The 53,268-nt window shown below is 38.2% G+C and overlaps 1 protein-coding gene across 1 annotated transcript; it reads right to left on the bottom strand.

Annotated features, from left to right (window-relative positions):
* Window positions 1–5,769: 5,769 nt before the first annotated feature.
* CCNT1 (cyclin T1) lies at window positions 5,770–45,558 on the bottom strand. The gene is made up of 9 exons (XM_052640241.1): window positions 45,364–45,558; window positions 41,588–41,669; window positions 24,213–24,341; window positions 21,770–21,830; window positions 20,226–20,288; window positions 18,733–18,778; window positions 17,412–17,575; window positions 17,177–17,247; window positions 5,770–7,537 (listed from the first exon to the last, which is right to left on the bottom strand). Exons 1-9 carry the CDS (start codon window positions 45,522–45,524, stop codon window positions 6,134–6,136), a joined length of 2,181 nt encoding a protein of 726 aa, XP_052496201.1. The 5' UTR covers window positions 45,525–45,558; the 3' UTR covers window positions 5,770–6,133.
* Window positions 45,559–53,268: the final 7,710 nt, after the last annotated feature.

Genomic DNA, 53,268 nt, shown 5'->3' with positions numbered 1-53,268 from the left:
TGCTCTCACCTCTTCAGGTCTTTGATGAACTGTAATTTCATAAGGCCTTCCTCCCTAGTCATCTTATTTCCAATTTCAACAATCTTACCCACACATATGAAATCCCTCTCCTTCCCTGCTTTACATTCTCCAAAGTACTTACCATCTAGCATGTTTTGTCTCTTCAACTAGAATATAAGTTGTATGAGGGCAAGATGCTTGCTTTGTTTACTGCCATCAGTAAATGGTATATAGTACTTAGTAAATACTATATTCTAACTAAGGAATAAATGAAAGGCAAGGGAGTGCCTAAAACTACTTTCCAGAAAAGATGTAATCTAGCTTTCAGTTTTAACTTGTTTTCATCACTGGGGTTCTTTGGTTTTGAGTGTTGTGTGAATCAAGAAAAGGGTCAAGATTCCACAGTGCAAAAAAGGTAGCACAAGACAAGTAGACAATCCACAAACTGGATGAATTCAACAGAAGTAGCCCCAGAGCTAGAGATTACAATAAATAAAGCCTCTAAGGGAATCCACAGAAGCCATAGAGAGGCCTTCAAACTTTCTACAGAATGCTGAATGATAGAGATCAAGCCAATCTTACTGGTTTTCAAGTGTCAGAGACCAGGATGATTTAGGCACTGAACCCTAACCCTATACCAGTTAGTTTAACAAACCTCTGTAACTAGGGATCCAGCTGTTTGGAAGTTTATATTGATTCATACCTCATCTATTCCCAAGGATGAAACAGTTGATATCTCTTTTAACAAAAGCAAATCACTAAATGTATGACTTTATAATAAATTTATATCATCCATTCTCACACTGTTCATTTACTACTTCTCTGTTCTTCCATTTAAGTCAGACCAATATTCCTAAAATATCAGCAACTTTATCACTAAAGTTTCAGGAGGGGCACCACCAACAAAAATGTTCTTGTAGTATTTCAGAAAATGGAAGAAGAAATGCACAGAACTCGATTTTTTTTTTTTAAGAAGTGTTTAACACTGTTAAATTTATCTTTCCTTTTAGAGCTTTTAAACTATAGCTACTTCTAACTTTTTAAAAAATAATTTTAAGCATTATAGCATAAAAATTCTTTCCATTTAAATGTATAATTTACAAGAATTACCTTGTGTGTGTGATTTTATTATTTCCCAGGAAAAGGTTGAGTATTCACTATCAGAGGCTATTAATTTTTTTTCTTATAAAAGCACTGCTTTTATAAGATTTCAGATTTTTTCAAAGAACCAAATATACAAGTATGAATCACTGAGAGTGCTCACTAAATAAGCAGTACATGTTGCTATCTTCTGTTAGAGCTGTCTGTTTCTCTGTGTGCCAGGCATCCTTCCAGGTATCCATGTGACAGTGTAGAATGACGGCTTTCTCCCCTCAGCCACATCATACTTACACTGTTAGCTTCACTGTGATGATCAAATCTTAGGTATTCCCACTGAACTCAATTCCCACAGGATCCTGTGCAGTAAGAAAGTACATACTATACTACCAAAACTAAGACAACTATTATTTTATCAATGAAATGACAGGTAAAGACTAACTTGAAGACTCAGCACACATAAATGATCATCAGATGAGTGTTTAACATTTATTGATGGGATGGATAAATACAGATTGAGAAACATACTTGACAGCAAAATATCAAATTGATAGCCAGACTATAAAATGTATACAATGTACTTTAATTTTTAAAAACGTTTTTTAAAATTTTTTACAAAGAGCCCTTACTGTAATGGTCACTTACGTCTTATCATTCACATAACAGCAGTAGAGATCCCAGGAGTAGCATCCAGAACTGAGGTGCCCCAAGGAAGACAGAGGCAAGAGCAGAATATTATGCTGAGAAAGGACTCTTAAGAGCAATACAAAAAAAAAAAAAGACAAAAATATCACCACAAAATTGTACCTGAGTGACATAGATTGGTAAAGTGTTTCATTTTTTTTTCCTTCTTTGCTCTTTGGTCTGATAAGAAAACAGTTTTAGGTGTGGGGAGTAGGGTGAGGAGGTGGTCAGTTTCAAATCCAGAAACCTAGGTTAACACTAAGTCAAGTCAGCTGCATTCTTTTGTGTGCTTAACCCAGCCAGCACTTCTATCTTGTAACCAAATCCAATGTGATCAACCACTAATCAGTTAAGGCCTCAGCTTTCAACTGAAGAGTTCCTGATAACTTGATGGAGACATACTTGCTCTGGCTTCAATTAGCATGCTGTCAAGCATCCCTCTCCATGCTTAATATGGCAACAGAAAACCCAAGTCTTTCTCTTCTTTTCATTCACCAATTCACCATGAATACACACTTAAAAACAGGAAGAGTAGACACCACTTTTCAGTAAACATTCCTTTAGAGACAGTAAAATGGAAGGGTCTCCCACTTAAAAATAATTCTCACTCAAGACCACTCTATCAGGCAGGATTATAGTACCAGGCTTTTTATCCCACATAGGGATAAAGAGATAAAACTTGACAGTGTGATACAACATGAACATTCTTTAAACCAACAGGAACAGATACTCAGTTAAAAGCTGGGTGTTGACAAGCAGCAACGCAAGGAATCTGGGGAGACATCAGTCACGGAAAGTTTAGTGGGACTGCAGAGGGCTTACTTCTCACCATGTGAAGGGTTGCATAGGCTGCTTAAATTCTCCCAACCCCAAGACAATAACATTTGTATTCCAACTTCAAGATGTTTGAGAATCCCTTTTCCCTGGCATTAAGATCAAAACAGATCATCAACAAAGGAATAATCCTCCTAAAAGTTAATCAGTTCCCAAGTTCCCACAGTCCCGTTTCTGTGGGAAATACAGGTATCTTTAGAATCCAACCATACTGGGATAAGACCCCTCTAATTGGCCTTTGTCCAGGAACAAAGAGGGGAATGGATTTTCAATGTGGGGAATTAGGTAGCAGAGGTGAAAGTAAACCCAGCACTGATGTTACCATGATTTTATTTCTATATTCTAATCCATTGCTGTTCCACCTGGAGATTTAATTTTTCTATCAATACTGGTGAAGCCAATAATACAGAACTACGTAAAAGGATACATTAAATGAAAACACTAAAATCATTTAAAAAAAGAGGGGGGCTGAGGGTCTCAGATATGGAAACACATTGATTCAAGTAAAAAGACTAGACTAATTCCCAGTATTTTCTAAACCCAAAAAGCATAACTGATACTTCAGAAGACCAACATAGCTTTAGATTAATGCTTCACTAAAGGTAAGTGAACAGCAGCACAGGTATCTGATTAAAAGTCCTAAGGATAATTCACAGATAATCGTTTCTGCCAACATGAGATTCAAGCAAAGTTTCAGGAATGAGATTTATAGAACTTGAGGCTCCAGGCCTGCTTATCACCACTTATCCTTGATAGTCTAGGTTAAAAAGGGGGGGAAAGCCATGTTTACGAGACTAACTTTGGATGCATAAATCCTGTTTCTCACCCTTTGAAGTGGTGAGGGTAAAAGACGACAGTGTTTAGAAACCACACAACCTCGTGAAGCCTAAGTTTATGGAATTTGGACAACACGCATGCTAGTTGACAGGGACATCTGCTAACCCAAAGACAATGCAGCGAACACTTCATGCAGAGCCCATAAGGAGGCTCATAATGTATGCACAGATATAAAAGCAGACACTACAGGTATCTTAAAACAGTATCAGGAGGCACTAATACAGAAAAGTCTCTAAACTGACCTATATCAGCAATGATCTACTAGTGCAAAGGCCAGACTATGCAGCAGAAAGCAGCTTTTAGGCTCTAGTAAGCACTTTTTTCAAGGTCACTCCTGACAAAGTTCTAAGGAACTAACTACAGACTGCCATGGAGAACTGCTGAGGCCAGGTGAATATGTATCTCTGTGGTGAGGAAGCGAATGTGATTAGAAAATATGCGACATTTCACAAGAAAACCTTAAAGCTGTAAGAGACATTTTCATAATCAAATCAGTGATCATCACTTCCACAAAGATACGAAAGCAAACTAAATAACCTTTAAAGGTCAAGGAAGAAAGCTGACTCCACCAAACAAAATCTAAACAAACAGCCTAAATTTAGTAAACACATCACGCATCTACCAATTACCAAACATAACTCAGAAAATATCAAGGAAAAAGAGGAAAATGTCATCTGTAAAAGTGACATTCCAAGTCAAAAGTATTACTGGTGTATCGATCAGCAGAGAGCTCACTTTGCACAGCAATGGCAGGCACTCTAGACAGTTAAAATATGAAGAAACGTAGGACACTAATCACCTTCGGTTAAGGTTTACTGTACAAATTCCCTCCTGTATTAGGCCAGTGCATCAGCAATTCCAACTGCCTCAGTTTTCTCCCCAACCTGTCCCCGGCAAGCAGCAGCACACGTAGAACTCCTATCTCCCTATGACTTCCAATGAAAAAATTCAATTTATCCATAAAGAATATTTGGTGTGAAAAAAGCTGCATTAAAATCAAGAAGACAAATTCAAACTGCATCACCTTTTCCACAGCAAAAAACACCATGAAGACTGAAGACTATCACAGTAAATGATCTGTGACTTGGTGGCATTTTCAGCTGGACAACTGGGTTTAGAATCCTTTCTAGCCCCTTGAAAGATTTCTTTCCTCAACAAAAACATTCACTCCTAAAATATGGGACAATTAAGTACCCATAAGAACAGGACTCCTGATCCATTTTCCTAAAGGACTTTTAGAAATCTCCAGAACTTCTGCCTAGAATTAAAGCCACCAAAGATGGACAATCTAAACATAACAGTTATCTGTAGGCTAGGCTTGCTCACCCTCATGGCATCAGCACTGCTAAATTCGTAAGTTTCGGTCTCTGAAGTCATATAGGCTGCAAAAATTGAGGATGCAGCTGCTTCCCTTCAGACATACAGAAAGTCTTACATTCATAATATAATTTAAAATATAATGTCCTAAAAATCCCCAATCACAATTTCCATTGTTTTCAGTATCCTCTAGCTCCATGGCTTCTCCCAGAACTATTCTCACATATGGTCTGGGCTTCACAGAAAGGACAGCACACCCCACTTCCATTCAGGGACCCTGAGACTGCTCTCACTTGAACACTTTGCTAAAGCCCAACGTGGGGGGCAAAAAAAAAAAAATACAATTCTGTAGGGCCAAGCCAGCCTAGCTCTCCAGCCTTCTTCCTCAATCCCATCTTTGTTCTTTATCAAAAGGAAAAAGAGGGTAAAAAAGGAAGTCCGTGTAAGAGTTCAAAATCAGACTATTGGTTGCACCTGCCCAAACTAGAATTTAGAAGGCTACTTTCAATTACAACATAAAGAATAGGGGAAAACAACATGCCAAATATATGCCTCTCCCTCCCCTGATGCTCAGAAAGGCCACACCGTGTTCTCTCTAGTAGACTGTCCAGAAGTAGAAATGGTGAAGCACAGGGAGGGGAAGATAAAACATGATTTTTAAACACACACATACTTAATATCACACATACCCACACTTATATACACACTTACAGGTCGAAACACTTCAAGTGGCCAGAGTCTGTCTCAGAACTCATGGCCAAAATCCTATCTTCCCATCCCGCCTACACACACCCCCAACCCTCCAATCCCACCCGGAAGGACTCATTACTGTGTATCTCATACACACAGCAAAATCCCTCCCCCTCCCCCAATTATATATAAAAAAAAACTAAACAGATAACTTATTTTCTTTAAATTATTTTTTTAAAGTCTCTTAAAAGATTTTGACGTTTAAATACTTCCTCTCTTCTGATATATTAAACACCAAAAGGATCCACAACTGTTTGATAAAACAAACCCTCCATATTTCAGTCCTGGCAAGAAGAGGGAAGATATCAACTCTAATCAACCTAATTAGGAGGTGGAGAGGCCAAGAAGAGAGAAAGTATTCTGAATCATTCACAGCTTTAACACATTCTCACCTCTCCAATACCAGTAAAAACTATAATAAAATAGTTAAATTTCTGAGGCAGGAGATATTAACAACCAAGGCCCTCAACCATCCTCCCACCTATGTCTCAATATTAATTTATTTCCTAGTCCAAGAAGGGTGACATATTTCATATGAGAAGTAATTTTCTTAGTCCAGAATCAGTAGTTTAAAAACAAATGTGTTTTTAAAGAAGCTTTTTTCTCTTCTTTTTTACTTGGGAAGGGGTGGAAGTGGTGGAGGAGGTTCTGATGGTAGAGGTGGTGGCCGGGGTTTGTCTGTGTTGCCAGATCTGGAGGACATGCCACCAGCCCGTGGATTCATATATTCTCCGTAAGAATGAACATATTCAAACGCCGGGGGCTGAGTGGGCTGAACACCCTGGGCATTGAGAAGGGAGTTAAGCATATTCACAGTATCTTGATAGTCTGTGGTCTGGGGTGTATTGTGACTATTGGCCCCAGTGGAGCTTTTATCCAATTTCATGTGAGGAACTCGGGTTTTACAGCTGGGCTGTGAAAAATGAAGGCCACTTGTGTCTGAGCTATGCCCAGGCAACTGGGCCATTGTAGGAAGAGGTGGGAAGGAGAAATTTATGGAAGAGGATTTAGCACTCTTGGCAGTCTTCGTTGAATGATCATACATCGCCCCTCCAGTCTCTTCAGGGAGGGGCCTTTTACGAGAAGAACTGGAAGAGGAGAAAGAGCTAGACAAGCTATAGGGTTTGTGTGCTAAGGTGCTTGTCTGGCTACTATGTTTTGGATCACCCAGACGTTTGTTCCCAGTACCAGCTGGAAGCTGTGAGTGAGAGTGTTTGTGTGAGTGGTGATTATGATGATGATGATGATTAGATGGGTGAGTTTTGTGCTTTTCTTTGTGCTCTCGGTTCTTTGTGACACTGTCATCTACAGAATTGTGCTTGTCAGCTGCAGTGTGAACTTTAATGCGCATTTTTATCTCCTCTGGTTTTGTAGAGGCAGCTTTATCTCCACCTGTCATTGGGATTCTCATTTTGAGAGCTGTTTTGTCAGTTTTTTCCAGAAAAGGCCGCTCAGGGTTTTCTGAGCCCTCTATGGGCATTTTCAGAATGACCGAAGAATGGCTGTCATGGTGAGACAGGAGATTCTGGGCAGCATATGCATACTGTGACTTCACATTGGCCTCCATGTTCTCCAGTTGCCTCTTCTGGGCAGCCAACTCTTCTGCATGCTTTGCACGGTATTCTTTCAGTGATACTTTAGCTGACGGCACACTTTTACTATTCTGTTTCTGGGAAACAAACGCATTTGAACCATCCTGTTGTAAGGAATGATCAGCTCCAAGTGCTAAATTCTCGCTCTTACGATAACCCTGAGCAGGTTCTACCTTGAAAGGAGGGTGGGAGGACAGCCAGCGCTCACTTGACAACATCTCCACATTGCTTAAGTTGCTCTTTGAGTCTTCACTGGCTGGAAGGGAAGGCACTGCACTTGTGGTAGAAGAAGCTGACATGCTCATTAAACCTGCAATAGTTGTATCTGAAGAGCTCTGGGAAATCATATTAAGGATTGTCTGCTCCGAAGAGTTTTCATCTGCTCCTCGGTCATCTGCTTTTGTTTTCCTGTCAGCCTGCCATGCCTAGAATGAAGCAAATAGCATTTTTTCACTTCAAGTAATTCATCATATGGGAAAAAAACAGTGAAATGAGTAGACTGTGTCTGCTGTGGCATTGGGAGTTGGGATAGCCCATAACCATAAGGCTACTCTAACATGACACTGATAATTATTACCATCAGGAGATTTAAGATTTTTTAAAACTTCAATCAAGAATCACAAGATCGCAAAGAGGCACAATACCTAAGGTATGAAAGCAAACCAAGTGTCCAACAAAAAAAAGAACAGATTTAAAAAATGTGGCCTATACATACAATGAAATATCATTTAGCCTTAAAAGAGGAGGGCAGTTCTGTGAAGACAGCAGAGTAGGAAGCCTCAAGAATCTGTCTCCCACCTAAACAACAACTGTACAGGCAGAATCTTTTTGCTATAACTATTTTGGAACACTGTAGTCTGCTGAAGGCTTGTAATTTCCAGGATTAGTAAGCCATGGGCAAATAATTGGGTTTAATTTCCCTCAATTTCAGCTCTCAGACCCAGGTAGCTGTGCATCCATTCCTACAGTAGCTTTCTCACCGCTTGGGGAAGCCTGACTGGCAAATGCTGGAGATGTTGCTGCTGCTTTCAATCACAGAGGCACACAGAGGCAGGAGACCACTACCGCATCTCCCTCCATTGTTGGGATCCCCTCCTCCTCTGGTTGAAGTGAATTCCTCAGATACAAAGGGCCAATACCCTTCCTCCCCAACTTCATTTTTTCCTTTTCCCTCTTTGGGAGCCAGACATTATGGTAGAACATTTAGAAACTACAAATACAGAAATGTCTAGGAGAAGGCTCAGAAAAGAGAAGTCCACAATTTTACACATCAGGCTAATCTTCAGCACAGAGATATCCCTCAAAATCAAGCCACCAGCCCAAATATACAAAAAACAAAAAATAACAAACCCCAGGAAAGTGAGGGAATCTGATTTCCAGAGTTACCGTGTTATTAAGATTTAAACATTCGATCTTCAACAACAAAAAAATCACAAGGCATATAAAGAAGCAAGAAGTATAGCCCATTCGAAAGGAAAAAAAAAAAAAAATCAACAGAAACTGTCCTGAAAAAGACCCAACGGCAAATCTACTACTAGGCAAAGACGTTAAAATAACTGCCTTAAAGACACTAAAGGAAACGAAGTTGAAAGTTAAGAAAACAACATGTTAACAAAACAAGATAAAGAGATTTAAAAAGAAAATAAAATTTTTTAAAGAAATCAGAAAGAAATCCTGGAGCTGAAAAGTACAATAACTGAAATGAAAAATGCACTGGAGGACTTCAAAGGCAGATCTGAAGAGGCAGAAAAATCAGCAAATTTGAAGACAGCACAATGGAAATTATATCAAGTCTGAGGAACCAAAAGGATAAAAAAAAAAATCAGAGTACTATAACTTTAGGATGTTCAAGATAATCCCATGATAAATACGAAGAAAACAGCCTAGAATACAAAAAACAAGCAAGAAAGTTTAAAATTTTTCACTATGAAAAATCAACTAAGTACAAAAAACAGTAATGCAGGAAATGGACAAAATGCTCTAAGGCATATAAGCATACTTGTGGAGATGTTGTGGGTTCAGTTTCAGACCTTCTCAATGAAGCTAATCACCATCAAGTCAGGGAATTCCCTGGTATCTCAGTCGGTAAAGAATCTGCCTATAGGGCAGGAGATCCAGGTTTAGTCCCCTGCTTGGGAAGATCCCCTGGAGAAGGAAATGGCAACCCACTCCAGTATTCTTGCCTGGAAATCCCATGGACAGAGGAGCCTGGTGGGCTACCGTCCACAGGGTCACAAGAGTCAGACTGAGCAACTAAACCACCACCATCACAATAAAGCAAGCCACAAAAAATTTCTCATTACCCAGTGCATATAAGAATTATCCTTATATTGTCTATTAAATACGCAGTAGTATTATTTCTTAAAAAAACAAGCACATACCTTAATTTAAAATACCTTATTGCTAAAAAATGCTAACCATCATTTGAGTTGTAGTAGTATTAAGGATTACCGATCACATATCACCATAATAGGAATTTCCAAAATATAACAGACACAAAGTGAGCAAATACTACTGGGAAAATGGCACAAACAGACCTTTTCATTGCAAGGCTGCCACAAACCTTCATTATAAAAAGTGCAATATCTGCAAAGTGCAATACAACTAGGTATGCCTATATAAAAAATACCATAAGTGACAGAAGTAAATCTCCCCGTATCTGTAATTACTTTAAGTGTAAGTGGACTAAACTCTTAAGGAAAAGATAGATTTGTAGAATGGATAAAAACATATGCCTGAACTCCAACTTATAATTATCTATATGCCACTGAGATCCAAAGACCCAAACAAGCGAAGTGAAAGGATGGAAAAAGAAATACAATGCAAACAGTAACCATGGGAACATGCCTGCTATTCTAAGAGCAGACAAAATAGACTTTAAATCAAAACAGGTTTTAAGAGACAAAGAAAGACATTATATATGTCAGACCTAGTGACAGGCCATCAAAATTATGAAGCCAAAACCTAAAAGAATTCAAGAAAAATAGACAGCTTTACAGTAATAGTTGAAGACTTCAATACCCCCTCACAATGGTAGACAGATCAGACAAAAGATGAGATAGATCAGACAAATAGGACTTAAATAATAAACTAACTAGATCCAACAAACATATACAGAACACTCTCCCCCAAATCAGCAACATACATTCTTTAAGTGAATATGAGACATTTTCCAGGACAGACCATATGTTAGGCCTCAAACTTAGTCAACAGATTTTAAAAGACACATATCATACTAAAAATCAAAACAAGATAAAAGTTAGTGACAACGGTGGGGGGGGGGGATCACAATGGATCAAAGAAATCAAAGGGAAATGAGAAAATACTAAGAGAAAAAGGAAAACAAAAGTACAACATTTCAAAACTTAAGGGATGTAGCAAAAGTGGTGCTAAGGGAGAAATTCACAGCTATAAACACACTAAAATCAGGAAACTAAAATCCCACAAGCTGTGAAACACAAAAACAAATCAACAAACATCTCAAAATAACAAACTTTTACAATTTAAGGAACTAGAAAAAGAGGAACAAAGGTAGCAGAGAAAGATACAGTAAAGATTAGAGCAAAGAATAAAATGGAAAAAAGTAAAATAGAGAAAAATCAAAACAAAATTTGGGGACTTCCCTGGTGGTCACGTAGTGAAGAATCTGCCTGTCAATGCAGGGGACACAAGGTCAAACCCTAGTCCAGAAAGATCCCACATGACGTGGGACAATTCAGCCGGTGCACAACTACTACTGAGCACAGGCTCTAGAGCCCTTGACCTGTAACTACTCAGCCTGTGTGTTCCAATCCCTGAAGCCTGCACATGTAGAGCCCGTGCTCCAGAACAAGAGAAGCCACCAAAAGAAGTAACACCAATCCTTTTCAAACTCTCCAAAAAATAAGAGGAGGGATACTACCCAACTCATTCTATGAGGTGAGCATCACCCTGATAACAAAATCAGACTAAAACACTGTAAGAAAGGAAAACTACAGGCCAATATCCCTTAAAAACATAGATAAAAAATCTTCAATGAAATACTAGCAAAATGAATTTGACAGCCTATTTTAAAACCTACATATCATGACCAAGTGGGATTTATTTCTGGAATATAAAGACAGTTCAACATACGGAAATCAATTGCTATACTATGTCACAAAAAGGGAGACACGACTGAGCACGTACACAAGCACATCACATAAGCAGAATGAAGAGGAAAAAACCAATACATGATCATCTGAATTTATGAAGAAAAAGCATTTGACAAAATGCAACACACTTTCTAATACTCATAAAAATACTCAATAAACTAGGGATATAAGTAAACTTTCTAAACATAATAAAAGCCACATATAAAAAACCCACAGTGAATATCATATTCAATGATGAAAGACTGAAAGCTTTCCTTAATATCAAGAATAAGGAAAGGATGCTCACTTTCAACACCTGCATTCAACACACTTCTGGAAGTCCTAGCCACAGTAATCAGGCAAGAAAAAGAAATAAAAGGCATCAAATTGGAAAAGAAGAAGTAATTATTATCAGTCTGCAGATGACATGAACTTATATGTAGAAAACTACAAAGATTCCATCAGAAAGTTATTTTCTCTAATTCTATTAGAATTAATCAATGAATTAGGCAAAGAAGCAAGATAAATAAAACTCAGTTACAATTCCCTGAATGAACAGTAAACAATCCGAAAAGGATATTATATGAAAACAATCCCACTTGCAACAGCATCAAAAAGAATAAAGTACTTAGAAATTACCAAGTAAAGACTTGCACGGGCTTCCCTAGTAGCTCAGAAGGTAAAACACCTGACTGCAATGCAGGAGACCCGGGTTCAATCCCTGGGTTGGGAAGATCGCCTGGAGAAGGAAATGGCAACCCATTCCAGTATCCTTGCCTGGAAAATCCCATGGACAGAAGAGCCTGGCGGGCTGTACAATCCATGGGGTCACAAAGAGTCGGACATGACTCAGCAACTAATACACAAAGACTTGCACAGTGAAAACTGTAAAACACTGGTGAAAGATATTATGGAAAACATAACCAGAAACTCATCCCGTGTACTGGATCCAAACATTAATTCAAACATTAGTATTGTTAAATGTGCATACTCAAAGCAATGTATAGATTCCTGCAATCACTATCAAAATTCCAATGCCATTTTTTGCAGAAATAAAAAATCCATTCTACAATTTATATGGAATCTCAAAGGACCCTGAATAGACAAAACAATCTCGAAAATGAAAAACCAAGCAAGACGACTCACACTTCCTGATTCCCAAACTTACTACAAAGCCACAGTAATCAAAACAGTGGGGTAATGACATATAGATGAATGGAACAGAAGTCCAGAAAAAACCTTATCATACATGGTCAAATGATTTTTGACAGGGATGCCAAGACCATTCAATGGGGAAAGGACAGTTTTTTCAACAAATGGTACTAGGAAAACTACACATCCACATGCAAAAGAATGAGATTGGACCCTTACCTAATACCATATACAAAAATTAACTCAACACAGATAAAGGATCCAAATCTGAGATCCAAAACAATAATATTTCTCATATACCCTGAGAAAACCATAATTCTAAAAGACTATACCCCAATGTTCAATGCAGCACTACTTATTTACAATATCCAGGACATGGAAGCAACCTAGGTGTCCACTGACAGATGAACGGATAAAAGAAATTGTGATACCTATATACAATGGAATGTTACTCAGCCACAAAAAGGAATGAATTGGAGGCAGTTAAACTGTGGTGGATGAACGTAGAACCTGTTATACAGAATAAAGTAAGTCGGAAAGAGAAAAACAAATATCATATATGAATGCATATATATGGAATCTATAAAAATAGTATTGATGATCCTATTTCCAGGGCAGGAACAGGCACCGAGTACAGACTTGTGAACACAGAGAACTTCCCCTTGTGGGGGAAGGAGAAGGTAAGATGAATTGAGAGTAGCACTGAAATACATACATGACCACATGGAAACAGTGACAGATTTTATTTTCTTGGGCTCCAGTATCACTGCAGATGGTGACTGCAGCCATGAAATTAAAAGATGCTTGCTCCTTGGAAGAAAAGCTATAACAAACCTAGATAGTGCATTAAAAAGAAGAGACATCACTTTGTCAACAAAGGTCTGTATAGTCAAAGCTATGGTTTTCCCAGGAGTCACGTACAGATCTGAGAGGTGTACCATAAAGAAGGCTGAGTACCAAAGAATTGATGCTTTTGAACTGTGGTGCTACAGAAGATTCTTCAGAGTCCCTTGGACAGCAAGGAGTTCAAAGCTGTCAATCCTAAAGAAAATCAACCCTGAATATACATTGGAAGGACTGATGCTGATGCTGAAGCTCCAATACTTTGGCCACCTGATGCAAAGAGCCGACTCAAAGGAAAAGACCAATGCTGGGAAAGATTGAAGGCAGGAGGAGAAGGGGACGACAGAGGATGAGATGGCTGGATGGAATGAATGGACACAAGTTTGAGCAAACTCCAGGAGATAGTGAAGGATAAGGAAGCCTGGCATGCTGCAGTCCATGGGGTTCAAAGAGTCGGACACGACTTTGCAACTGAACAACAACAACGGCTGGTTCACTTGTTGTAAGGCAGAAACCAATACAACACTATAAAGCAATTATCCTCCAGTTAAAAAAATATATATACAACTCTTAGAAGAAAGCAGAGAACAAAAGGCTCACAACACTGCCTTTAGCAATGACTTCTTAGATATGACAGCAAAGGCCAGGTGACCACACCCCTCCCCAAAAAGGACTCCATGGAAATATTTAAATTTTGTGCATCAAAAGACACTATCTGGAGTAAAAGGCAACACACATAGGAGAAAATAACTGTATAGTATGTATCTGCTGAGGGGTTAGTATCCAGAATGTGCAGAGAACTCCTAAAATTCAACAACAAAAACCAAACAACCCAATCTGAAAATGGACAAAGGACTAGAACAGACATTTCTCCAAAGAAGATACACAAATGGCCAATAAGAATATGAAAAATGCTTAACATCATTCATTATCAGGGAACTACAAATCAAAGCACATCCTTTAGACAGCTACTGCCAAAAAAACACACATTAACAGCAAGTGTTAACAAAAATAAAAAGAAATTAGAACTCTGTGGAACTAAAAAGCCTGTTGATAAAAGTAAAACAGGAGAATGAAAAAGTTGGCTTAAAGCTCAACATTCAGAAAACTATGATCATAGCATCTGGTCCCATCACTTCATGGGAAATAGATGGGGAAACAGTGGAAACAGTGTCAGACTTTATTTCTCTGGGCTCCAAAATCACTGCAGATGGTGATTGCAGCCATGAAATTAAAAGATGCTTACTCCCTGGAAGGAAAGTTATGACCAACCTAGATAGCATATTCAAAATCAGAGACATTACTTTGCCAACAAAGGTCCATCTAGTCAAGGCTATGGTTTTTCCAGTGGTCATGTATGGATGTGAGAGTTGAACTGTGAAGAAAGCTGAGTGCCGAAGTATTGATGCTTTTGAACTGTGGTGTTGGAGAAGACTCCTGAGAGTCCCTTGGACTGCAAGGAGATCCAACCAGTCCATTCTAAAGGAGAGATCAGTCCTGGGTGTTCTTTGGAAGGAACAATGCTAAAGCTGAAACTTCAGTACTTTGGCCACCTCATGAGAAGAGTTGACTCATTGGAAAGGACTCTGATGCTGGGAGGGATTGGGGGCAGGAGGAAAAGGGGACGACAGAGGATGAGATGGCTGGATGGCATCACCGACTCGATGGACGTGAGTTTGAGTGAACTCTAGGAGTTGGTGATGGACAGGGAGGCCTGGCGTCCTGCAATTCATGGGGCTGCAAAGAGTCAGACACAACTGAGCAACTGAACTGAACTGAACTGTTTGGTAGGAATGTAAAATGGTACACCAGTATGGAAAACAGTGTAGTGGTTCCTCAACAAAATAAAAATAGTACTAGCATATGACCCAGCAATTCTACTTCTGGGTGTATACCCAGAAGAACAGAAAGCAGGGTCTCGAAAGAGATACTGTACACCAATATTCATTGCAGCATTATATACAAAAGCTAAAATGCAGACACAAACCAAATGTCTATCAATGGAAGAATGGATAAATAAAATGTGGTACAAACACACAAAAGATCATTCAGCCTTTTAAGAGAACAATTAGAATTCTACAATATGCTACAACATGGATAAACCTTGAGGACGTGCTAACTGAAATACGTCAGTCACAAAAAAACAAATAATGTATGATTCCACTTACATGAGGTTTACAGGTACTAACAATAGTCTAAATAATGAAATATAATTGTGGCTGCCAGAGTTGGGGAATAGACAGTCATTGTTTAACAGTTATAGAGTTTTAGTTTTAGAAATGAAAAGTTGTGGGGATAGATGGTAATAATGACTGCAGAACAGTATGCTGCTGCTGCTAAGTCGCATCAGTCGTGTCCAACTCTGTGAGACCCCATAGACAGCAGCCCACCAGGCTCCCCCGTCCCTGGGATTCTCCAGGCAAGGACACTGGAGTACAGTATAAATGCATGTAATACCTGTATACTTAAAAACGGCTAAGACAGTAAATTTTATGTTATTTGTATTTTACCACAATTTAAATTTTTAAAAAAAATTTTTAAAGAGGGAAATTCTGCCCTTTGCAACAACATAAATGAACCTAGAGGACTTTTTGCTAAGTAAAATAAGCCAGACAGAGAAAGACCAGTATTATGTGATCTTACTTATGTGAGGCATCTAAAACAGTCAAACTTGCAGAGAGTAAAATAGTGGTTTCCAGAGACTGAGGGAAGGAGGAAACAAGGACATATTAGTCAAAGGGCAAAAAGTTTCAGTTATCCAAGATGAATATATCTGAGAGATCCTCTGTACAGCATAGTACCTATAGTGAAACATATAATACTGTGGGAATTCTCTGGTAATCCAGTGATTAGGAGTCGGTGCTATCACTGCCAGGGTCCCAGGTTCTAACCCTGGTCATGAAACTAGGGGCTTCCCAAGTGGCACAGTGGTAAAGTATCCATCTTCTACTGCAGGAGACGCAAGAGACGTGGATTCAGTCCCAGGGTCGGAAAGATCCCCTGGAGGAGGAAATGGCAATCCACACCAGTATTGCCTGGAAAATTCCATGGACAGAGGAGTCTGGTGGTCTATAGTCCATGGGGTCGCAAAGAGTCAGAAAACAACTGATCACTCACACACACACACATACATACACACACACACACACACACACACACACACAACTAAGATCCCGCAACAACACACACACACACACACACACACACACACACACACACACACACACAACTAAGATCCCGCTACAAGGCAATAAAAATAATGAAGTTGTATTCATTCATGAACATCCTTGTCTTATGATTACAGTTAGTCTAAAACTCTAGAAATTTTGGTAAAGTTTTACACAAAAGTAAAACATAAGACTTGTGTACTCTCAAATCTCCTTTGAACCCTAGGCAAACTCAACTTAGGAGAAAGAAATTAAGCATCCTCAGTCTAGAATTCTCAGAAATGCAAGCAATACTTTTAAGCTTTCTAACACTGAAAAAAAAAAAGAGAGTAATTTCGTTAATCATAAATAAGACTTTCAAGAATACCCGAAATATAACTTTGAACTGTGATCTATATAAAAACAAAATTCTAAAATCCATTTAAAAGCAAGTAATGTCAAAGATAAAATTACAATACCAGCTCTAACCTCCTAACTCTGTCTCTTTCCTATATAAGAAGCCAACATTCTGTGTCTCAGAAAAGCCAAATTTTCCCCCTTAACACTCTACACACAAAAAAATACTCAACCAATGTTGCTAACCAACTAAAAACCAAGAAGAGTTGCAAAACACAAAATAAACCCTGCTGTTACCTACATCAACGGATTTCTGAGCCAGTATTCCAGCTATGAAGCTGACATCGTAACTACTGCATAACTATAAAAAGTAGAAATTCCAAACCTAGGGTACATATCCATATCTGGTATCTCACTGGTGCAGTCAAAAGAAAGTGACAACAATAATTCTTACCCTCCAATTCCAAATTCGTTTGAGCCTGTTAGGGGTTTTCTCCAGAATCTGTAGAAATTCATGTGTCAGTTCTACAAATCAAATTAGAACATTTAAGAAAAATTCAGAGAGGCAGAAGTAATGAAACAAGAATAACCTCAACTAACTGTATTTATCTGAAATCAAGTCACCTTTGGCCAGGTATGTGACAGATCAAGAGCAAGTGCTTTTCAAGGTCCCTTACTCTAAAACTTACCATCTAAAAGTTCCAAGGTCACAGTGGCGTCAACATACTCCCACCAGTGCTTCCCATCAGTTGAGACTGGGATCTCCCAGTTGGACCACTTGCAAGCCAGATGAATGCAGACACAGGCCACCACAGGAGGTGTGTACTGCAGGCTAAATGTGGTCAAATGCAGGCTGACATCAGAGGGAAGGAAACAAGAGAGTGTCATGAGCTCTCAATTCTGAACCCAAAGTTAAAAAACTCTCCATTATTTAAAAAAAAAAAAAGAAAAAGAAAAAAAACACTGGAGAGCAAGAAAGGCAAGAAATAGCCAGTGCTCTGATCCAACACCCAACCTAATCTTTCCATTAACCCATCTGCTCAGGTAACAACTTGTCTAATTTTTTTGACTATACATCATTTAATCCACACACTGGTGAAGGACCAGAAAAAATAAAAACAAAAATAGACTGAGTACTCAGTTTTTTTAAATAAGGATTAATCAGCCTAAGAATAAGGTCAGAACAAAAGAAAAATTTTAACATTTTTAATATGTACAATCCCTAAATCAAATACTTAAGGAACTATCCTAAAAATTATCTTATTTCTTGCCAGTCATAGGTCTAGTCTCTTTTAAACAATGAATAGATAATCACTCACTCAAGTGTGAATATGCTTGATAGTTTATTTTTAAAATCTCTCCCATCAGGCTATAAAAATGAACTTCTTAGCCTTGACAGTCATTAGGAGTATCTTTGGTTTCCAAGAACTACAGAGTAGATTGGAGATGAGAACGAGCAAATAATTTGGTAATACATGTTATGTGTTAACTTTTTCTTTAAAAAGGGAACGAGAAAGAAAAAGTATCACAACTCTTCGCACATATATGTGCCCATTTATCTGGGAGTGAGTGAAGACAAAGAGTACCTTTTAAAATACCACAATTACAGCAGAATCCTCCAAACTAGATTTTAGTCACCAACTGGCAATGAAATCCAAGTTTAAATAAACTTTCAAAACTATGCTCTTGGATATTTAAATGTAAAGTAACAAATGCAGAATTAAGTTGGCTATCAATCAGCAACGAAAATATTTTATCACCTTAACAAATTTAATAAGCAGCATGGAAATTTTAAGGCATGCATGACAACTGTGCAGAAAAATCAACATTTACCATGGACTTGTCTATAACACATTCTATTAATATCAGAGATCCTTGACTAGATCTTTGGCTCCTAGCTTACTAAGTGCCAGACCTATCATCTTTCCATATACCCAACAAAAAGTGACAATTCCAACCCAAGTAAAGTACTATCCCAAAAAGAGAAGAGAAAAATATTAAAATATAAACCTGTTGGTTGCCATGAAGTAAGAAGTTTGTGCTAAGTCCTTGCTTGCTAAAAAAAAAAAAGGGGGGGGGGGGATTATTAGTTCCATTCATTCTCAATAATTACTTAGTAAGCATTTAATATTTGCAAGGCAGAGAATACAGTGGCAAATGAGACAGACATGGTCTCTGACCACCTGATGCTTACATTCCACTGTCAAATGAAACAGTTTAAGTGATTTTTTAATTATATTAACAATTATGCTGCTTCCAGACTTAGGGACTCAAGCTTTATTCTGCACACCACATATAAGGGTTACATATTTAAAATGCAATTCCTGGGCATCCTCCCTAGAGTCTAACTCAACACTTTTGGAGAAGGATGTAGTAACAATGAGCATTTTTAACAAGTAACTCAGAGATCCTGATATAAGAGTCCACTAAGAAATTCTAAGCTAGGGGATGAACTAATCTGGAGGCAAGATCAGAAGACCTTTACATATTTGGAAAAAATTAGCAAATGACATAAATTATTTAAACATATTACAATTAAAAAACTCCTCCTTCAAAAAAAATTTGTCTGGGTGACAAAGTAAATTTTAATCTTCCTTAGATGAAATATTAACATATTTAACCCATCTCTGTTTAACACTATGCTTGCTCAATGTAAACCTTTTAATGTTCTCAAAATATAAAGAACTCAAAAAACTTGAATTTTCAGATGAAACACATGATAAGGCCAATTATCAGTGAAAATCTACAAAACAAGAAATTGTGTTTAAATGCACAATGCTATTAGATATTCTTTCTTGATATTACTATTTGAATAAAAAGAAGAACTAGGTTTAATGCAATCATGGCTACTAAAGTTAAATTAGAATAAAAAGCAAGTCTGCCAAGGAATTAACAATGATGAAAGTTAAGTTCAAATCAATTCTACATGGCCTTCTGGGTGGCCTTTAACAGTGTCCAGGACAACCAACCCTAGAATCAAATTAAGATCACTTCCCTGGTGGCTCAGACCATAAAGCATCTGCCTGCAATGCGGGAGACCTGGATTTGATCCCTGGGTCAGGAAGATCCCCTGGAGAAGGAAATGGCAACCCACTCCAGTACTCTTGCCTGGAAAATCCCATGGACACAGGAGCCTGGTAGGCTACAGTCCACGGGGTCGCAAAGAGTCGGACACGACTGAGAGACTTCACTTTCATTTTCACTCCCAAAATATCCTTAAAATTGCTATTGGATACTTTGATTTTAGTGACTTTTCAAAATCTGCCTCCAGCTTTGATAAACAAGAAACTCACTCACTTTATCTGGAAGTCACCTAAAAACACTACAAGAACTCAACAGAAAAGCTCCAACCACTCATTTTGAAATTTAAAAGCCAGAGAGGTTTTTTTAATTTAAATTTTGGCCAAAGCAGCTGTATTATGTATTAGCCCACAGTAAATCTTAGCCTCTACATGGTAAAACAGTTTAAGATAGCATCTCAGGTTGGGATTGGGATTCCTTACCTCGAACAAGCTGAGTGCACTTTACCACATGTGTATGTGGGTGATCAATTGTTAATTCAAAGCCTAAAAAAAAGTAACTGGTTAAAAACCTAAAGATACTCAAAATATTTTATACTGCTTTTATCTGAGTCATCATTGAAGGCTTCTCTCATTTTCTGGTCCCAAAACTGCCTATTGAGAAGCTGAGAGTCACATAAAGTATGGAGCACACTCTTAAGATTATCTTCAAAGGCACCACTCAGATTAATGAAGTTAATAGAGTCTCAAGATCCCCTGAACTATCAGTAACATCTGAATACAAAACGTGTTCTTAGGAACAACAGAATATATGACTGGAAAAGATGCAGTTACACAATGATTATCTGTGAAAGCTTAACCTTTAGAAAACATTTTTAAAACCTATTCCTCTCTTACTTCAGTCTTCTTCCTTTTCATCATCTCAATCATCATTAAGTACTGATCATTTTATCTAACTTTAAATGATCTTAACCAAAATGTAGTATGTCTATAAAAATTTTCCAAGAAATTTCTTTTTGTGTACGTAAATAAAATTATCTAGTACAAGTAAAGAAATTCTAGGGAATTCCCCGGCAGTCCAGTGGTTAGGACTCCGCACTTGCACTGCCAAGAGCCTGGGTTCAATCCCTGTCAGGGAACTAAGATCCCACAAGCTATGTGCAGCAAGCCCAAAAAATAAAAATAAAGTCTGAGGCAAACTGATTAAAAAAAAGAAAAAAATTCTATTGCAAAATTTACTTGATGCAAATTATTCTAAAAGCACAACTGATTCTTACAAGTTAGATTTTACAGGTTTCCACATTAAAATATTAAAATGTATCCCACCAGAAAAATATCATTGCCCCCTAAAGTATGGTTACCTTGAAGATAACTAATTTAAAGTAAAAATTAGCAGAAACTAATTTGAAGAATTCATTGTGTGTACAGGTGTATATGCAAAAAATACAGGCCAATCAGCAACTTTCCCACATAACTCATGAAATACTCTATCTAAAGAGAAAAATGAGAGCCCAAAAGAACAAGAAAATCTTTATTTTCCATATTTGCTAAGCTTTTAAAGGCAGTCTTATGAAAATAATACTAGATAGTAACAGTACATCATCAGTTCTTTAGCCCATCAATTTAATTTAGCTTGAATTCCTCCATCTCCACTCTACTGTTTTGAATGCTGATTACCAATTTTAAAAACAAATACTGTTATTTAAATATAAGGACAGACTATGAAAACTCATGGAAGGAAAAAAGTCATTTAGATAGTTTCTGCTATTATTTATCAGAAAGTTAAACACTGCCAAATCTTATCAAGCAAATCATGAATCCTAGAATAAAAACAAGCAGAAAAAGCCTGCTAATGGCTATCTCAAAGGTCGGTGGTGCCTTCATTCTCTCTGTGGCAGGGTTAAGCAATCTCTACAATGTACAAAAACCTTCTCAAGAAATTCTCTTCCTGTTTCCTATTTTGCAAATTAGAAAAACATTCTATTGCATACATATTTCTTTAATGTTTTAAAGGAAAATAAACTTACCTAAAGTCTGCAGAATTATGCTTTCTAGTATCACCAGATCTTGAACTTGCTGCAGGTAAGCCTGCAGATGTGAGAAGACACATAAATTATTCCCCAAAAAGACAGAGTATATAACATAAAGTGTAGACAGTTCTATCATAACAACCTCCAAAGGAAACCAAAGCCACAAAAGGCAAGGGTGCAGTTATGAGGGAAAGTAGGAACTGAAATTAATCCTTATCCCTAACGGATTCTCCTTTAAAAAAAGAAATAGATTAATCAGTGGTACAGCAAAAGATGCCACTTTATTTATAAAGGGCTACAGAATAAACACCAGACATCTGGTTCATTTTCAGACTGACATTTTAGGTTATAATGTTCACATGATACAGATTAAAAACTTTTTTTAAATTAAAATATTAACATACCTTTTTTTAACATCATCAAAACACACTGCACAGCCTTCCCACAGTACTGCATGCAATCTCAAACATTTGATTCCTGTTAAACTTTCCTTTTAGAGTAATGCTGCTGCTGCTGCTGCTAAGTTGCTTCAGTCGTGTCCGACTCTGTGCAACCCCATAGACGGAAGCCCACCAGGCTACCCCGTCCCTGGGATTCTCCAGGCAAGAACACTGGAGTGGGTTGCCATTTCCTTCTCCAATGCATGAAAGTGAAAAGTGAAAGTGAAGTCGCTCAGTCGTGTCGACTCTTAGCGACCCCATGGACTACAGCCTTCCAGGCTCCTCCGTCCATGGGATTTTCCAGGCAAGAGTACTGGAGTGGGGTGCCATTGCCTTCTCCGTTAAGAGTAATGCTAGATTTTTTAAATTCACAGAGGAGTTCACAAGAAAATAGAACAAACAAAAATCCTTCAAATTTGTACAGCCATTACTGTAGCCACTATCCATACATGGCCATCAAGCACCTGAAATGTGCTATGAATGTATAATAAACAATGAATTTTAAAGACTTAGTTAAAAAATAGTAATGTTAAAAAACATTAATAATGTTTTAAAACTGACTATATGCTGAAATGACTATATTTTGGGGTTTAACAAAATGCTATATAAAATATGTTAATTTTAAGTAAAAATTTAAAATAAAAGCTTAATGAAAAGCTAATTTTAATTAGCTTTAATTACATATAATTTTAATTACATATGTGACTTCCCTTATATTTTTATTAGACAGCACTGGTATAGAGCTCTAGGAGAATGAAGCTTGAGCCAAGAGCTAAGAGACTTATGTTGCTGCTAACTTTCCACTGAACTTTATGATCTTGACTGAGTCCAATAAGGACTTAACCTATGTATGGTAGCTCTCCTTTCCACATAATGAAGAAAGCATCTTCTCCGAGTCACCTCATAAGACAGACTCAGGTGAGAAGTCATGTAAATATACTTTAAAGAAAAAAAAGTTGGGATTTTACTTTTTATTTCATTAAAATTTTGTTATTTGGTCAATTCTACGGACCAATGGCAATTAGTAGTCTTAAACATAAATAAAAGTTCAGACCAACAACTTTTCAACAAAACTACTCTGGTGCAGCCCAGAGAGAAAATGTCAAGACACTGCTATTTTCAACACTTGACTCATAACTAGGAGCTGTGGTTCCACAATTTCACTTATCTCTTACATGCATCCACTGTAACAGACAAATAACCTGGTACAGAAATCTGTTGTTTTTCTTCAAACTCATTGCTCCCCAATCACTGAATTCTAAAGCCAGGAGAGTTTCCCCTCTTCATAAGGTCAAGGAAAGATGGAAGGGAGGAGGCAGGGGAAGCTATATGTAGACACAAAGGATAAAGGGGCAGAAGTATATATATCTGAATTATAATCAACAGTATTCTCCTAGGCGAAGAAGGGGAGATGAGCTTCGACTTTTACTTTAAATGATTCTTTAGTGTCTGAGTTCTTTTCTAATGAGCATACTTGAATTTCTTAAAAAGTTAAACATATAAATGACAGGATCCATTTTTTAAAAATTCATTAACAAAAATAATGTTCTCCATAGAGATATTTACAGTAAAAAGCTGGAAATTATCTTGAGATAATGGTTAAAATATATGTATATACATGATGAAATTCTCTATCAGTATTTAATGAAAGTAGAGAATTGATGGGGAAATATTTGACATACAGTAAGTGAAAAAAGTAGGTATAAAATATATACATGTATAGCTACTTATAGAAAAGAAGCTGGAAATACTGGTTCATTTATATGTCTGTGGTACAAATTATACCTAGTTAATATATTTTCTTCTTTTTATACATTTTCCAATTTTACCAGAAAAAATACAACTTTTACCATAAAATTTCTATGTTTTAAGGAAAAAACAAACACTAAAATTTCCTTTAACAATCCCCATTGAGATTTCAGTAAATCAAAGTTGCAAAATTAAGTTATGATCAAAATAAATTAAGAAAAACAGATGTATGTAATTAATCAACCCCCTACCTCACTCCTGGTATCAGGAAGTGATTCCTGTGGATGGAGACAAGTGTGTGCTACCTTGATGACGTGCTCCAATTTTTTTGGCTGCTCCTCTACTTTGGCTGCTAAAAATAAGGCTGCTGGAGCCACAGACTGGATGAAGAGAAAATAAATCATTTTTATTATTTATTTCTAGAGCAACGTAGTTCTAAAAAAGAACTAAGTTTTAAACCAACTTCTTTGCTTACCTCAATTTTCATCACCTGTTATGCTTTCCCTTCTATTTAAAATATCTTCTCCTCTCCTATCCATTAACCCAAGCCCACTTCCTAAATCAATCCTTCAATGAACTCTCATTAAAAGCTACTTTCAAGTAGCCACTATAAATGTAAGCAGACAGCTTTCTATTTAAAACGAGATTAAGTTTTATCAAAGCACTCTATATACTTTTTAAAAGGATTGTTAGGGAAATTAAAATAGAGGTAACCTTGTTCTCTTGTTCTAGAGAAGGAAATGGCAACCCACTCCAGTATTCATGCCTGGGAAATCCCATGGAAAGAGGGGCCTGGTGGGCTCAGTCAGACACAACTTAGTGGCTAAACCACCACCACCAGTCTTGTTCAGACTTCAGAAGTAGGGCAGCAGGCCTCTAACTGACTTCTGACCTTGCCCGAACTCTGCCTGGACTACATGTCTGCCTGGCAAGGACACCAACCGTTACCAGCAAGTCAAGAGGCACTTTAGAGAAGAAAGGGAATGTGACTTGAAATCTCTAAGCCCCTAAGGGCCTGGCCAGCCCAGTCCCACCTCCAGGGTCTAAGAAGTCTTATGACTAACAAGATGAAATAAACAGCATTGTAAAGTTACAGTAATACCACAGCTGCTTTTTTGCTAGCAAACTGATGAAGATATCAGTTTGCAGCATCGGACTATAATAAGCAGGAGCCCCCAAAACTGCAATCTGAAGTCTCACCCGTGGGGTAGATGTACCACCCTGATCTTTTCCAACTGGGCCTCCAGATTGCTGTTAACTTCTCACGGCTGTTCAAGTCTGGATGTAGGTTGTCAGCCCAATTTGGTGATGTATACACTGTTACACTTCTATTTCTTTTCTTTTAATGACTGTATATTGAAATTAAGTCAAATAATCTTCTATAAAAAAATGAAATTGTTTATTTGTGTGTAACGAGTGGTTTCTTTTGTTAATGAATCCTTCGAACCTAAAACGAAAGTAAAACTTTTGGCAAAACATAAATTGGCGCTGTAAGCAGGATTCGTGAAGCAAAATGCCACTCTTAAGAAGAAAGACATTAAGGTTAATGAAGTCTTTATTTCCAGATGGGAAGATGCCTTACTTCTTGTTGGCTACTGAATGGGACATATGCACTGGACTGTGTGAGAATTGGGACCCCAAATTAAAGAGGGCTGAACCTTTAAAAGTTATTGAATGTTTCCAGCTCTTGCCAAGTGAGAAAGAACAAGAATGTACCATGATGGATCAGAGAGGCTGGATCCTCTCTGCCTACCATAAGGTTCAAGAAGCCAAATTAAAACTGGTTGAAAAGAAGTCAAAACTGGAGAAAGAATTATGCGACCTGCAAGGTTGACTGTCCACATTACAATGTCAAAACTACACTTTAGCTGACAAAGTATCCATTTTCCAGTTGGTAGCTGAAAAAGCTGCTGTAAAGGCTGCACAAGTTAAATATCGAAAGGAGCAAGGCACGGTTAACAAAAAGAAGTTCATTCTCAGGAAATGACGGGGGGCGGGGGAGAAGAGAGACCAAGAGACATTTTAAATCTCAAACAGAAACAAACCACTGCCTGTCTGGATATATGTGTCTGTCTCAGTATGTGTCTTTGTCCTTGGATAACACTGCTAAGGTTAACTTGTAAATGAGCTCTATTTAACTGACTTAAAAGTGCGTGCTTACAAATTAAAGCTAAATATCTAGAAAACTAGCCAAGATAAATTTTAGGACCACATGATCTGGGAAATATTTAGTACGAAGCCGATATCTGCTATTGAAGATGGTTTAAGTCTGTTGAGTTAATCAGTATAGATGTCTCAATATGTCTTATAGATGTCTAATATGTCTTAGAGTCATCATATAATAATCAGTAGAATACGTTCACTGTGCCTAGGCTTAATATAAGCTAAATAAAATCTTGCTGTTTCCTTTACAAAATTTGTCAGCAACGAAAGTAACTCAATGTGTAGAAATTTTTAAGGAAAGAAAATGTAAATGAGGTAAGAGCTTTTTTAAGAATAATTATGCTTTAGGAAAGTCTCCCTAACATAACAGGGCTTTGCTGGTGACTGAGTGGTAAAGAATCCACCTACCAAAGCAGGAGACTTGAATTCCATCTCTGGTCTGGAAGATCCCACACGCCACACAGCAACTAAGCCTGTGCTCGAGTCGGAATGGCAACTACTGAGCGCTAGCACTGCAACTACTGAAGCCAGCAGGCTTTAGAGCCCTTGCTTCACAAGAGAAGCCACCACAATGAGAAGCCTGTGCACCACAACTACAGAGTAGCCCCCACTCGCCACAACTAGCTAAAGCCCACACAGCAATGAAGACCCAGCACAGCCAAAAAGTAAGTAAAGAAAAGTATTAAATAAAGTCTTTTGTCATTTTAGTTATGGCTTTATTTTGATGCCTTTGTAAAAAACAACTGAAAGACGCTTGCTCCTTGGAATAGCTATGATAAACCTAGACAGTGTATTAAAAAGCAGAGACATCATTTTGCCAACAAAGGTCTGTACGGGCAAAGCTATGGTTCTTCCATAGTAGGTCTGGTGGTGCTAACGGTAAAGAATCTGCCCACAATGCAGGAGACCTGGGTTCAGTCCCTGGGTTGGGAAGATCCCCTGGAAAAGGGAATGGCAACGCACTCCAGTATTCTTGCCTGGAGAATGCCATGGACAGAGGAGCCTGGTGGGCTACAGTCCATGGGACTGCAGAGCTGGACACAACCGAGTGACTAACACATACACCACGGTTTTTCCAGTGCTCATGTATGGAGGTGAGAGCTGGACCATAGAGAAGGCTGAGCACCAAAGAATTGATGCTTTCGAACTAGTGCTGGAGAAAACTCTTCAAAGTCCTTTGGACAACAAAATCAAACCAGTCAATCCTAAAGGAAATCAACCCTGAATATTCCACTGGAAGGACTGATGCTGAAGCTGAAACTCCAATACTTTGGCCACTTGATGCGAACAGCCAACTCACTGTAAAAGACCCTGGTGCTGGGAAAGACTGACGGCAAGAGGAGAAGAGTGAGACAGAGGATGAGGTGGTTGGATGGCATCAATGGACGTGAGTTTGAGCAAACTGAGGGAGATAGTGAAGGACAGTGAAGTCTGGCGTGCTGCACTCCATGGGGTGGCAAAGAGTCAGACGTGACTTAGCGACTGAATAACAACTTTGTAAAAATATCACCTCTTCAAGATTTACAGAAATCTTGAAGATTAAATTAACTATTAATAGATAAACAAATTTTGTTATTAACAGTAAGCTGGTATCAGACTGGAACTTGGTTTTCTCTGTTAAGAGAACAGCTTTCTTGGGATGTGGCTTTTGATAAGACTATGAGAATTTCATTGCCTTTAAGTAATTTATATTTGTTTTTAAAATCTTTTGCAACTTTGGTAAAGTAAATAAATATTTCACAATTATCTATGAAGAATGTGGCACACACAGATAAGCTCATTTTGCTTCTACAAAAAATTAATCCTTCATTGTCAGACTTTTGCTATCCTGATGTTCTTAGAACATGGCAACTGTCTACTTCTAAACCAAGGAATTTAAAACAGGTAAACAAAGGCTATAAATCAAACAGTCAGGGGACTGGGAAATCCAAGATGGCTGCTTGACTTTTCCTGGCTCCCTGATAAACCGCATTTCTTATTTGATGGGACTAACCATTAACCCTGGCTAGAGGGTTAATGCCTTCACAAAAAATTGTTTCACTTAATAGTAAATTCTAGTTTTGTTAACTGAGATCTATGTTGACCAAGACTTATTTCCCAGACAGCTCCTTGCTGTTATATTTTATTGCTAAGACATTTAACTTAATTTTTCTAAAGCTTATCTCAGTAATCTATCTTTGGATGGAGAGCAGATACCCTGTGACATAAAATAACCTGTATCAATCAATGAACTATATATGCCAACTGGAGCTTATGGAAAAAACAAAATAGAGCCCTTGGGTTTCTAGAACAGGAAATTTCCAGAGGCCAGAAAAAGTCATACTAAGAATAGTCAATTTGCTCAATTATACACAGTATGTCAGGCTCTAAAACAAGAAAATTTAACAGAATGTCGTATTTATACAGATTCTTGGTCAGTAGCCAATGACCAAGATTGGCCAGTTGGCTTCCCCTAAGCATAAATAACAACTGGCGAATTCACTCCAAAGAGCTATGGGGAAAGCAATTATGGTCTGACATTTGGGAAACTGTTCAAACTACTACTGTTTCAGTCTCTCATGTAGATGCTCACAGTGTCCCAAATTCTAGGAAATAATGGTATAACTCTATTAGAAATGAACAAACCTGAATTCAAGCAGCAGAACTTGATCCAGACTCCAGCAACTTAAAATGTTCGACTTCATGCACACACCAAAAATGGGGCCATTTGGGAGAAACAACATACAGGTGGGCTCAGGATCGAGGTTATTTATTTAACTATAGATCTCATTAAATGTGTTATTTTACGATGTCCAATTTGTTAACAATTAAGCATAGAAGCTTGCCACAACCAGTAAAGGACAAGTGGCACATGGCAAGCTGCCTGGGCAAATACAGCAAACTGATTATATTGGTCCATTAATTTGGGAAGAAGGATGCCAATGTGTGTGTACTGCTGTGAACACCTATTCTGGATATTTAGTGGCCATTCCCTTGGGGAAAGCCAATCAGAGTAATACTATTAAAACACTGGAGATAATTAGTCTATATTATGGTGTTCCACTTCAAATTCAGAGTGACAATGGATCACATTTTAAAAAGAGACCATAGCAAAAATCAACAAAGATAAAAGCTGATTCTTTGAAAGGATAAATAAAATTGACAAACCACTAGCCAGACTCATCAAGAAGCAAAGAGAGAAAAATCAAATCAATAAAATTAGAAATGAAAATGGAGAGATCACAACAGACAACACAGAAATACAAAGGATCATAAGAGACTACTATCAGCAGTTGTATGCCAATAAAATGGACAACGTGGAAGAAATGGACAAATTCTTAGAAAAGTACAATTTTCCAAAACTGAACCAGGAAGAAATAGAAAATCTTAACAGACCCATCACAAGCACGGAAATTGAAACTGTAATCAGAAATCTTCCAGCAAACAAAAGCCCAGGTCCAGACGGCTTCACAGCTGAATTCTACCAAAAATTTCGAGAAGAGCTAACACCTATCCTCCTCAAACTCTTCCAGAAAATTGCAGAGGAAGGTAAACTTCCAAACTCATTCTATGAGGCCACCATCACCCTAATACCAAAACCTGACAAAGATGTCACAAAAAAAGAAAACTACAGGCCAATATCACTGATGAACATAGATGCAAAAATCCTCAACAAAATTCTAGCAATCAGAATCCAACAACACATTAAAAAGATCATACACCATGACCAAGTGGGCTTTATCCCAGGGATGCAAGGATTCTTCAATATCCGCAAATCAATCAATGTAATTCACCACATTAACAAATTGAAAAATAAAAACCATATGATCATCTCAATAGATGCAGAGAAGGCCTTTGACAAAATTCAACATCCATTTATGATAAAAACTCTCCAGAAAGCAGGAATAGAAGGAACATACCTCAACATAATAAAAGCTATATATGACACACCCACAGCAAACATTATCCTCAATGGTGAAAAATTGAAAGCATTTCCCCTAAAGTCAGGAACAAGACAAGGGTGTCCACTTTCACCGCTACTATTCAACATAGTTCTGGAAGTTTTGGCCACAGCAATCAGAGCAGAAAAAGAAATAAAAGGAATCCAAATTGGAAAAGAAGAAGTAAAACTCTCACTGTTTGCAGATGACATGATCCTCTACATGGAAAACCCTAAAGACTCCACCAGGAAATTACTAGAGCTAATCAATGAATATAGTAAAGTTGCAGGATATAAAATCAACACACAGAAATCCCTTGCATTCCTATACACCAATAATGAGAAAGTAGAAAAAGAAATTAAGGAAACAATTCCATTCACCATTGCAACGAAAAGAATAAAATACTTAGGAATATATCTACCCAAAGAAACTAAAGACCTATATATAGAAAACTATAAAACACTGATGAAAGAAATCAAAGAGGACACTAATAGATGGAGAAATATACCATGTTCATGGATCGGAAGAATCAATATAGTGAAAATGAGTATACTACCCAAAGCAATTTACAAATTCAATGCAATCCCTATCAAGCTACCAGCCATATTTTTCACAGAACTAGAACAAATAATTTCAAGATTTGTATGGAAATACAAAAAACCTCGAACTGCCAAAGCAATCTGGAGAAAGAAGAATGGAACTGGAGCAATCAACTTGCCTGACTTCAGGCTCTACTACAAAGCCACAGTCATCAAGACAGCATGGTACTGGCACAAAGACAGATGTATAGATCAATGGAACAAAATAGAAAGCCCAGAGATAAATCCACACACATATGGACACCTTATCTTTGACAAAGGAGGCAAGAATATACAATGGAGTAAAGACAATCTCTTTAACAAGTGGTGCTGGGAAAACTGGTCAACCACTTGTAAAAGAATGAAACTAGATCACTTTCTAACACCGCACACAAAAATAAACTCAAAATGGATTAAAGATCTAAATGTAAGACCAGAAACTATAAAACTCCTAGAGGAGAACATAGGCAAAACACTCTCCGACATAAATCACAGGAGGATCCTCTATGATCCACCTCCCAGAATTCTGGAAATAAAAGCAAAAATAAACAAATGGGATCTAATTAAAATTAAAAGCTTCTGCACAACAAAGGAAAATATAAGCAAGGTGAAAAGACAGCCTTCGGAATGGGAGAAAATAATAGCAAATGAAGCAACTGACAAACAACTAATCTCAAAAATATACAAGCAACTTATGCAGCTCAATTCCAGTAAAATAAACGACCCAATCAAAAAATGGGCCAAAGAACTAAATAGACATTTCTCCAAAGAAGACATATGGATGGCTAACAAACACATGAAAAGATGCTCAACATCACTCATTATCAGAGAAATGCAAATCAAAACCACAATGAGGTACCACTTCACACCAGTCAGAATGTCTGCGATCCAAAAATCTGCAAGCAATAAATGCTGGAGAGGGTGTGGAGAAAAGGGAACCCTCCTACACTGTTGGTGGGAATGCAAACTAGAACAGCCACTATGGAGAACAGTGTGCAGATTCCTTAAAAAATTGCAAATAGAACTCCCTTATGACCCAGCAATCCCACTGCTGGGCATACACACCGAGGAAACCAGAATTGAAAGAGACACATGTACCCCAATGTTCATCGCAGCACTGTTTATAATAGCCAGGACATGGAAACAACCTAGATGTCCATCAGCAGATGAATGGATAAGAAAGCTGTGGTACATATACACAATGGAGTATTACTCAGCCGTTAAAAAGAATTCATTTGAATCAGTTCTGATGAGATGGATGAAACTGGAGCCGATTATACAGAGTGAAGTAAGCCAGAAAGAAAAACATCAATACAGTATACTAACACATATATATGGAATTTAGAAAGATGGCAATGACGACCCTGTATGCAAGACAGGAAAAAAGACACAGCTGTGTATAACGGACTTTTGGACTCAGAGGGAGAGGGAGAGGGTGGGATGATTTGGGAGAATGGCATTCTATCATGTATACTATCATGTAAGAATTGAATCGCCAGTCTATGTCTGACGCAGGATACAGCATGCTTGGGGCTGGTGCATGGGGATGACCCACAGAGATGTTATAGGGAGGGAGGTGGGAGGGGGGTTCATGTTTGGGAACACATGTAAGAATTAAAGATTTTAAAATTAAAAAAATAAAAAACTATAAAAAAATAAAATAAAATAAAGTAAGTTAATACAAGAGTTTGTCCAAGAACATAATGTACAATGGATTTTTCATATTTTATTATCCTCAAGATGCTGGCTTGACTGAAAGAATGATCTGCTTAAATAGCAATTAATTAAACTTGAAGAGGGTTCTTATAAAAACTGAAGGACTAATTTAAATACTGCCCTCAATATTTTAAATAATAGACCTATAGGAGAATTAGAAACTCCTTTGATGAGGATGACTATTCTAAACGTACAGATTCATAAAACAGAGTTCCATCCTGAGACAGCTAGAATTAGAAAGTCAGCCCAGGAGCACCAGTTCCTTTCTGAGCTACTCCTGAGGCCTCAAGACTGGATTTGTCACCTACATGTGAACAGAGACCTTCTAAAGGAGTGATATGTGCTATTTCAACTGGTGTTGCAATTTAAATGTCTCCCAGACACTTTGAATTAATCCAAGAATGCTTCAGTTTAGCATTAACATGGATTTGTGTCCATGGGGAGTTACAGACCTAGACTTCCAAGGAGAAATTTGAGTAATTTTACTAAATGAGGAAAAGGATGATCTACTTATTAATAAACATAATCAAGTTGTCAATTGCTGATTCTTCCATTTGTAACTGACAAAGTACAAAACGGAGAACCTCCCACGTTACTAACGGTCAGAGGTGATAGAGGGTTTGGGTCCACAAATGAAATACATACTATTGAAGCTTAAGTCTGGGTGAGGCAGCCTAACCATCCTCCCATACCTGCGGCTGATATGACTGCACAGGGGAAGGATATCATCATATAATATCCAGACAGGAAAAATGGAAATGTGCCATTAACATACTGTTATTCTCTAGAAAAGACTCTTCTTGGAGACTTACTGTAATGTGGATTGTTATTCATACCTCAACTCCTGATTATCTGCTACTGTTAAGAAAAGAACATAACGAAAAATGTTGGAGAATCTTCAGATGGAGAAATAGGAGACAGACCCAAACTCAGGATAACTTCACCTGCCTTGCAAACAAGGCTTTGACTTTCTATGGACAAAATTTATCTGTCTGCTACATTACATCAATTTCATGTGTTACTCATTTTATCTGGGGGAGAGTATTAGTTGTGGCATTTTACTGGGAATTGTTTGGACTTTAATAATCACACCACTTACTGATAGACTATGATAAGCCTACCAAGAGACTGCTAAGTGGACCAACATCTCACATTTGGGAACCCTACTTATCACAGAACTTCATCAAGTATTGTGAATGGACTATCTTCCCTAAATCCTATTTTTTTTAAATAGCCCCTCAACTTGTATGTATTGTAACCAGTTATTTAGAAACTAACTTCTATGTATCAGTTAGGAACCCCTTTTTCCAGATGCCTAACACATATTGATCATTATTACTTTTCCTCCATGAGAACTTAGGTATTGTGGACTCAAATCCTATTCCTTACTCTCTCTATTCCTAGTATTAGCTTCCGCTTAAAACCTTTATGAAAGATTTTGCAAGGAATCAGAGTTACAGAATTTCATAAACATAATCATACCTTAATAGAACATTTTGTTGTTACTACTGTAACTGCCAATAACTTAATGGATGTAGGAGTTGATGCACAAAAACGTACTTCTCATTCATGGTGGGTCTTTTTCTTTACTAGATCCCCTACTGCTCAAAGATTCTTTTCTGCACTGCTTAACCCATTACATATTTCTTTGACCACTTTATTTCTGTTGACTATCTGGAACTGTTATTTGACTTATAGAATTAAACAGACTGTTCATGTTACTCTGCCTTATTCCTATGCTCTTCAGTCTGAACAATTCTGAGGTCAACTGGTAAGGATGAGTCTTGTTCAGGCTTCAGAAATAGGGGAGCAGGCCTCTGACCCACTTCTGACCTTGCCCAGACACTGCCTGGACTACATGCCTGCCTACAAGCACATCAACTGTTACCATCAGGTCAATCGGCACATTAGAGAACAAAGGGAGTAGGACTTGAAATCCCTAAGCCCCTGAGGGCCTGGCCAGCCTCTCTTCCCCATCTAAAAATTCTTAAGACTCAGGAAGATAAAACAAACAGCATTGTAAAATTCAAGTAAAACTAGAGCTGAATCTTTTTGAAGTAATCTTTTAAAATTATTTTTACTATCAGTCACCAAAAACTATGCGGAGATGATATTTACAATGTTACATTCTCACAAGAGCTTATTTTTGCACACAAACTGATGCTATCAGCTTGCGGCCTGAGATTACAAACAGGAGCCTGCAAAATTGCAATCTGAAGTCTCACCTGTGGGGTGGACGTACCACCCAGGATCCTTCCAACTGGGAATCCAGATTGTTGTTAACAAGGGACTGGCCAGTGCTGTTCAAGTCTGGACATAGGCTGTTGGCCCAATTCTGTTACTTGTCTCTACTGTTTTTTTTTTTTTTTAATGATTGTATATTTAAATTAAGTCAAATAACCTTCTATAAAAAAACTGAATTTGTTTATTTGTGGTAATGAGTGGTTTCTTTTGTTAATGAATTCTTCAAACCTAAAGCGAAAGTAAAACTCTCGGCAAAACAAGGAGTAAACTGAAATGTCCAGAATCAGCAAGTTCTTAGAGACAAAAGTAGACTAGTGGTTGCCAGGGGCTGGGAAAAGAGAAATGGAAGTGACTGCTGAAGTATAAGGCGTTTCTTTCTGGGGTGATGTAAATGTTCAGAAATTAGATCATGGTGATGGTTGTTGACCTCTGAATATATCAAGAACCAGTGAATTGTACATCAAAAGAAGGAATTCTATCATATGCAAATTATCTCAATTATACTTACATATGGAGAAGAGCACAAAACTGGAATTAGTGCTCTCACTGCTGGGACCCCAGGTTCAATCCCTGTTTGGGGAACTAAGATCCCACAAGCCATGCTGTGAGGCCAAAAAAAAAGTCAAGCCAATACACAAGAAGACAGAAAACTCAGACGCTAGAAAAGAAATCAGAATAGGACATAAACATACCCTGGTGATTTGGGAAATCTCAGGAAGCAGAACTTCTCTAGAATCTTAACAAGAATGTCAGTGAATCAAACACGGCAATGGCATGAACTAGACAGAATTCACCAGAAGTTAAAGAAAACAATAAAAAATTTTATTGAAGTGAAATATTTATTTACTGAGTATAACTGATAAGAATTCTAATATTTATTTGTATTACTTTGTGAAAAGGTTTTTCTCCACAAATTCAAAACAGAATATTCCTCTTCCTTTACATCGGCTACAGCTGTATATGGAGCTTGCCACAAATATTCTATTAGACCTCAAAACAAAGAAAATCCTGAGGAAAATGGGTGTGAACAAAGACGTGAGAAATCAGGGCATCAGGCACATTTTGAACAGTACATGAGTAAAGGATATAAATAAAAGGATATAGGTCACAAAAAATTTTTAAGAAGAGAGTGACATTAAACATTTTGGGCAAAAAAATGTAGAGTTTAAGAAATAATTAGAAAGATTAATCCAGTGGTAGATGGAACTAAAAGGAAGAAAGGATAGATATATTAAGTTACTTTTTCTTAGAGAAAATTTTACTAATACAAGCACTAGGAAACAAACTTTAGAATAGGCACTAGCAGTAGAAATAAAGTAAAAAAGAGATACAGTTTTCACCTTGGAAAAATGAATAGGTTTTCAGTAAATATATACACACACACACACACGTAATTGCATGAAGAGAAAATTCTAGTGGAAATATACGCCAAAAGGTTAATAGGATTATCTCTGAAGACCATAGTTACAGAGAAATAATTACCTCCTTCAATTTGTCCTCTTTAATTTTATGATAAAAATATATATTTATAGGGTGAGAAAAACAGAATAGTACCATTACAGAAATTAATAGGACTTTATAACTGATTGGACAAAGGGGAAAAGGAAAAAGATAACTCAAAGGCAATACTAAGATATTAAACCTACAACTTTGCCTTCAAGGATCTAAAAATACACTTGAAAGAATCTAACATATATATATACGTAAATATATAACAAAAACAATGTCTAACAAGGCACTATCTCAGTTAGGTGAAAGACTGCAACAGATAAATTTCAACCTAATTGTTGTGCAATCAACCATATACTCATTGCTCCTCACGCAATCATACACCAAGCTAGTTTATCGAAGTATTTTCCTATCAAAGGTAGTTTCAAAAGGAATTCTTATGCCAAGTAAGAGTGTAAGATTTTTTCCATATTATAAACAGTAATAATGCCAGCTAATACTTGCTATGTGCAGGCATTCTGCAAATTAATTCACCTATATCCTATGAGGTAGGCACCATTTTTTACTCCAAAGAGATGAGAAAACTGAGGCCCAAGGTAACTTGCCCAAGGCCAAAGGGCTGTAGGCAGTGCAGCAAGGATCCAAACTGAGATGTGTCTGACTCAAGAGATCATCCTCTTAACCACTCAGTTCAGTTCAGTCACTCAGTCCTGTCCAACTCCTTGCAACCCCATGAACCACAGCATGCCAGGCCTCCCTGTCCATCACCAACTCCCGGAGTTTACCCAAATTCATGTCCATTGAGTCGGTGATGCCATACAACCATCTCATCCCGTTGTCCCCCTCTCCTCCTGCTTTCAATCGTTCCCAACATCAGGGCATCAAGTGGCCAAAATATTGGAGTTTCAGCCTCAGCATCAGTCCTTCCAATGAACACCCAGGACTGATTTCCTTTAGGATGGACTGACTGGATCTCCTTGCAGTCCAAGGGACTCTCAAGAGTCTTCTCCAACACCACAGTTCAAAAGCATCAATTCTTCAGTGCTCAGCTTTCTTTATAGTCCAACTCTCACACCCATACATGACTACTGGAAAAAGCATAGCCTTGACTTGATGGACCTTTGTTGACAAAGTAATGTCTCTGCTTTTTAATATGCTGTCTAGGTTGGTCATAACTTTCCTTCCAAGGAGTAAGCATCTTTTAATTTCATGGCTGCAGTCACCATCTGCAGTGATTTTGGAGCCCAAAAATATAAAGTCAGCCACTGTTTCCACTGTTTCCCCATCTCTTTGCCATGAAATGATGGGACCAGATGTCCTAAAAAATAAAGTCAGCTACTGTTTCTCCATCTATTTGCCATGAAGTGATGGGACTGGATGCCATGATCTTCGTTTTCTGAATGTTGAACTTTAAGCCAACTTTTTCACTCTCCTCTTTCACTTTCATCAAGAGGCTCTTTAGTTCTTCTTCACTTTCTGCCATAAGGGTGGTGTCATCTACATATCTGAGGTTATTGATATTACTCCCGGCAATCTTGATTCTGGCTTGTGCTTCCTCCAGGCCAGCGTTTCTCATGATGTACTCTGCATATAAGTTAAATAAGCAGGGTGACAATATACAGCCTTGATGTACTTCTTTTTCTATTTGGAACCAGTCTATTGTTCCATGTCCAGTTCTAAGTGCTGCTTCCTGATCTGAATATAGGTTTCTCAAGAAGCAGGTCAGGTGGTCTGGTATTCCCATCTCCTTCAGAATTTTCCACAGTTTATTGTGATCCACACAGTCAAAGGCTTTGGCATAGTCAATACAGCAGAAATAGACGTTTTTCTGGAACTCTCTTGCTTTTTCGATGATCCAGCGGATACTGGCAATTTGATCTCTGGTTCCTCTGCCTTTTCTAAAACCAGCTTGAACATCTGGAAGTTCATGGTTCACATATTGCTGAAGCCTGGCTTGGAGAATTCTGAGCATTACTTTACTAGCATGTGAAATGAGTGCAATTGTGCAGTAGTTTGAGCATTCTTTGGCATTGCCTTTCTTTGGGATTGGAATGAAAACTGACCTTTTCCAGTCCTGTGGCCACTGCTGAGTGTTCCAAATTTGCTGACATATTGAGTGCAGCACTTTCACAACATCAGGATTTGAAATACTAAACTTGACCTTTTAAGAGTCAGTTAATGAGAGTAATATACACCCAAATTTGTCAGCTATTACAACACCTGTGTAACAAATATTAGAAAATGCAACATAAATACACACATATCAAGTTGCTCACCTTTACTTTTACATTCCCCCACTTGAAAACATTTAAGATAGTAAATATAGAAATTCAATTCAGTTCAGTTGCTCAGTTGTGTCCAACTCTTTGCAACCCCATGGACTATAGTGAGGCTTAATTTCTTCTCAAAAAATGAATGCAATGCCAGGATTTAAGTAAAAATAAACCAGTCATTTAACCATGTCCACTAAAGGAATACAATTTATGCAATCATCAGGTAAGTTTGCTTCAAAGGTACTGGAAATACACTATATCTTGTTCTGAGTGGAGGTTATGTATAAATAAAATGCAAAAAAGAATTGTGCTGCACCTCAGACTTGAGTGCTTTATGTTGCTGCTATTGTTGTTTAGTCACTAAGTCCTGTCTGACTCTTCTGTGACCCCACAGACTGCAGCCTGCCAAGCTCCTCTGTCCATGAGATTCTCCAGGCAAGAATACTGGAGTGGGTTGCCATTTCCTTCTCCAAGGGATCTTCCCAACCAGGGATTGAACCTGCATCTCCTGCACTGGCAGGTGAATTCTTTACTACTGAGCCACCAGCGGAGCCCATGCTTTATGTTATACCTCAATAAAGATTTTAAATTTTTTTTTAAAAAAGGCAAGAGCTTTAGGCTCCAAAACACTATAAAAGAATTACAACAAAACAAGAAAAGTATTCATGGCACATGGCACACAGCTTTGATAGATGAGAAAACCAAAATAAAATAGGGGCAAAAAGAATCAACTGAGAATTTTTAAGTCAATTCTTCAATTTCACAAGAAGAACAATGACCAACAGGCATAAGAAGTTCAATTTCACTAACTGAAGAAATGTAAATTCAGAAAATAGGACTCCCACTATCTTGCTCACCACTCTATCCCTAGTACTTGACAAACAGTATTTCCTAAAATAATGAGTATTTGTTATTAGTGAGGATGGAGAGAAAAGAACAGTCTTCCACAGTGCTGGAAACAATGTATGCTGATATAATCTTTCAGTAGAACAAACAGACACATAAAAATCTTTTAAATGCATACCCTTGGACACAATTCCATCTATAGGAACTTATAAAACAGTCATGTGTACCAGACTATTTTATATAAATTATTTATAATACAATAAACTATAAACAACCCAAACATCCACCAATCAAAAGCTGGTAAAATAAATTATAGGAACTACTCAAATACTATGTGCCCATTTAAAATAACAAGAAAATGCCCAATACATAAATACTGTTAAGTGATAAAAGGCAACTGCATTAGAGTCATATAGTAACAAGTGATTTTTATAGAAATACATAAATGCTGGTACTACAGGCACAAAAAAAGGTCTGAGACACTACTGTCAAAATGTTTATCAAAAGTTACTTTTGGAGGATGGGATTACAGATGAGCTTTTACTTTCTACATTGTACATGCTTGTATTAATTTTTACCACAAGCATTTATTACCTTTATAATAAGAAAAAATTAACAAGAAGAATGTATGAGCACTTCACAGGACATACTATGTATCAATGCCACAATGTACTAAATCCCCTTAAATTTGAATTTGGACTTACCACAGCTAAACCCTTAGAATTAACATCCTACAGGAGTCATATTTTTCATCCATTAATTCCAGAATGTTCCTAAAATCAGTTCTCTAAAGAGGATCAATAACCCCAAATTAAAAGAATCACTGGATTCTCGAAAAGGTACTGAAATCCAAAAGAATATCTCTATATTGGATAACTACCAGATCATTCATTCATTCATTAAGTTTACTGAAGGTGCTTTAGAGGATACACAGAAGAGTCTCTGTCCTTGCTAAGATAAATACACAGAAAATAAGACAAGATGTAATTTAAAAGGTAAAGCAGGGGAAACACACCCACACATGTTGCTGTTTAGTCACTGAGTCGTGTCCGACTCTTTCCTGATCCCATGAACTGTAGCCAGCCAGGCTCTTCTGTCCATGAGATTTCCCAGGCAAGAATGCTGGAGTGGGTTGCCATTTCCTTCTCAACGGGATCTTCCTGACCCAGGGACTGAAACCGCATCTCCTGCATTGGCAGGTGGATTCCTTACCACTGAGCCATCAGGGAAGCCCATACACACACACACACACACACACACACACACAAACACACACATATAAATACACACACATGCATAGAGTGGACAAATTGATGTGAGATGTATTTCACCCTGGATTTCAAATCTTTACCATAATAAAAGAAATGTAGAAAACTTTTAGAATGGGCAAGACAGCCCCTTAAAATACCATTTTTTATCCACTACTTTCTCTTCTAGAGCCATCAGACAGCCTCAATAAATGCTTCTCTCTCTTAAGAAGAATGTGCTCCTGGCAATCAGAGGAGGTAGAGGGATTAAAGATAGGAGACAGCCAAAATGACTGAATAGTCTGCAAAAATCAGGAATATTTAATCCACAAATCTAAAGGGTTTCCTGTACAATTATTCCCAATAATGAGTCCACTAATATCTTGCCTTTTAATTTCTTTTCCTATGGCATAAAAAAGAGAATTCAAACCCTATTATCCTAAGGGTAAGTCTGAAACACCTTACCTCAAAACATAACCTTTTCTTAAAAAAAAGTGAAATATTTGACTCATAAATCCATATGAAGTAGTCATCAAGTTCAGCCCTATTATCTTGTGATTTTATTAAACAAATATATTCTTACCTGCAATTGGAATATCACTATTCACTTGCTTCCAAGTCATTTACAATAATGTTAAATAGGACCATTTCAGGTAGCAAAACTGAAAATAGCATTATTTACAATTCTGTCCAGAAAAAAAAAATCCCTTTATTACTATTATTTTATTTTTCTCTTCTTAAAAGTCATCACCCAGTCATCACATAATGTACCTTCCCCTTCCAACCAGACACTGATTGGACTCTTTTCAAAAAGATTTTTAGAAAATGTAAATGACTAACATTCACTTGTTTTCCTGTGCCCGTATTATTAACCAGTTCAAAAGTTACACTTAAGTTAGTTTCCCCTTTAACACTACTCTCCCAAACCAAAAATGTTAACTCTAAGTGTTCAATGATCTATTAGAGAATCCACCTACGGTAAGAATGCACTAAAGCTAAACAAGTAGCTAGACACTAAACAGAAAAACTAGAAGGCTGGATTCAGAAAAGCAGTGTCATACATAATGAAAGTGATCAATACTAAATTCTAAACTTCAAACCCCAGTTCAGCAGCAAACAACAACCACAACAGAAATATGAAGTTGAAATTAATCACAAAAGAATTATACCATATAAAAAGTTATACTTACATTTCGATGGAACTGTGTAAAGGACTGAATCATGTAGAATCGATGCATGTACACTATAGCAGTGTTGATCGTCAATTGTGAGCTAAAATGTTCAAGTTAAGGACCCAAAACAGACAGTACAATCCCCCAAAATACAATCTCTATTGCCCCCAAAAGGACCATGCAGCCAAGCACAGTAGATGCTCTTAAATGAAAATCATACTTACCTCTTTGCGGTGTGGAGAAAGGGAATTCTCTACCCTATTGGTGGGACTGTAAACTGATGCTGCCACTATGAAAAACAGTATGGAGGTTCCTCAAAAAAACTAAAAACAGAGTTGCATATGATCGAGCAATCCCACTCCTAGGCATATATTCATAGAAAATTCTTCTAATTCAAAAAGATACATGCACTCTAACGTTCACAGCAGCACTATTTACAAAAGCCAAGGCATGGAAACAACCTAAACGTCCATGGACAGATAGATGAATGGATAAAGAACATGTGGTGCATATACGCAATGGAGTATTACTCAGCCATAAAAAAGAACGCAACAAGGCCCTTTGTAGCCACATGGATGGACCTAGAGATTATCAGAAAGAGAAAGACAAAATACCATGATACCACTTTTATGTGGAACCTAAAATGACACAAATGAACTTATTTATGAAACAGAAACAGACTCACAGACATAGAAAACAAACTATGGTTACCACAGAAGAGGGCAGGAGAGAATAAATTAGGAGCCTGGCATTAGTACACAAACAACTATATATAATATATACACATAAGCAAACAGATAACAGCATAGGGAACTATATTCAATATCCTGTAAAAAACCATAATGGAAAAGGACATTTATATATACATATAACTAAATTACTTTGCTATACACCAGAAACTAACACAATGTTGGAAATCAATAATTATAATTCTTCAATTTTAAACAAGGATATCATACTTGCCTCTCAGAATTAAAAAGCAAATCTGTTTTCATCAAACTATTGACACTTAACACAATGCCTTCTATGAAACAGGTATCACTATAAACTTGCTGAATTAATAAACAAGGTCTCAATATGTGTGACAAAACTACTTAAGACCTAAACCTGTCACCTGTCTACTGAAAATCCGGCCAAGGTGATCCATTAGCACAGAATCTCTCTTCACACTGATTCACAACACCCTTCCTTGATCTGTCCTCTAGGTATGCTTCTGCTTATCTCATCTTCTCAAGCCCTCCCCGATCTGCTCCCTAGGCTGCTGCTCAGTTGTGTCGCCAGGCTTCCCTGTCTTTTACCATCTCCCAGAGCTTGCTCACACTCATGTCCACTGAGTCAGTGATGCCATCCACCCATCTCATCCTCTGTTGTCCCCTTCTCCTCCTGCCTTCAATCTTTCCCAGCATCAGGGTCTTTTCAAATGAGTCAGTTCTTCACATCAGGTGGCCAAAGTATTGGAGTTTCAGCTTCAGCACCAGTCCTTTTAATGAACATTCAGGATTGATTTCCTCCTAGGAATGTTTCCACTAATCTCATCTTCTAAGCTCCAGCAATTAACTTTTCAGTTCTACTTCCCTCTGGCAACCAAACCTTCTCATAAGGTGATCCCTGGGACCAGAAACACTTTGGTATTTAATGAATTATTTGATATTCACTGAAAAGAAAAATTTCGATTTTAATTTTTAACACAATTTTTAAAGATTATGCTCCATTTCCAATTTCTACAGAATATTGGTTATATTCCTCTTGTTGTAAAATATACAATACATCCTTGTAGTCTACCTCACACCCAGCAGTTTGTACCTCCCACTCGCACCCTTACATTGCCCCCTCACCGCTCCCCACTGCTAACCATTAGTTTGTCCTCTAGATCTGAGTCTACCTTTTTGTTTCCACCAGTTGTATTCCTTAGGTTCCACATGTAAATAATATACATTTGTCTTTTTCTTTCTGACTGTTTCACTGAGTATGATAACCTCTAGGTCCATCCACATTGCTGTAAACGGCATTACTTCATACTTTTCTATAGCTAAATAGTATTCCATTGTCTATATATACCACCTATTCTTTATTCATTCATCTGTCCATGAACATTCAGTTTGCTACCATATCGTGGCAACTATAAGCAATGCTGCTATGAACAAACTGAGTGCTCATATCTTTCCAAATGAGTGTCTTTGTTTTTCCAGATATATACCTAGGTGTGGAATTGCTGGGTCATATAGTAATTCAATTTTTAGCTTTTTGAGAAACCTCTATTTGATTTTCCACAATGACTGCACCAATATACACTACCACCAACACTGTCCAAGGGTTCTCTTGAAAAGGTAAATTTCTGAATGCCTTACTTAAAAAGACCTCAGAAAACAATGTAGGATATACATAGATGGGGGCTTCCCAGGTGGCCCTAGTGGTAAAGAAACCACCTGTTTACTATTGCGGAAGACGCAATAGACACAGGAACATCCCCTGGGTCAGGAAGATTCTCCCCCTCCACCCTCCCTGTAGGAAATAGCACCCCTCTCCAGTATTGGCAACCCACTCCAGTACTCTTGCCTGGAAAATCCCATGGACGGAGGAGCCTCATAGGCTGCAGTCCACGGGGTCGCACAGACTCGGACACGACTGAAGCGACTCAGCAGCCAGTATTCTAGCCTGGAAATTTTTATGGGCAGAGGAGCCTGGCAGGCTACAGTCTATGGGGCCGCAAAGAGTGGAACACGACTGAGCACACAGAGATGAGACAGTACCACAGTAATACACACACAAGGAAAATACTAGGATGCACTAAAACAGAATTTAAAAAATTTTAACTCAGTACGGACTGGATGCTTAGGAAACACACTGAATATGGGCACCAAAGACACCTTTTTTCAAGTGAGGACAACCTTAAGAAAGAAACATACAGCCAGCAACATATTTAAATGGAAGTTGCGCCCAAAAACAAATTTTTTACTTCCTGAGTGGAAAGAACTTCAAAACTCTACAGCTTTGTCTGCTACAAAATGAGTAGGTTTTCTGACCGAAACACTTAAAGGGGAAAAAAACCCCACTAAATCTTTTAAATATGAGAAAAACGAATATACATTAGCATTTTGAGTAACTTAAAACCCCAGTATTTTATAAAAGATTTTTAAGAACATTAGATCTGTAAGTCACTTGCCTACAAACTAAACTGACATCGTTCCTTCCTCTGAAATACTGTAACACTCTTAACAGAAACTACTTTTTGAACATATAAGTGCCAAATATTGTGCTGGGCATAGAAATCAAATTCAAGAGGTATCATCCCATTTTATAAACCAGTCTTCAACAACCAGTAAGTGGAAGGAACGGATTTTAAGCCAAAGCTGGGGTATTAATTCTAGGCCACCCTTTTAATAAGACCCTCAGGTACTGAAATTTCTCAAAACTCTCTTTACACAGTAAGTTTAAGGCAGCCACCAGCAGTGAAACCTCCACTAGACACTTTGGGCATAACAGAAAAGCAGAATCTCAAAGTCACCAGAACAGCAGATCGCAACACACCGAAATGGGACTACTACTACTTTAAAATACAAAGCGGGAAGGAAACGCATTCCCACCAAGGCTGGTGGCACCGGTGAGCGAGCGGGAAATTAACTCCGCCTCGCTTCCCTCTCGCGAACACTTAACTTTTGCCCATCGTAGGCTCTCCTAACTAGACACCCAGTCCCTGCCCACCCTCTTCCCTTCTTGTCTAACAGACCTTGAAGACTGGAAGCAGAGCAGGGCGGGACCGACTCCAAGGCCGAAGGCCTAGGCCGCAAGGATACACGTTAAGACGTTGGCCCATGTCCTGGAGCAGATTGGCCGCCTGCTGGCGATTAGAAAGTTCTTTATCTGGATCTAAGCCAAAACGACGAGACGGGCTATTTTCCAGTTGTTCTCGAGTAAAATACCACCGTTTATTGTTGTTCTTCCTCTCTCCCTCCATAGTGCTTCAACCAGAAGGCAGCGGCGGCGGCTGCAAGCACTTCTCGGCGTCACCTAAGCGGCGACACACATCCGCTGTGCGGGGGCAACTGCGACGTGACGAACTTCCGCAAAGGCCGGACGGCTAGGTTGTGACACGCTTCCGGGGAGGAAGTAAAGGATCTACTTCCGGAATGGACCCCTGGTCAGCCTGCAGCCGAGTTAACAGCCAGTAGGCGATCAGAAAAACCTTGGTTCTAGGACGCAGGCGCCAGTCATGTGACCCTGGAAAGGCAGGGTGGGGTTAGGAGTTCTCGTTAAAAAAAATGTCTCCTCTCGCGAGAACTATTTTGAGCCTTCGCGCCCTGAGCGAGGGGGCGAGGCAAAGGCTGTTGGGTGGTTGAGGCTCCCGCCCTCGCGCCGCGTGGCGGTTTCTCGGAGAATTTCGCTTGTGACGGAGGTGGCTGTACAAAATGAGACAGAGAAAATGGGTAAGAGTGTCAAAAACTGAAAAAAGTAATCAAAGCGAGTAGCCCTATCGTATATCGTAACATAAAGCCACCGGAAGCTCTTGAATTCGTTGGTAGCAGTATAAATTACCCATTTGAAAAGCTTCAACGCGTAGCTAAATCCTTGAAAACACTAATGATTCGCCACGCTGAACCAATTTAAAGGAATAAAATAAATTAATAATTTCATTTTATTAATAATTTAGTGCTTACCACATCGCTGACTCATTCAATCGGAACAACCCGAAAAAGTGGTACTATCTTAATCCCATTGTATGACCGGATGAACTAAAACTGCTCCTTCCGTGTGGAAAACTTCCACTACCATCCTGCGCATGCAGATTTTTAAATCCCTGTCCACTGTCAAGCTATATCCCCGCTCCAAGCTTGAGGGCTGTTTGTTCCTAGGCAAGATACTTAACTTCTCTGTACCTGTTATAAATGGTATGCTGCTGCTGCTAAGTCGCTTCAGTCGTGTCCGACTCTGTGCGACCCCATAGACAGCAGCCCACCAAGGCTCCCCCGTCCCTGGGATTCTCCAGGCAAGAACACTGGAGTGGGTTGCCATTTCCTTCTCCAATGCATGAGTGAAAAGTGAAAGTGAAGTCGCTCAGTCGTGTCCGACTCTTTGTGACCCCATGGACTGCAGCCTACCAGGCTCCTCCATCCATGGGATTTTCCAAGCAAGAGTACTGGAGTGGGGTGCCATTGCCTTCTCCTAAATGGTATGCAGTACATACGATTTAGGTTCTGAAAAGGATTAAGTGATTTGATAAGTTACAAACAGTTATAGTAGTACTGGGCACATAGAAAACATTCAATAGGTTTCCTCATAATATTTATTACATTATGTGAAGTTGAGGGTAGGAACAATACCATCTAGGCTTTTATATCCTTAACACCTACCTACTGTAGTCCTGGCCCTAGTAAATGAATGTTTGTCAAACAAATGGTCACTACAACCTATAATAAAGAAACTGAGGCTTGGGAGATTAGGTAGTTTGCCCTACACTATACCACTTGTAAATGTAGATTTTAAAATCAAATATAATTTCATTGTTCTTGCTTTCCTGGAACAGTCAATTCACCTTGATTATATTTGAGTAATATTAGAACCTTTTGTCTTTTATAAAAAATATTTTGAGTTTTGTCATTTCTAGACATGGCGTTTCCCACTCAGTTTGATTCTAATTCATTCTCAGAAGTATTTTCTTTTACTGCAAGCCTTCCTCTGCCATATACTGCCTATAGTTAGCATTAAGTGAAAGAGGAGAGTGGAAAAGTTGGCTCAGCATTCAGAAAACAAAGATCATGGCATCTGGTCCCATCACTTCATGGGAAATAGATGGGGAAACAGTGGAAACAGTGTCACACTTTATTTTGGGGGGCTCCAAAATCACTGCAGATGGTGATTGCAGCCATGAAATTAAAAGACTCTTAGTCCTTGGAAGAAAAGCTGTGATCAACCTAGATAGCATATTGAAAAGCAGAGACATTACTTTGCCAACAAAGGTCCATCTAGTCAAGGCTATGGTTTTTCCAGTGGTCATGTATGGATGTGAGAGTTGGACTGTGAAGAAAGCTGAGCATCGAAGAATTGATGCTTTTGAACTGTGGTGTTGGAGAAGACTCTTGAGAGTCCCTTGGACTGCAAGGAGATCCAACCAGTCCGTTCTGAAGGAGATCAGCCCTGGGGGTTCTTTGGAAGGAACGATGCTAAAGCTGAAACTCCAGTACTTTGGGCACCTCATCCGAAGAGTTGACTCATTGAAAAAGACTCTGATGCTGGGAGGGATTGGGGCAGGAGGAAAAGGGGATGACAGAGGATGAGATGGCTGGATGGCATCACTGACTCGATGGACATGAGTTTGAGTGAACTCCAGGAGTTGGTGATGGACAGGGAGGCCTGGCGTGCTGGGATTCATGGGATCGCAAAGAGTCAAACACGACTGACCAACTGAACTGAACTGAACTGACTGAAGTGTTAGTCACTCAGTTCTGTCTGATTCTTCGCAACCCCATGGGCTATAGCCTGCCAGGCTCCTTTGTCCATGGGATTTTCCAGGCAAGAATACTGGAGTGGGTTGGCATTCCCTTCTCCCAGGGATCTTCCTGACCCAGGACTTGAACTCAGATCTCCTGCATTATAGACAGATTCTTTACCATCTGAGCTACCATTAGCTCCATTTTACTCCAGAAAAATTGAGGAAATAATGATAGGTATGGAATAAAGGGATAAAGTAGATGATTGAATAGTTAATCCCACTAGGGGATTATAAGTAGAAGTAGTATGAGAGACCCTTGTAAGTTAATAATTACTTAAGAAAGCAGGTTTACTTAACCACAAAATCAAGCAGGCTTGTTTAGCAACAAAATCATGCAACAGAAGCAAGAGATATGCCCCAAAATAATAAAACAATGGTGGCATCAGACTCACATGTGGCCCAGTGAGCTCAGTAAGTTAATGATCCCTAGGACATGCTCTCTGCACACATAAAAAAACAGTAGTTTGTGCACCTAACTTGACCACGTAAGGGCAAGAAAACCCCCCTCCTCAACCTGGAGCAGAAGCTGATGATGGAAGCATGATGTCTACTCAAAGATAACGAAGTTCTGATCTTCCTGCCCACTTTTCCTTTAATTATAAAACTAGCCCAGTAAACTCTTGGGGCATGGCATCCTTTTTTCCATCTGGTTATAAGCCTCACAAGCATCCAATTTTAATAAATCACTTCTTATCTATCACTTTGTCTCTTGCTGAATTCTTTTTCTGTGCTGAGATATAAAGGACTGGTACCAGAGCTCTTCAGAGCCCCTGAAATGACACCAAACGGTTTCAGAAATACTTACTTCAAATTATAACATTAAACATTTTTTATTTCAAACTTCTTCCATGGCAGAATTTTTCTGTTAATAGAAAAAGCACTTTTCAGTCATGTCATCATGAATTTTGTCTTTTAAACAGCCAAAATAATTTCTCCCAGATCCCTCTTGCCTGTTTCTCTGACCATTGTTTGGTTCTCCGCTAAATCTCTTGGATTGATGACTCCATTTTGAATTTGCTACCGTAACTGTGTACCAGTCTTCCAAGAAAAAGTTTTTGTGTTTGACAGGCTTCAGGCAAAGCAAATGCTAGCCAATGGTTTACTACCCTGTCATACAGAAGAGGGGGACCTGTGTAAATCAGAGAAAGGAAATGTTCTTTGACTGAAGATGAAATTATTGAAAGCAAGCAGCAGTGACTACATAATTGCTAAACATAGCTTTTTGATTCAGGCCTGATATCAAACCCCAGTTATTTTAAAACTGTCTTAACCACTTTGAAGTGTATAGTTCAGTGTCAACTGCATTGTTATGTAACAGGTATCTACAGATTTTTCTTTTTGCATAACTACAAGTCTATATCCATTGAAAAACTTCCCAGTTCCCCCTCCCCTAACCCTGACAACTCCCATTCTGCTTTCTGTTGCTTTGAATTTGAATGCTTTAGACATTTCATATAAGTGGAAAGGTATTTATTCATATTAGTGGACAGGTATTTCATATATGTCATATGAGACAGTCTCACAGGATTGTCTTTCTGTGACTGGATAATGTTCACTTAGTATAATGTTTCACTTATTATAATGTTCTAAAAATTCCCAGTTATGTATTGACTAGCTGTGTGATCTTTTTTTAAAAAAATATTGTTATTTTTTTGCAAGCTTTAAACTTCTTATTTTGTATATGGCTAAAGCCGATAAACAGTATTGCAGTAGATTCAGGTGAACTGTGAAGGGACTCAGCTGTACATATGCATGTATCCATTCTCCCCCAAAGCTGTCTCCCATCCAGGCTGGCACGAAAACTTTGAGTGGAGTTCCATGTGCTATACAATAGGTCCTTGTTGGTTATCCATTTTGAATATAGTATTGTGTACATGACCTTCCCAAACTCCCTAAATGTCCCTCCCCCCCAACAATAAGTTTATTTTCTAAGTCTATGAGTCTCTTTCTGTTTTGTAAGTAAGTTCATTTGTATCATTTCTTTTTAGATTCCATATATAAAGGATGTCATAGGATATTTCTCCTTCTGTCTTACTTCACTCAGTATGACAATCTCTGGGTCCATCATGTTGCTGAAAATGGCCTTATTTTGGATGAGTAATATTCCATTGTATATATGTATCACATTTTTTTTTCTTGAAAGAAAGCTCCTATTTATTTTTTATTTTAATTAAAAATATATGGATGTATAGTTGATATATAATATTATATAAGCTACAGATATATAATATAGTGGTTCATAACTTTTGAAAGTTATACTCAATTAATAATTATCATAAAATACTGGCTATATTCCCTGTGTTCTCATTCTCCAATTTTTTCTACACATGCACACCCGTACTACCCATTAATAGAGGAGATAATAAATGTTAATCTAATCTGGTAAAATTTTAGATCCAGTAGTTTAATTAATTCATTAAGATAGTTCAGTTTCTTCTGGTTTAACAGTTTCTTTTCAGTACTTTGAACTGTATTATCCTTTCCCTGCTCCTTGTAAAACTGTTGTCAGAATATATGGAAGAATGTAGCTAAAATGACCTAGTGTCCGTGCTGAGGAGGTAGAATCTATAGATAATCCAGTATCCTCTGTACGAATGGTCTGGTCTGGTCTGTTCTATTCCATGAACTTGTTCTGTGCAGGTACAGTACTTCTCTCTAACATTTTTGCCTTTTTTTGAGAGTGAGAGTCTAGTGTTCCTTGCCAGAGTCCACTGTCTCAACCATTTAAACCCATTCCCCTCATTCCCAGCTCGGTATCTTCTGCTCCATTGCCTCCTCATCCCAATTTCTGGCAGTCCTCTGGCCACTAAAGGCTTCTCCATCCCTGCACCAGGCCAATTTTCCTAAGCCTTACAAAGGCCAAGGGCAGCCAGTGATGCTCTCTAAGGCTCATCCCGGAGTGATGGAATCTTTTTTCTTTTAAGTTTTTAATCTCCTTTTTTTTAATTTTAAATTTATTTTTTAATTTAAGGTTATTACTTTACAGAATTGTGTTGGTTTCTGCCAAATGTCAATGTGAGTCAGCCATACGTATACCTCCCTCCTGAATCTTCCTCCCCATACCACCCATCTAGGCTGTTACAGAGTCCTGGTTTGAGTTCCCTGAGTCATACAGAAAATTCCCATTGGCTATCTATTTTACATATGGTAATGTAAGTTTCCATGTTACTCTCTCCATACATCCCACCCTCTCCTCACCCCCACCACTGCCTGCCACACTGTGTCCATAAGTCTGTTGACTATGTCTGTGTCTCCACTCCTGCCCTGCAAATAATTTCATCAGTACCATTTTTCTAGATTCCATATATATGCATTAGTATATGATACTTTTTTTTCTCTTTCTGACTTCACTCTCTATGATAGGCTCTGTGTTCATTCACTTCATTAGAATTGACTCAAATGCATTCCTTTTTATGGCTCAATAATATTCCATATAAATAACCTCAGATATGCAGATGACACCACCCTTGTGGCAGAAAGTGAACAAGAACTAAAGAGCCTCTTGATGAAAGTGAAAGAGGAGAGTGAAAAGTTGGCTTAAAACTCAACATTCAGAAAACTAAGATCATGGCATCCGGTCCCATCACTTCATGGCAAATAGATATAGAAACAATGAAAGACTTTATTTTGGGGGGCTTCAAATCACTGCAGATGGTGACTGCTGTCATGAAATTAAAAGACGCTTACTCCTTGGAAGAAAAGCTATGACCAACCTAGACAGCATATTAAAAAGCAGAGACATTAATTTACCAACAAAAGTCCGTCTAGTCAAACCTATGGTTTTTCCAGTAGTCATGTATGTATGTGAGAGTTGGACTATAAAGAAAGCTGAAAGTGAAAGTGAAGTCGCTCAGTCCTGTCCGACTCTTTTTGACCCCATGGACTAGTAGCCTACCAGGCTCCTCCCTCCATGGGATTCTCCAGGCAAGAGTACTGGAGTGGGTTGCCATTTCCTTCTCCAGGGGATCTTCCCAACCCAGGGATTGAACCCGGGTCTCCCGCATTCCAGGAAGACGCTTTAACCTCTGAGCCACCGGGGAAGAAAGCTGAGCACTGAACAATTGATGCTTTTGAACTGCCGTATTGGAGAAGACTCTTGAGAGTCCCTTAGACTGCAAGGAGATCCAACCAGTCCATTCTATAGGAAATCAGTCCTGGGTGTTCTTTGGAAGGACTGATGCTAATAACGCTGAAACTCCAATACTTTGGCCACCTGATGCAAAGAACCAACTCATTGGAAAAGACCTTGATGCTGGGAAAGATTGAAGGCAGGAGGAGGAGGGGACAACAGAGGATGAGATGGTTGGATGGCATCACTGAAGCGATAGACATGAGTTTGAGTAGGCTCCAGGAGTTAATGATGAACAGGGAAGCTTGGCATGCTGTAGTCTTTGAGGTCGCAAAGAGTCGGACACGACTGGGCAACTGAACTGAACTGATTCTATTCTTTTTGATGTGATGATAAGTGGAATTGCTTCTTGAACTTCTCTTTCTGATCTTTCATTGCTAGTGTATGTAAATGCAACGATTTCTGTGTATTGATTTTGTAACCTGAAACTTTACCAAATTAATTGATGAGTTCCAGTAGTTTTCTGGTAGCATCTTTAGGATCTTCTATGTATACTCTCCTGTTATCTGCAAGCAGTGATGGTTTAATTTCTTCTTTTCCAGTTTGGATTCCCTTTACTTATTTTTCTTCACTGGTTGCTGTTAGCTGTGATCTTAAATGTCATCCTGAACAGAACACCATTTGGCACACGGTAGGTGTTCAACATATGCTTATTGTCAGAATAGTGTTAGCTTTCAGACACATGGCCCTTAAAGAACAACTGGCAAAATCTTAGACCAGAGAAATTCCCTCTTTTTTTTTGTAACATTTTAAATAGGACTCTGTTTCCTGTCACACTTACAAGGCTATTCATTCTGGGTTTAAGGATGGTATTTCATGCTTTGATCTTATTTTGCATTGTGCTTATGAATGTCATAGTTCAGTCGTGTCACACATTACCATTTACTGCTTTTACAACAATTTCTCCACACATTCATGTAGTTTCCAAACAAAAATAGGAAAATATGGTGTGCTATTCATAACTATCCCCAGCTCCACGTTGAGTGATGTGTATATTTATATAAGTTTATTACAAAATTTACTGATAGGATATATAGCATGTAATTTATAAAACTAAAATATATAATTTTCTTTATTGTAAAT

The sequence above is a fragment of the Budorcas taxicolor genome, chromosome 5 (genome assembly GCF_023091745.1).
Source record: "Budorcas taxicolor isolate Tak-1 chromosome 5, Takin1.1, whole genome shotgun sequence".
Taxonomy (NCBI): Eukaryota; Metazoa; Chordata; class Mammalia; order Artiodactyla; family Bovidae; genus Budorcas; species Budorcas taxicolor.
The sequence above is the reverse complement of the archived record's forward strand: the minus strand, read 5'-3'. Positions and strand labels throughout refer to the sequence as shown.

What these genes read in the sequence shown, in the direction of transcription:
- CCNT1 (XM_052640241.1), bottom strand. Translation starts at nt 45,524, where the DNA reads ATGGAGGGAGAGAGGAAGAACAACAATAAACGGTGGTATTTTACTCGA. An exon ending in ATGGGCCAACGTCTTAACGT is followed by an intron (nt 41,670 to 45,363) that starts GTATCCTTGCGG and finishes TGAACATTTTAG; the next exon opens with CTCACAATTGACGATCAACA. An exon ending in AACGAATTTGGAATTGGAGG is followed by an intron (nt 7,538 to 17,176) that starts GTAAGAATTATT and finishes GCTTCATTCTAG; the next exon opens with GCATGGCAGGCTGACAGGAA.